The sequence below is a fragment of the Macaca mulatta genome, chromosome 13 (genome assembly GCF_049350105.2).
Source record: "Macaca mulatta isolate MMU2019108-1 chromosome 13, T2T-MMU8v2.0, whole genome shotgun sequence".
In the NCBI taxonomy this organism is placed as follows: Eukaryota; Metazoa; Chordata; class Mammalia; order Primates; family Cercopithecidae; genus Macaca; species Macaca mulatta.
Window position 1 is genome coordinate 29,418,789 of NC_133418.1, and position 72,089 is coordinate 29,490,877.

Here is a 72,089-nt window from a genome sequence, read left to right on the forward strand (position 1 = left end):
AAAGAAGCTTTCTGAGAAACTTCTTTGTGTTCTGTGAAATCATCTCACAGAGTTACAGCTTTCCCCTCAAGAAGCCTTTCGCTAAGACAGTTCTTGTGGAATTGGCAAAGTGATATTTGGAAGCCCATAGAGGGCTATGGTGACAAAGGAAATATCCTCAGATGAAATCTGGAAAGAAGCTTTCTGACAAACAGCTTAGTGTTCTGTTAATTCATCTCACAGAGTTACATCTGTATTTCGTGGATCTCTTTGCTAGCCTTATTTCTGTGGAATCTGAGAACAGATATTTCGGATCCCTTTGAAGACTCTAGGGCCAAAGGAAATATCCTCCGATAACAAAGAGAAAGAAGCTTTCTGAGAAACTTCTTTGTGTTCTGTGAAATCATCTCACAGAGTTACAGCTTTCCCCTCTAGAAGCCTTTCGCTAAGACAGTTTTTGTGGAATTGGCAGTGATATTTGGAAGGTCATAGAGGGCTATGGTGAAAAAGGAAATATCCTCAGATGAAATCTGGAAAGAAGCTTTCTGAGAAACTGCTCTGTGATATGTGACTTCCACTCCCAGAGTTACATCTGTATTTCGTGGATCTCTTTGCTAGCCTTATTTCTGTGGAATCTGAGAACAGATATTTCGGATCCCTTTGAAGACTAAGGACCAAAGGAAATATCCTCCAATAACAAAGAGAAAGAAGCTTTCTGAGAAACTTCTTTGTGTTCTGTGAAATCATCTAACAGAGTTACAGCTTTCCCCACAAGAAGCCTTTCGCTAAGATAGTTCTTGTGGAATTGGCAAAGTGATATTTGGAAGCCCATGGAGGGCTATGGTGACAAAGGAAATATCCTTAGATGAAATCTGGAAAGTAGCTTTCTGAGAAACTCCTTAGTGTTCTGTTAATTCATCTCACAGAGTTACATCTGTATTTCGTGGATCTCTTTGCTAGCCTTATTTCTGTGGAATCTGAGAACAGATATTTCGGATCCCTTTGAAGACTATAGGGCCAAAGGAAATATACTCCGATAACAAAGAGAAAGAAGCTTTCTGAGAAACTTCTTTGTGTTCTGTGAAATCATCTCACAGAGTTGCTGCTTTCCCCTCAAGAAGCCTTTCACTAAGTCAGTTCTTGTGGAATTGGCAAAGTGATATTTGGAAGGCCATAGAGGGCTATGGGGAAAAAGGAAATATCCTCAGATGAAGTCTGGAAAAAAGCTTTCTGAGGAACTGCTCTGTGATATGTGACTTCCACTCACAGAGTTACATCTGTATTTCGTGGATCTCTTTGCTAGCCTTATTTCTGAGGAATCTGAGAACAGATATTTCGGATCCCTTTGAAGACTATAGGGCCAAAGGAAATATCCTCCGATAACAAAGAGAAAGAAGCTTTCTGAGAAACTTCTTTGTGTTCTGTGAAATCATCTCACAGGGTTACAGCTTTCCCCGTAAAGAGCCTTTCGCTAAGACAGTTCTTGTGGAATTGGCAAAGTGATATTTGGAAGCCCATAGAGGGCTATGGTGAAAAAGGAAATATCCTCAGATGAAATCTGGAAAGAAGCTTTCTGAGAAACTGCTTAGTGTTCTGTTAAATCATCTCACAGAGTTACATCTGTATTTCGTGGATCTCTTTGCTAGCCTTATTTCTGTGGAATCTGAAAACAGATATTTCGGATCTCTTTGAAGACTATAGGGCCAAAGGAAATATATTCCGATAACAAAGAGAAAGAAGCTTTCTGAGAAACTTCTTTGTGTTCTGTGAAATCATCTCACAGAGTTACAGCTTTCCCCTCAAGAAGCCTTTCGCTAAGACAGTTCTTGTGGAATTGGCAAAGTGATATTTGGAATACCATAGAGGGCTATGGTGAAAAAGGAAATATCCTCAGATGAAATCTGGAAAGAAGATTTCTGAGAAACTGCTTAGTGTTCAGTTAATTCATCTCACAGAGATACATCTGTATTTCGTGGATCTCTTTGCGAGCCTTATTTCTGTGGAATCTGAGAACAGATATTTCCGATCCCTTTGACGACTATAGGGCCAAAGGAAATATCCTCCGATAACAAAGAGAAAGAAGCTTTCTGAGAAACTTCTTTGTGTTCTGTGAAATCATCTCACAGAGTTACAGCTTTCCCTTCAAGAAGCCTTTCGCTAAGACAGTTCTTGTGGAATTGGCAAAGTGATATTTGGAAGCCCATAGAGGGCTACGGTGAAAAAGGAAATATCCTCAGATGAAATCTCGAAAGAAGCTTTCTGAGAAACTGCTTAGTGTTCTGTTAATTCATCTCACAGAGTTACATCTGTATTTCGTGGATCTCTTTGCTAGCCTTATTTCTGTGGAAACTGAGAACAGATATTTCGGATCCCTTGAAGAATATAGGGCCAAAGGAAATATCCTCCGATAACAAAGAGAAAGAAGCTTTCTGAGTAACTTCTTTGCGTTCTGTGAAATCATCTCACAGAGTTACAGCTTTCCCCTCAAGAAGCCTTTCGCTAAGACAGTTCTTGTGGAATTGGCAAAGTGATATTTGGAAGGCCATAGAGGGCTATGGTGACAAAGAAAATATCCTCAGATGAAATCTGGAAAGAAGCTTTCTGAGAAACTGCTTAGTGTTCTGTTAATTCATCTCACAGAGTTACATCTGTATTTCGTGGATCTCTTTGCTAGCCTTATTTCTGTGGAATCTGAGAACAGATATTTCGGATCCCTTTGAAGACCATATGGCCAAAGGAAATATCCTCCGATAACAAAGAGAAAGAAGCTTTCCGAGAAACTTCTTTGTGTTCTGTGAAATCATCTCACAGAGTTACAGCTTTCCCCGCAAGAAGCCTTTCGCTAAGACAGTTGTTGTGGAATTGGCAAAGTGATATTTGGAATACCATAGAGGGCTATGGTGAAAAAGGAAATATCCACAGATGAAATCTGGAAAGAAGCTTTCTGAGAAACTGCTCTGTTATATGTCACTTCCACTCACAGAGTTACATCTGTATTTCGTGTATCTCCTTGCTAGCTTTATTTCTGTGGAATCTGAGTACAGATATTTCGGATCCCTTTGAAGACTATAGGGCCAAAGGAAATATCCTCCGATAACAAAGAGAAAGAAGCTTTCTGAGAAACTTCTTTGTGTTCTGTGAAATCATCTCACAGAGTTACAGCTTTCCCCTCAAGAAGCCTTTCGCTAAGACAGTTCTTGTGGAATTGGCAAAGTGATATTTGGAACGCCGTAGAGGGCTATGGTGAAAAAGGAAATATCCTCAGATGAAATCTGGACAGAAGCTTTCTGAGAAACTGCTCTGTTATATGTGACTTCCACTCACAGAATTACATCTGTATTTCGTGGATCTCCTAGCTAGCCTTATTTCTGTGGAATCTGAGAACAGATATTTCGGATCCCTTTGAAGACTATTGGGCCAAAGGAAATATCCTCCGATAACAAAGAGAAAGAAGCTTTCTGAGAAACTTCTTTGTGTTCTGTGAAATCATCTCACAGAGTTACAGCTTTCCCCTCAAGAAGCCTTTCGCTAAGACAGTTCTTGTGGAATTGGCAAAGTGATATTTGGAAGGCGATGGAGGGCTATGGTAAAAAAGGAAATATCCTCAGATGAAATCTGGAAAGAAGCTTGCTGAGAAACTGCTTAGTGTTCTGTTAATTCATCTCACCGAGTTACATCTGTATTTCGTGGATCTCTTTGCTACCCTTATTTCTGTGGAATCTGAGAACAGATATTTTGGATCCCTTTGAAGACTATAGGGCCAAAGGAAATATCCTCCGATAACAAAGAGAAAGAAGCTTTCTGAGATACTTCTTTGTGTTCTGTGAAATCATCTCACAGAGTTACAGCTTTCGCCTCAAGAAGCCTTTCGCTAAGACAGTTCTTGTGGAATTGGCAAAGTGATATTTGGAAGGCCATAGAGGACTGTGGTGAAAAGTAAATATCCTCAGATGAAATCTGGAAAGAAGCTTTCTGAGAAACTGCTTAGTGTTCTGTTAATTTATCTCACAGAATTACATCTGTATTTCGTGGATCTCTTTGCTAGCCTTTTTTCTGTGGAATCTGAGAACAGATATTTCGGATCCCTTTGAAGACTATAGGGCCAAAGGTAATATCCTCCGATAACAAAGAGAAAGAAGCTTTCTGAGAAACTTCTTTGTGTTCTGTGAAATCATCTCACAGAGTTACAGCTTTCCCCTCAAGAAGCCTTTCGCTAAGACAGTTCTTGTGGAATTGGCAAAGTGATATTTGGAAGCCCATAGACGGCTATGGTGAAAACGGAAATATTCTCAGATGAAATCTGGAAAGAAGCTTTCTGAGAAACTGCTTAGTGTTCTGTTAATTCATCTCCCAGAGTTACATCTGTATTTCGTGGATCTCTTTGCTAGCCTTATTTCTGTGGAATCTGAGAACAGATATTTCGGATCCCTTTGAAGACCATAGTGCCAAAGGAAATATCCTCCAATAACAAAGAGAAAGAAGCTTTCTGAGAAACTTCTTTGTGTTCTGTGAAATCATCTCACAGAGTTACAGGTTTCCCCTCAAGAAGCCTTTCGCTAAGACAGTTCTTGTGGAATTGGCAAAGTGATATTTGGAAGGCCATAGAGGGCTATGGTGAAAAAGGAAATATCCTCAGATGAAATCTGGAAAGAAGCTTTCTGAGAAACTGCTTAGTGTTCTGTTAATTCATCTCACAGAGTTACATCTGTATTTCGTGGATCTCTTTGCCAGCCTTATTTCTGTGGAATCTGAGAACAGATATTTCGGATCCCTATGAAGACTATAGGGCCAAAGGAAATATCCTCCGATAACACAGAGAAAGAAGCTTTCTGAGAAACTTCTTTGTGTTCTGTGAAATCATCTCACAGAGTTACAGCTCTCCCCTCAAGAAGCCTTTCACTAAGACAGTTCTTGTGGAATTGGCAAAGTGATATTTGGAAGCCCATAGAGGGCTATGGTGACAAAGGAAATATCCTCAGATGAAATCTGGAAAGAAGCTTTCTGAGAAACTGCTTAGTGTTCTGTTAATTCATCTCACAGAGTTACATCTGTATTTCGTGGATCTCTTTGCTAGCCTTATTTCTGTGGAATCTGAGAACAGATATTTCGGATCCCTATGAAGACTGTAGGGCCAAAGGAAATATCCTCCGATAACAAAGAGAAAGAAGCTTTCTGAGAAACTTCTTTGTGTTCTGTGAAATCATCTCACAGAGTTACAGCTTTCCCCGCAAGAAGCCTTTCGCTAAGACAGTTCTTGTGGAATTGGCAAAGTGATATTTGGAAGCCCATAGAGGGCTATGGTGAAAAAGGAACTATCCTCAGATGAAATCTGGAAAGAAGCTTTCTGAGAAACTGCTTAGTGTTCTGTTACTTCATCTCACAGAGATACATCTGTATTTCGTAGATCTCTTTGCTAGCCTAATTTCTGTAGAATCTGAGAACAGATATTTCCCATCCCTTTGAAGATTATATGGCCAAAGGAAATATCCTCCGATAACAAAGAGAAAGAAGCTTTCTGAGAAACTTCTTTGTGTTCTGTGAAATCATCTCACAGAGGTACAGCTTTCCCCTCAAGAAGCCTTTCGCTAAGACAGTTCTTGTGGAATTGGCAAAGTGATAATTGGAAGGCCATAGAGGGCTATGGTGAAAAAGGAAATATCCTCAGATGAAACCTGGAAAGAAGCTTTCTGAGAAACTGCCCTGTGATATGTGACTTCCACTCCCAGAGTTACATCTGTATTTCGTGGATCTCTTTGCTAGCATTATTTCTGTGGAATCTGAGAACAGATATTTCCCATCCCTTTGAAGACTAAGGGCCAAAGGAAATATCCTCCAATAACAAAGAGAAAGAAGCTTTCTGAGAAACTTCTTTGTGTTCTGTGAAATCATCTAACAGAGTTACAGCTTTCCCCTCAAGAAGCCTTTCGATAAGACAGTTCTTGTGCAATTGGCAAAGTGATATTTGGAATACCATAGAGGGCTATGGTGACAAAGGAAATATCCTCAGATGAAATCTGGAAAGAAGCTTTCTGAGAAACTGCTTAGTGTTCTGTTAATTCATCTCACAGAGTTACATCTGTATTTCGTGGATCTCTTTGCTAGCCTAATTTCTGTGGAATCTGAGAACAGATATTTCCCATCCCTTTGAAGACTATAGGGCCAAAGGAAATATCCTCCGATAACAAAGAGAAAGAAGCTTTCTGAGAAACTTCTTTGTGTTCTGTGAAATCATCTCACGGAGTTACAGCTTTCCCCTCAAGAAGCCTTTCGCTAAGACAGTTCTTGTGGAATTGGCAAAGTGATATTTGGAAGCCCATAGAGGGCTATGGTGAAAAAGGAAATATCCTCAGATGAAATCTGGAAAGTAGCTTTCTGAGAAACTGCTTAGTGTTCTGTTAATTCATCTCACAGAGTTACATCAGTATTTCGTGGATCTCTTTGCCAGCCTTATTTCTGTGGAATCGGAGAACAGATATTTCGGATCGCTTTGAAGACTATAGGGCCAAAGGAAATATCCTCCGATAAAAAAGAGAAAGAAGCTTTCTGAGAAACTTCTTTGTGTTCTGTGAAATCATCTCACAGAGTTACAGCTTTCCCCTCAAGAAGCCTTTCGCTAAGACAGTTCTTGTGGAATTTGGAAAAGTGATATTTGGAAGGCCATAGAGGGCTATGGTGAAAAAGGAAATATCCTCAGATGAAATCTGGAAAGAATCTTTCTGAGAAACTGCTGTGTTATATGTGACTTCCACTCACAGAGTTACATCTGTATTTCGTGGATCTCTTTGCTAGCCTTATTTCTGTGGAATCTGAGAACAGATATTTCGGATCCCTTTGAAGACTAAGGGCCAAAGGAAATATCCTCCAATAACAAAGAGAAAGAAGCTTTCTGAGAAACTTCTTTGTGTTCTGTTAAATCATCTCACAGAGTTACAGCTTTCCCCTCAAGAAGCCTTTCGCTAAGACAGTTCTTGTGGAATTGGCAAAGTGATATTTGGAATACAATAGAGGGCTACGGTGAAAAAGGAAATATCCTCAGATGAAATCTGGAAAGAAGCTTTCTGAGAAACTGCTTAGTGTTCTGTTAATTCATCTCACATAGTTACATCTGTATTTCGTCGATCTCTTTGCTAGCCTAATTTCTGTGGAATCTGAGAACAGATATTTCCCATCCCTTTGAAGACTATAGGGCCAAAGGAAATATCCTCCGATAGCAAAGAGAAAGAAGCTTTCTGAGAAACTTCTTTGTGTTCTGTGAAATCATCTCACAGAGTTACAGCTTTCCCCTCAAGAAGCCTTTTGCTAAGACAGTTCTTGTGGAATTGGCAAAGTGATATTTGGAACGCCATTGAGGGCTATGGTGAAATAGTAAATATCCTCAGATAAAATCTGGAAAGAAGCTTTCTGAGAAACTGCTCTGTTATATGTGACTTCCACTCACAGAATTACATCTGTATTTCGTGGATCTCCTAGCTAGCCTTATTTCTGTGGAATCTGAGAACAGATATTTCGGATCCCTTTGAAGACTATTGGGCCAAAGGAAATATCCTCCGATAACAAAGAGAAAGAAGCTTTCTGAGAAACTTCTTTGTGTTCTGTGAAATCATCTCACAGAGTTACAGCTTTCCCCTCAAGAAGCCTTTCGCTAAGACAGTTCTTGTGGAATTGGCAAAGTGATATTTGGAAGGCGATGGAGGGCTATGGTAAAAAAGGAAATATCCTCAGATGAAATCTGGAAAGAAGCTTGCTGAGAAACTGCTTAGTGTTCTGTTAATTCATCTCACCGAGTTACATCTGTATTTCGTGGATCTCTTTGCTACCCTTATTTCTGTGGAATCTGAGAACAGATATTTTGGATCCCTTTGAAGACTATAGGGCCAAAGGAAATATCCTCCGATAACAAAGAGAAAGAAGCTTTCTGAGATACTTCTTTGTGTTCTGTGAAATCATCTCACAGAGTTACAGCTTTCACCTCAAGAAGCCTTTCGCTAAGACAGTTCTTGTGGAATTGGCAAAGTGATATTTGGAAGGCCATAGAGGACTGTGGTGAAAAAGTAAATATCCTCAGATGAAATCTGGAAAGAAGCTTTCTGAGAAACTGCTTAGTGTTCTGTTAATTCATCTCACAGAATTACATCTGTATTTCGTGGATCTCTTTGCTAGCCTTATTTCTGTGGAATCTGAGAACAGATATTTCGGATCCCTTTGAAGACTATAGGGCCAAAGGTAATATCCTCCGATAACAAAGAGAAAGAAGCTTTCTGAGAAACTTCTTTGTGTTCTGTGAAATCATCTCACAGAGTTACAGCTTTCCCCTCAAGAAGCCTTTCGCTAAGACAGTTCTTGTGGAATTGGCAAAGTGATATTTGGAAGCCCATAGACGGCTATGGTGAAAACGGAAATATTCTCAGATGAAATCTGGAAAGAAGCTTTCTGACAAACTGCTTAGTGTTCTGTTAATTCATCTCACAGAGTTACATCTGTATTTCGTGGATCTCTTTGCTAGCCTTATTTCTGTGGAATCTGAGAACAGATATTTCGGATCCCTTTGAAGACCATAGTGCCAAAGGAAATATCCTCCAATAACAAAGAGAAAGAAGCTTTCTGAGAAACTTCTTTGTGTTCTGTGAAATCATCTCACAGAGTTACAGGTTTCCCCTCAAGAAGCCTTTCGCTAAGACAGTTCTTGTGGAATTGGCAAAGTGATATTTGGAAGGCCATAGAGGGCTATGGTGAAAAAGGAAATATACTCCGATGAAATCTGGAAAGAAGCTTTCTGAGAAACTGCTTATTGTTCTGTTAATTCATCTCACAGAGTTACATCTGTATTTCGTCGATCTCTTTGCTAGCCTTATTTCTGTGGAATTTGAGAACAGATATTTCGGATCCCTTTGAAGACCATAGTGCCAAAGGAAATATCCTCCGATAACAAAGAGAAAGAAGCTTTCTGAGAAACTTCTTTGTGTTCTGTGAAATCATCTCACAGAGTTACAGCTTTCCCCTCAAGAAGCCTTTCGCTAAGACAGTTCTTGTGGAATTGGCAAAGTGATATTTGGAAGGCCATAGAGGGCTATGGTGAAAAAGGAAATATCCTCAGATGAAATCTGGAAAGAAGCTTTCTGAGAAACTGCTTAGTGTTCTGGTAATTCATCTCACAGAGTTACATCTGTATTTCGTGGATCTCTTTGCCAGCCTTATTTCTGTGGAATCTGAGAACAGATATTTCGGATCCCTATGAAGACTATAGGGCCAAAGGAAATATCCTCCGATAACAATGAGAAAGAAGCTTTCTGAGAAACTTCTTTGTGTTCTGTGAAATCATCTCACAGAGTTACAGCTCTCCCCTCAAGAAGCCTTTCACTAAGACAGTTCTTGTGGAATTGGCAAAGTGATATTTGGAAGCCCATAGAGGGCTATGGTGACAAAGGAAATATCCTCAGATGAAATCTGGAAAGAAGCTTTCTGAGAAACTGCTTAGTGTTCTGTTAATTCATCTCACAGAGTTACATCTGTATTTCGTGGATCTCTTTGCTAGCCTTATTTCTGTGGAATCTGAGAACAGATATTTCGGATCCCTTTGAAGACTGTAGGGCCAAAGGAAATATCCTCCGATAACAAAGAGAAAGAAGCTTTCTGAGAAACTTCTTTGTGTTCTGTGAAATCATCTCACAGAGTTACAGCTTTCCCCGCAAGAAGCCTTTCGCTAAGACAGTTCTTGTGGAATTGGCAAAGTGATATTTGGAAGCCCATAGAGGGCTATGGTGAAAAAGGAACAATCCTCAGATGAAATCTGGAAAGAAGCTTTCTGAGAAACTGCTTAGTGTTCTGTTACTTCATCTCACAGAGATACATCTGTATTTCGTAGATCTCTTTGCTAGCCTAATTTCTGTAGAATCTGAGAACAGATATTTCCCATCCCTTTGAAGACTATAGGGCCAAAGGAAATATCCTCCGATAACAAAGAGAAAGAAGCTTTCTGAGAAACTTCTTTGTGTTCTGTGAAATCATCTCACAGAGTTACAGCTTTCCCCTCAAGAAGCCTTTCGCTAAGACAGTTCTTGTGGAATTGGCAAAGTGATAATTGGAAGGCCATAGAGGGCTATGGTGAAAAAGGAAATATCCTCAGATGAAACCTGGAAAGAAGCTTTCTGAGAAACTGCCCTGTGATATGTGACTTCCACTCCCAGAGTTACATCTGTATTTCGTGGATCTCTTTGCTAGCATTATTTCTGTGGAATCTGAGAACAGATATTTCCCATCCCTTTGAAGACTAAGGGCCAAAGGAAATATCCTCCAATAACAAAGAGAAAGAAGCTTTCTGAGAAACTTCTTTGTGTTCTGTGAAATCATCTAACAGAGTTACAGCTTTCCCCTCAAGAAGCCTTTCGATAAGACAGTTCTTGTGCAATTGGCAAAGTGATATTTGGAATACCATAGAGGGCTATGGTGACAAAGGAAATATCCTCAGATGAAATCTGGAAAGAAGCTTTCTGAGAAACTGCTTAGTGTTCTGTTAATTCATCTCACAGAGTTACATCTGTATTTCGTGGATCTCTTTGCTAGCCTAATTTCTGTGGAATCTGAGAACAGATATTTCGGATCCCTTTGAAGACTATAGGGCCAAAGGAAATATCCTCCGATAACAAAGAGAAAGAAGCTTTCTGAGAAACTTCTTTGTGTTCTGTGAAATCATCTCACGGAGTTACAGCTTTCCCCTCAAGAAGCCTTTCGATAAGACAGTTCTTGTGGAATTGGCAAAGTGATATTTGGAAGCCCATAGAGGGCTATGGTGAAAAAGGAAATATCCTCAGATGAAATCTGGAAAGTAGCTTTCTGAGAAAATGCTTAGTGTTCTGTTAATTCATCTCACAGAGTTACATCAGTATTTCGTGGATCTCTTTGCCAGCCTTATTTCTGTGGAATCTGAGAACAGATATTTCGGATCGCTTTGAAGACTATAGGGCCAAAGGAAATATCCTCCGATAAAAAAGAGAAAGAAGCTTTCTGAGAAACTTCTTTGTGTTCTGTGAAATCATCTTACAGAGTTACAGCTTTCCCCTCAAGAAGCCTTTCGCTAAGACAGTTCTTGTGGAATTTGGAAAAGTGATATTTGGAAGGCCATAGAGGGCTATGGTGAAAAAGGAAATATCCTCAGATGAAATCTGGAAAGAATCTTTCTGAGAAACTGCTGTGTTATATGTGACTTCCACTCACAGAGTTACATCTGTATTTCGTGGATCTCTTTGCTAGCCTTATTTCTGTGGAATCTGAGAACAGATATTTCGGATCCCTTTGAAGACCATAGTGCCAAAGGAAATATCCTCCAATAACAAAGAGAAAGAAGCTTTCTGAGAAACTTCTTTGTGTTCTGTGAAATCATCTCACAGAGTTACAGGTTTCCCCTCAAGAAGCCTTTCGCTAAGACAGTTCTTGTGGAATTGGCAAAGTGATATTTGGAAGGCCATAGAGGGCTATGGTGAAAAAGGAAATATACTCAGATGAAATCTGGAAAGAAGCTTTCTGAGAAACTGCTTAGTGTTCTGTTAATTCATCTCACAGAGTTACATCTGTATTTCGTGGATCTCTTTGCCAGCCTTATTTCTGTGGAATCTGAGAACAGATATTTCGGATCACTATGAAGACTATAGGGCCAAAGGAAATATCCTCCGATAACAATGAGAAAGAAGCTTTCTGAGAAACTTCTTTGTGTTCTGTGAAATCATCTCACAGAGTTACAGCTCTCCCCTCAAGAAGCCTTTCACTAAGACAGTTCTTGTGGAATTGGCAAAGTGATATTTGGAAGCCCATAGAGGGCTATGGTGACAAAGGAAATATCCTCAGATGAAATCTGGAAAGAAGCTTTCTGAGAAACTGCTTAGTGTTCTGTTAATTCATCTCACAGAGTTACATCTGTATTTCGTGGATCTCTTTGCTAGCCTTATTTCTGTGGAATCTGAGAACAGATATTTCGGATCCCTTTGAAGACTGTAGGGCCAAAGCAAATATCCTCCGATAACAAAGAGAAAGAAGCTTTCTGAGAAACTTCTTTGTGTTCTGTGAAATCATCTCACAGAGTTACAGCTTTCCCCGCAAGAAGCCTTTCGCTAAGACAGTTCTTGTGGAATTGTCAAAGTGATATTTGGAAGCCCATAGAGGACTATGGTGAAAAAGGAACAATCCTCAGATGAAATCTGGAAAGAAGCTTTCTGAGAAACTGCTTAGTGTTCTGTTAATTCATCTCACATAGATACATCTGTATTTCGTAGCTCTCTTTGCTAGCCTAATTTCTGTAGAATCTGAGAACAGATATTTCCCATCCCTTTGAAGATTATATGGCCGAAGGAAATATCCTCCGATAACAAAGAGAAAGAAGCTTTCTGAGAAACTTCTTTGTGTTCTGTGAAATCATCTCACAGAGTTACAGCTTTCCCCTCAAGAAGCCTTTCGCTAAGACAGTTCTTGTGGAATTGGCAAAGTGATAATTGGAAGGCCATAGAGGGCTACGGTGAAAAAGGAAATATCCTCAGATGAAACCTGGAAAGAAGCTTTCTGAGAAACTGCCCTGTGATATGTGACTTCCACTCCCAGAGTTACATCTGTATTTCGTGGATCTCTTTGCTAGCATTATTTCTGTGGAATCTGAGAACAGATATTTCCGATCCCTTTGAAGACTAAGGGCCAAAGGAAATATCCTCCAATAACAAAGAGAAAGAAGCTTTCTGAGAAACTTCTTTGTGTTCTTTGAAATCATCTAACAGAGTTACAGCTTTCCCCTCAAGAAGCCTTTCGCTAAGACAGTTCTTGTGGAATTGGCAAAGTGATATTTGGAAGGCCATAGAGGGCTATGGTGAAAAAGGAAATATCCTCAGATGAAATCTGGAAAGAAGCTTTCTGAGAAACTGCTTAGTGTTCTGGTAATTCATCTCACAGAGTTACATCTGTATTTCGTGGATCTCTTTGCCAGCCTTATTTCTGTGGAATCTGAGAACAGATATTTCGGATCCCTATGAAGACTATAGGGCCAAAGGAAATATCCTCCGATAACAATGAGAAAGAAGCTTTCTGAGAAACTTCTTTGTGTTCTGTGAAATCATCTCACAGAGTTACAGCTCTCCCCTCAAGAAGCCTTTCACTAAGACAGTTCTTGTGGAATTGGCAAAGTGATATTTGGAAGCCCATAGAGGGCTATGGTGACAAAGGAAATATCCTCAGATGAAATCTGGAAAGAAGCTTTCTGAGAAACTGCTTAGTGTTCTGTTAATTCATCTCACAGAGTTACATCTGTATTTCGTGGATCTCTTTGCTAGCCTTATTTCTGTGGAATCTGAGAACAGATATTTCGGATCCCTTTGAAGACTGTAGGGCCAAAGGAAATATCCTCCGATAACAAAGAGAAAGAAGCTTTCTGAGAAACTTCTTTGTGTTCTGTGAAATCATCTCACAGAGTTACAGCTTTCCCCGCAAGAAGCCTTTCGCTAAGACAGTTCTTGTGGAATTGGCAAAGTGATATTTGGAAGCCCATAGAGGGCTATGGTGAAAAAGGAACAATCCTCAGATGAAATCTGGAAAGAAGCTTTCTGAGAAACTGCTTAGTGTTCTGTTACTTCATCTCACAGAGATACATCTGTATTTCGTAGATCTCTTTGCTAGCCTAATTTCTGTAGAATCTGAGAACAGATATTTCCCATCCCTTTGAAGACTATAGGGCCAAAGGAAATATCCTCCGATAACAAAGAGAAAGAAGCTTTCTGAGAAACTTCTTTGTGTTCTGTGAAATCATCTCACAGAGTTACAGCTTTCCCCTCAAGAAGCCTTTCGCTAAGACAGTTCTTGTGGAATTGGCAAAGTGATAATTGGAAGGCCATAGAGGGCTATGGTGAAAAAGGAAATATCCTCAGATGAAACCTGGAAAGAAGCTTTCTGAGAAACTGCCCTGTGATATGTGACTTCCACTCCCAGAGTTACATCTGTATTTCGTGGATCTCTTTGCTAGCATTATTTCTGTGGAATCTGAGAACAGATATTTCCCATCCCTTTGAAGACTAAGGGCCAAAGGAAATATCCTCCAATAACAAAGAGAAAGAAGCTTTCTGAGAAACTTCTTTGTGTTCTGTGAAATCATCTAACAGAGTTACAGCTTTCCCCTCAAGAAGCCTTTCGATAAGACAGTTCTTGTGCAATTGGCAAAGTGATATTTGGAATACCATAGAGGGCTATGGTGACAAAGGAAATATCCTCAGATGAAATCTGGAAAGAAGCTTTCTGAGAAACTGCTTAGTGTTCTGTTAATTCATCTCACAGAGTTACATCTGTATTTCGTGGATCTCTTTGCTAGCCTAATTTCTGTGGAATCTGAGAACAGATATTTCCCATCCCTTTGAAGACTATAGGGCCAAAGGAAATATCCTCCGATAACAAAGAGAAAGAAGCTTTCTGAGAAACTTCTTTGTGTTCTGTGAAATCATCTCACGGAGTTACAGCTTTCCCCTCAAGAAGCCTTTCGATAAGACAGTTCTTGTGGAATTGGCAAAGTGATATTTGGAAGCCCATAGAGGGCTATGGTGAAAAAGGAAATATCCTCAGATGAAATCTGGAAAGTAGCTTTCTGAGAAAATGCTTAGTGTTCTGTTAATTCATCTCACAGAGTTACATCAGTATTTCGTGGATCTCTTTGCCAGCCTTATTTCTGTGGAATCTGAGAACAGATATTTCGGATCGCTTTGAAGACTATAGGGCCAAAGGAAATATCCTCCGATAAAAAAGAGAAAGAAGCTTTCTGAGAAACTTCTTTGTGTTCTGTGAAATCATCTTACAGAGTTACAGCTTTCCCCTCAAGAAGCCTTTCGCTAAGACAGTTCTTGTGGAATTTGGAAAAGTGATATTTGGAAGGCCATAGAGGGCTATGGTGAAAAAGGAAATATCCTCAGATGAAATCTGGAAAGAATCTTTCTGAGAAACTGCTGTGTTATATGTGACTTCCACTCACAGAGTTACATCTGTATTTCGTGGATCTCTTTGCTAGCCTTATTTCTGTGGAATCTGAGAACAGATATTTCGGATCCCTTTGAAGACCATAGTGCCAAAGGAAATATCCTCCAATAACAAAGAGAAAGAAGCTTTCTGAGAAACTTCTTTGTGTTCTGTGAAATCATCTCACAGAGTTACAGGTTTCCCCTCAAGAAGCCTTTCGCTAAGACAGTTCTTGTGGAATTGGCAAAGTGATATTTGGAAGGCCATAGAGGGCTATGGTGAAAAAGGAAATATACTCAGATGAAATCTGGAAAGAAGCTTTCTGAGAAACTGCTTAGTGTTCTGTTAATTCATCTCACAGAGTTACATCTGTATTTCGTGGATCTCTTTGCCAGCCTTATTTCTGTGGAATCTGAGAACAGATATTTCGGATCACTATGAAGACTATAGGGCCAAAGGAAATATCCTCCGATAACAATGAGAAAGAAGCTTTCTGAGAAACTTCTTTGTGTTCTGTGAAATCATCTCACAGAGTTACAGCTCTCCCCTCAAGAAGCCTTTCACTAAGACAGTTCTTGTGGAATTGGCAAAGTGATATTTGGAAGCCCATAGAGGGCTATGGTGACAAAGGAAATATCCTCAGATGAAATCTGGAAAGAAGCTTTCTGAGAAACTGCTTAGTGTTCTGTTAATTCATCTCACAGAGTTACATCTGTATTTCGTGGATCTCTTTGCTAGCCTTATTTCTGTGGAATCTGAGAACAGATATTTCGGATCCCTTTGAAGACTGTAGGGCCAAAGGAAATATCCTCCGATAACAAAGAGAAAGAAGCTTTCTGAGAAACTTCTTTGTGTTCTGTGAAATCATCTCACAGAGTTACAGCTTTCCCCGCAAGAAGCCTTTCGCTAAGACAGTTCTTGTGGAATTGTCAAAGTGATATTTGGAAGCCCATAGAGGACTATGGTGAAAAAGGAACAATCCTCAGATGAAATCTGGAAAGAAGCTTTCTGAGAAACTGCTTAGTGTTCTGTTAATTCATCTCACATAGATACATCTGTATTTCGTAGCTCTCTTTGCTAGCCTAATTTCTGTAGAATCTGAGAACAGATATTTCCCATCCCTTTGAAGATTATATGGCCGAAGGAAATATCCTCCGATAACAAAGAGAAAGAAGCTTTCTGAGAAACTTCTTTGTGTTCTGTGAAATCATCTCACAGAGTTACAGCTTTCCCCTCAAGAAGCCTTTCGCTAAGACAGTTCTTGTGGAATTGGCAAAGTGATAATTGGAAGGCCATAGAGGGCTACGGTGAAAAAGGAAATATCCTCAGATGAAACCTGGAAAGAAGCTTTCTGAGAAACTGCCCTGTGATATGTGACTTCCACTCCCAGAGTTACATCTGTATTTCGTGGATCTCTTTGCTAGCATTATTTCTGTGGAATCTGAGAACAGATATTTCCGATCCCTTTGAAGACTAAGGGCCAAAGGAAATATCCTCCAATAACAAAGAGAAAGAAGCTTTCTGAGAAACTTCTTTGTGTTCTTTGAAATCATCTAACAGAGTTACAGCTTTCCCCTCAAGAAGCCTTTCGATAAGACAGTTCTTGTGGAATTGGCAAAGTGATATTTGGAAGGCCGTAGAGGGCTATGGTGAAAAAGGAAATATCCTCAGATGAAATCTGGAAAGAAGCTTTCTGAGAAACTGCTTAGTGTTCTGTTAATTCATCTCACAGAGTTACATCTGTATTTCGTGGATCTCTTTGCTTGCCTTATTTCTGTGGAATCTGAGAACAGATATTTCTCATCCCTTTGAAGACTATAGGGCCAAAGGAAATATCCTCCGATAACAAAGAGAAAGAAGCTTTCTGAGAAACTTCTTTGTGTTCTGTGAAATCATCTCACAGAGTTACAGCTTTCCCCTCAAGAAGCCTTTCGCTAAGACAGTTCTTGTGGAATTGGCAAAGTGATATTTGGAAGGCGATAGAGGGCTATGGTGAAAAAGGAAATATCCTCAGATGAAATCTGGAAAGAAGCTTTCTGAGAAACTGCTTAGTGTTCTGTTAATTCATCTCACAGAGTTACATCTGTATTTCGTGGATCTCTTTGGTAGCCTTATTTCTGTTGAATCTGAGAACAGATATTTCGGATCCCTTTGAAGACTATAGGGCCAAAGGAAATATCCTCCGATAACAAAGAGAAAGAAGCTTTCTGAGAAACTTCTTTGTGTTCTGTGAAATCATGTCACAGAGTTACATCTGTATTTCGTGGATCTCTTTGCTAGCCTTATTTCTGTGGAAACTGAGAACAGATATTTGGATCCCTTTGAAGACTATAGGGCCAAAGGAAATATCCTCCGATAACAAAGAGAAAGAAGCTTTCTGAGAAACTTCTTTGTGTTCTGTGAAATCATCTCACAGAGTTACAGCTTTCCCCTCAAGAAGCCTTTCGCTAAGACAGTTCTTGTGGAATTGGCAAAGTGATATTTAGAAGCACATAGAGGGCTATGGTGACAAAGGAAATATCCTCAGATGAAATCTGGAAAGAAGCTTTCTGAGAAACTGCTCTGTGATATATGACTTCAACTCACAGAGTTACATCTCTATTTCGTGGATCTCTTTGCTAGCCTTATTTCTGTGGAATCTGAGAACAGATATTTCGGATCCCTTTGAAGACTATAGGGCCAAAGGAAATATCCTCCGATAACAAAGAGAAAGAAGCTTTCTGAGAAACTTCTTTGTGTTCTGTGAAATCATCTCACAGAGTTACAGCTTTCCCCTCAAGAAGCCTTTCGCTAAGACAGTTCTTGTGAAATTGTCAAAGTGATATGTGGAAGCCATAGAGGGATATGGTGAAAAAGGAAATATCCTCAGATGAAATTTGGAAAGAAGCTTTCTGAGAAACTGCTTAGTGTTCTGTTAATTCATCTCACAGTGTTACATCTGTATTTCGTGGATCTCTTTGCTAGCCTAATTTCTGTGGAATCTGAGAACAGATATTTCCCATCCCTTTGAAGACTATAGGGCCAAAGGAAATATCCTCCGATAACAAAGAGAAAGAAGCTTTCTGAGAAACTTCTTTCTGTTCTGTGAAATCATCTCACAGAGTTACAGCTTGCCCCTCAAGAAGCCTTTCGCGAAGACAGTTCTTGTGGAATTTGTAAAGTGATATTTTGAGGGCCATAGAGGTCTACGGTGAAAAAGTAAATATCCTCAGATGAAATCTGGAAAGAAGCTTTCTGAGAAACTGCTTAGTGTTCTGTTAATTCATCTCACAGAGTTTCATCTGTATTTCGTGGATCTCTTTGCTAGTCTTATTTCTGTGGAATCTGAGAACAGATATTTCGGATCCCTTTGAAGACTATAGGGCCAAAGGAAATATCCTCCGATAACAAAGAGAAAGAAGCTTTCTGAGAAACTTCTTTGTGTTCAGTGAAATCATCTCACAGAGTTACAGCTTTCCCCTGAAGAAGCCTTTCGCTAAGACAGTTCTTGTGGAATTGGCAAAGTGATATTTGGAAGGCCATAGAGGGTTATGGTGAAAAAGGAAATATCCTCAGATGAAATCTGGAAAGAAGCTTTCTGAGAAACTGCTCTGAGATATGTGCCTTCCACTCACAGAGTTACATCTGTATTTCGTGGATCTCTTTGCCAGCCTTATTTCTGAGGAATCTGAGAACAGATATTTCGGATCCATTTGATGACTATAGGGCCAAAGGAAATATCCTCCGATAACAAAGAGAAAGAAGTTTTCTGAGAAACTTCTTTGTGTTCTGTGAAATCATCTCACAGAGTTACAGCTTTCCCCGAGAAGCCTTTCGCTAAGACAGTTCTTGTGGAATTGGCAAAGTGATATTTGGAAGCCCATAGAGGGCTATGGTGAAAAAGGAAATATCCTCAGGTGAAATCTGGAAAGAAGCTTTCTGAGAAACTGCTCTGTTATATGTGACTTCCACTCACAGAGTTACATATGTATTTCGTGGATCTCTTTGCTAGCCTTATTTCTGTGGAATCTGAGAACAGATATTTCGGATCCCTTTGAAGACCATAGTGCCAAAGGAAATATCCTCCGATAACAAAGAGAAAGAAGCTTTCTGAGAAACTTCTTTGTGTTCTGTGAAATCATCTCACAGAGTTACAGCTTTTCCCTCAAGAAGCCTTTCGCTAAGACAGTTCTTGTGGAATTGGCAAAGTGATATTTGGAAGTCCCTAGAGGGCTATGGTGACAAAGGAAATTTCCTCAGATGAAATCTGGAAAGAAGCTTTCTGAGAAACTGCTTAGTGTTCTGTTAATTCATCTCACAGAGTTACATCTGTATTTCGTGGATCTCTTTGCTAGCCTTATTTCTGTGGAATCTCAGAACAGATATTTCGGATCCGTTTGAAGACCATAGTGCCAAAGAAAATATCCTCCGATAACAAAGAGAAAGAAGCTTTCTGAGAAACTTCTTTGTGTTCTGAAATCATCTCACAGAGTTACAGATTTCCCCTCAAGAAGCCTTTCGCTAAGACAGTTCTTGTGGAATTGACAAAGTGATATTTGGAAGCCCCTAGAGGGCTATGGTGAAAAAGGAAATATCCTCAGATGAAATCTGGAAAGAAGCTCTCTGAGAAACTGCTTAGTGTTCTGTTAATTCATCTCACAGAGTTACATCTGTATTTCGTGGATCTATTTGCTAGCCTTATTTCTGTGGAAACTAAGAACAGATATTTCGGATCCCTTTGAAGACTATAGGGCCAAAAGAAATATCCTCTGATAACCAAGAGAAAGAAGCTTTCTGAGAAACTTCTTCGTGTTCTGTGAAATCATCTCACAGAGTTACAGCTTTCCCCTCAAGAAGCCTTTCGCTAAGACAGTTCTTGTGGAATTGGCAAAGTGATATTTGGAACGCCATAGAGAGCTATGTTGAAAAAGGAAATATCCTCAGATGAAATCTGGAAAGAAGCTCTCTGAGAAACTGCTTAGTGTTCTATTAATTCATCTCACAGAGTTACATCTGTATTTCGTGGATATCTTTGCTAGCCTTATTTCTGTGGAAACTGAGAAGAGATATTTCTGATCCCTTTGAAGACTATAGGGCCAAAGGAAATATCCTCCGATAACAAAGAGAAAAAAGCTTTCTGAGAAACTTCTTTGTGTTCTTTGAAATCATCTCACAGAGTTACAGCTTTCCCCTGAAGAAGCCTTTCGCTGAGACAGTTCTTGTGGAATTGGCAAAGTGATATTTGGAAGGCCTTAGAGGGCTATGATGACAAAGGAAATATCCTCAGATGAAATCTGGAAAGAAGCTTTCTGAGAAACTGCTTAGTGTTCTGTTAATTCATCTCACAGAGTTACATCTGTATTTCGTGGATCTCTTTGCTAGCCTAATTTCTGTGGAATCTGAGAACAGATATTTCCCATCCCTTTGAAGACTATATGGCCAAAGGAAATATCCTCCGATAACAAAGAGAAAGAAGCTTTCTGAGAAACTTCTTTGTGTTCTGTGAAATCATCTCACAGAGTTACAGCTTTCCACTCAAGAAGCGTTTTGCTAAGACAGTTCTTGTGGAATTGGTAAAGTGATATTTGGAACGCCATTGAGGGCTATGGTGAAAAAGGAAATATCCTCAGATAAAATCTGGAAAGAAGCTTTCTGAGAAACTGCTCTGTTATATGTGACTTCCACTCACAGAGTTACATCTGTATTTTGTGGATCTCTTTGCTAGCCTTATTTCTGTGGAATCTGAGAACAGATATTTCGGATCCCTTTGAAGACTATAGGGCCAAAGGAAATATCCTCCGATTACAAAGAGAAAGATGCTTTCTGAGAAACTTCTTTGTGTTCTGTGAAATCATCTCACGGAGTTACAGCTTTCCCCTCAAGAAGCCTTTCGCTAAGACAGTTCTTGTGGAATTGGCAAAGTGATATTTGGAAGGCGATAGAGGGCTATGGTGAAAAAGGAAATATCCTCAGATGAAATCTGGAAAGAAGCTTTCTGAGAAACTGCTTAGTGTTCTGTTAATTCATCTCACAGAGTTACATCTGTATTTCGTGGATCTATTTGCTAGCCTAATTTCTGTGGAATCTGAGAACAGATATTTCCCATCTTTTGAAGACTATAGGGTCAAAGGAAATATCCTCCGATAACAAAGAGAAAGAAGCTTTCTGAGAAACTTCTTTGTGTTCTGTGAAATCATCTCACAGAGTTACAGCTTTCCCCTCAAGAAGCCTTTCGCTAAGACAGTTCTTGTGGAATTGGCAAAGTGATATTTGGAATACCTTAGAGGGCTATGGTGACAAAGGAAATATCCCCAGATGAAATCTGGAAAGAAGCTTTCTGAGAAACTGCTTAGTGTTCTGTTAATTCATCTCACAGAGTTACATCTGTATTTCGTGGATCTCTTTGCTAGCCTAATTTCTGTGGAATCTGAGAGCAGATATTTCGGATCCCTTTGAAGACTATAGGGCCAAAGGAAATATCCTCCGATAACAAAGAGAAAGAAGCTTTCTGAGATACTTCTTTGTGTTCTGTGAAATCATCTCACAGAGTTACAGCTTTCCCCTCAAGAAGCCTTTCGCTAAGACAGTTCTTGTGGAATTGGCAAAGTGATATTTTGAATATCATAGAGGGCTATGGTGAAAAAGGAAATATCCTCAGATGAAATCTGGAAAGAAGCTTTCTGAGAAACTGCTTAGTGTTCTGTTAATTCATCTCACAGAGTTACATCTGTATTTCGTGGATCTCTTTGCTAGCCTAATTTCTGTGGAATCTGAGAACAGATATTTCGGATCCCTTTGAAGACTATAGGGCCAAAGGAAATATCCTCCGATAACAAAGAGAAAGAAGCTTTCTGAGAAACTTCTTTGTGTTCTGTGAAATCATCTCACAGAGTTACAGCTTTCCCCTCAAGAAGCCTTTCGCTAAGACAGTTCTTGTGGAATTGGCAAAGTGATATTTGGAAGGCGATAGAGGGCTATGGTGAAAAAGGAAATATCCTCAGATGAAATCTGGAAAGAAGCTTTCTGAGAAACTGCTTAGTGTTCTGTAAATTCATCTCACAGAGTTACATCTGTATTTCGTGGATCTCTTTGCTAGCCTAATTTCTGTGGAATCTGAGAACAGATATTTCCGATCCCTTTGAAGACTATAGGGTCAAAGGAAATATCCTCTGATAACAAAGAGAAAGAAGCTTTCTGAGAAACTTCTTTGTGTTCTGTGAAATCATCTCACAGAGTTACAGCTTTCCCCTCAAGAAGCCTTTCGCTAAGACGGTTCTTGTGGAATTGGCAAAGTGATATTTGGAATACCATAGAGGGCTATGGTGAAAAAGGAAATATCCTCAGATGAAATCTGGAAAGAAGCTTTCTGAGAAACTGCTTAGTGTTCTGTTAATTCATCTCACAGAGTTACATCTGTATTTCGTGGATCTCTTTGCTAGCCTAATTTCTGTGGAATCTGAGAACAGATATTTCCCATCCCTTTGAAGACTATAGGGCCAAAGGAAATATCCTCCGATAACAAAGAGAAAGAAGCTTTCTGAGATACTTCTTTGTGTTCCGTGAAGTCATCTCTCAGAGGTACAGCTTTCCCCTCAAGAAGCCTTTAGCTAAGACAGTTCTTGTGGAATTGGCAAAGTGATATTTGGAATATCATAGAGGGCTATGGTGAAAAAGGAAATATCCTCAGATGAAACCTGGAAAGAAGCTTTCTGAGAAACTGCTTAGTGTTCTGTTAATTCATCTCACAGAGTTACGTCTGTATTTCGTGCATCTCTTTGCTAGCCTAATTTCTGTGGAATCTGAGAAGAGATATTTCGGATCCCTTTGAAGACTATAGGGCCAAAGGAAATATCCTCCGATAACAAAGAGAAAGAAGCTTTCTGAGAAACTTCTTTGTGTTCTGTGAAATCATCTCACAGAGTTACAGCTTTCCCCTCAAGAAGCCTTTCGCTAAGACAGTTCTTGTGGAATTGGCAAAGTGATATTTTGAACGCCATGGAGGGCTATGGTGAAAAAGAAAATATCCTCAGGTGAAATCTGGAAAGAAGCTTTCTGAGAAACTGCTCTGTTATATGTGATTTCCACTCACAGAGATACATCTGTATTTCGTGGATCTCTTTGCTAGCCTTATTTCTGTGGAATCTGAGAACAGATATTTCGGATCCCTTTGAAGACTCTAGGGCCAAAGGAAATATCCTCCGATAACAAAGAGAAAGAAGCTTTCTGAGAAACTTCTTTGTGTTCTGTGAAATCATCTCACAGAGTTACAGCTTTCCCCTCAAGATGCCTTTCGCTAAGACAGTTCTTGTGGAATTGGCAAAGTGATATTTGGAAGCCCATAGAGGGCTATGGTGAAAAAGGAAATATCCTCAGATGAAATCTGGAAAGAAGCTTTCTGAGAAACTGCTTAGTGTTCTGTTAATTCATCTCACGGAATTACATCTGTATTTCGTGGATCTCTTTCCTAGCCTTATTTCTGTGAAATCTGAGAACAGATATTTCCCATGCCTTTGAAGACTATAGGGCCAAAGGAAATATCCTCCGATAACAAAGAGAGAGAAGCTTTCTGAGAAACTTCTTTGTGTTCTGTGAAATCATCTCACAGAGTTACAGCTTTCCCCTCAAGAAGCCTTTTGCTAAGACAGTTCTTGTGGAATTGGCAAAGTGATATTTGGAAGCCCATAGAGGGCTATGGTGAGAAAGGAAATATGCTCTGATGAAATCTGGAAAGAAGCTTTCTGAGAAACTGCTTAGTGTTCTGTTAATTCATCTCACAGAGTTATATCTGTATTTCGTGGATCTCTTTGCTAGCCTAATTTCTGTGGAATCTGAGAACAGATATTTCCGATCCCTTTGAAGACTATAGGGCCAAAGGAAATATCCTCCGATAACAAAGAGAAAGAAGCTTTCTGAGAAACTTCTTTGTGTTCTGTGAAATCATCTCACAGAGTTACAGCTTTCCCCTCAAGAAGCCTTTCGCTAAGACAGTTCTTGTGGAATTGGCAAAGTGATATTTGGAAGCCCATAGAGGGCTATGGTGACAAAGGAAATATCCTCAGATGAAATCTGGAAAGAAGCTTTCTGAGAAACTGCTTAGTGTTCTGTTAATTCATCTCACAGAGTTACATCTGTATTTCGTGGATCTCTTTGCTAGCCTTATTTCTGTGGAATCTGAGAACAGATATTTCGGATCCCTTTGAAGACTGTAGGGCCAAAGGAAATATCCTCCGATAACAAAGAGAAAGAAGCTTTCTGAGAAACTTCTTTGTGTTCTGTGAAATCATCTCACAGAGTTACAGCTTTCCCCGCAAGAAGCCTTTCGCTAAGACAGTTCTTGTGGAATTGGCAAAGTGATATTTGGAAGCCCATAGAGGGCTATGATGAAAAACGAACTATCCTCAGATGAAATCTGGAAAGAAGCTTTCTGAGAAACTGCTTAGTGTTCTTTTAATTCATCTCACAGAGATACATCTGTATTTCGTAGATCTCTTTGCTAGCCTAATTTCTGTAGAATCTGAGAACAGATATTTCCCATCCCTTTGAAGATTATATGGCCAAAGGAAATATCCTCCGATAACAAAGAGAAAGAAGCTTTCTGAGAAACTTCTTTGTGTTCTGTGAAATCATCTCACAGAGTTACAGCTTTCCCCTCAAGAAGCCTTTCGCTAAGACAGTTCTTGTGGAATTGGCAAAGTGATAATTGGAAGGCCATAGAGGGCTATGGTGAAAAAGGAAATATCCTCAGATGAAACCTGGAAAGAAGCTTTCTGAGAAACTGCCCTGTGATATGTGACTTCCACTCCCAGAGTTACATCTGTATTTCGTGGATCTCTTTGCTAGCATTATTTCTGTGGAATCTGAGAACAGATATTTCCCATCCCTTTGAAGACTAAGGGCCAAAGGAAATATCCTCCAATAACAAAGAGAAAGAAGCTTTCTGAGAAACTTCTTTGTGTTCTGTGAAATCATCTCACAGAGTTACAGCTTTCCCCGCAAGAAGCCTTTCGCTAAGACAGTTCTTGTGGAATTGGCAAAGTGATATTTGGAAGCCCATAGAGGGCTATGGTGAAAAAGGAACTATCCTCAGATGAAATCTGGAAAGAAGCTTTCTGAGAAACTGCTTAGTGTTCTGTTAATTCATCTCACAGAGATACATCTGTATTTCGTAGATCTCTTTGCTAGCCTAATTTCTGTAGAATCTGAGAACAGATATTTCCCATCCCTTTGAAGATTATATGGCCAAAGGAAATATCCTCCGATAACAAAGAGAAAGAAGCTTTCTGAGAAACTTCTTTGTGTTCTGTGAAATCATCTCACAGAGTTACAGCTTTCCCCTCAAGAAGCCTTTCGCTAAGACAGTTCTTGTGGAATTGGCAAAGTGATAATTGGAAGGCCATAGAGGGCTATGGTGAAAAAGGAAATATCCTCAGATGAAACCTGGAAAGAAGCTTTCTGAGAAACTGCCCTGTGATATGTGACTTCCACTCCCAGAGTTACATCTGTATTTCGTGGATCTCTTTGCTAGCATTATTTCTGTGGAATCTGAGAACAGATATTTCCCATCCCTTTGAAGACTAAGGGCCAAAGGAAATATCCTCCAATAACAAAGAGAAAGAAGCTTTCTGAGAAACTTCTTTGTGTTCTGTGAAATCATCTAACAGAGTTACAGCTTTCCCCTCAAGAAGCCTTTCGATAAGACAGTTCTTGTGGAATTGGCAAAGTGATATTTGGAAGGCCATAGAGGGCTATGGTGAAAAAGGAAATATCCTCAGATGAAATCTGGAAAGAAGCTTTCTGAGAAACTGCTTAGTGTTCTGTTAATTCATCTCACAGAGTTACATCTGTATTTCGTGGATCTCTTTGCTAGCCTTATTTCTGTGGAATCTGAGAACAGATATTTCGGATCCCTTTGAAGACTATAGGGCCAAAGGAAATATCCTCCGATAACAAAGAGAAAGAAGCTTTCTGAGAAACTTCTTTGTGTTCTGTGAAATCATCTCACAGAGTTACAGCTTTCCCCTCAAGAAGCCTTTCGCTAAGACAGTTCTTGTGGAATTGGCAAAGTGATATTTGGAAGGCGATAGAGGGCTATGGTGAAAAAGGAAGTATCCTCAGATGAAATCTGGAAAGAAGCTTTCTGAGAAACTGCTTAGTGTTCTGTTAATTCATCTCACAGAGTTACATCTGTATTTCGTGGATCTCTTTGCTAGCCTTATTTCTGTTGAATCTGAGAACAGATATTTCGGATCCCTTTGAAGACTATAGGGCCAAAGGAAATATCCTCCGATAACAAAGAGAAAGAAGCTTTCTGAGAAACTTCTTTGTGTTCTGTGAAATCATCTCACAGAGTTACAGCTTTCCCCTCAAGAAGCCTTTCGCTAAGACAGTTCTTGTGGAATTGGCAAAGTGATATTTGGAAGGCCATAGAGGGCTATGGTGAAAAACAAATATCCTCAGATGAAATCTGGAAAGAAGCTTTCTGAGGAACTGCTCTGTGATATGTGACTTCCACTCACCGAGTTACATCTGTATTTCGTGGATCTCTTTGCTAGCCTTATTTCTGAGGAATCTGAGAACAGATATTTCGGATCCCTTTGAAGACTATAGGGCCAAAGGAAATATCCTCCGATAACAAAGAGAAAGAAGCTTTCTGAGTAACTTCTTTGTGCTCTGTGAAATCATCTCGCAGAGTTACAGCGTTCCAATCAAGAAGCCTTTCGCTAAGACAGTTCTTGTGGAATTGGCAAAGTGATATTTGGAATACCATAGAGGGCTATGGTGAAAAAGGAAATATACTCAGATGAAATCTGGAAAGAAGCTTTCTGAGAAACTGCTTAGTGTTCTGTTAATTCATCTCACAGAGATACATCTGTATTTCGTAGATCTCTTTGCTAGCTTAATTTCTGTGGAATCTGAGAACAGATATGTCCCATCCCTTTGAAGATTATATGGCCAAAGGAAATATCCTCCGATAACAAAGAGAAAGAAGCTTTCTGAGAAACTTCTTTGTGTTCTGTGAAATCATCTCACAGAGTTACAGCTTTCCACTCAAGAAGTCTTTTGCTAAGACAGTTCTTGTGGAATTGGCAAAGTGATATTTGGAACGCCATTGAGGGCTATGGTGAAAAAGGAAATATCCTCAGATAAAATCTGGAAAGAAGCTTTCTGAGAAACTGCTCTGTTATATGTGACTTCCACTCACAGAATTACATCTGTATATCGTGGATCTCCTTGCTAGCCTTATTTCTGTGGAATCTGAGAAGAGATATTTCGGATCCCTTTGAAGACTATAGGGCCAAAGGAAATATCCTCCGATAACAAAGAGAAAGAAGCTTTCTGAGAAACTTCTTTGTGTTCTGTGAAATCATCTCACGGAGTTACAGCTTTCCCCGCAAGAAGCCTTTCGCTAAGACAGTTCTTGTGGAATTGGCAAAGTGATATTTGGAAGCCCATAGAGGGCTATGGTGAAAAAGGAAATATCCTCAGATGAAATCTGGAAAGAAGCTTTCTGACAAACAGCTTGGTGTTCTCTTAATTCATCTCACAGAGTTACATCTGTATTTCGTGGATCTCTTTGCTAGCCTTATTTCTGTGGAATCTGAGAACAGATATTTCGGATCCCTTTGAAGACTATAGGGCGAAAGGAATTATCCTCCGATAACAAAGAGAAAGAAGCTTTCTGAGAAACTTCTTTGTGTTCTGTGAAATCATCTCACAGAGTTACAGCTTTCTCCTCAAGTAGACTTTCGCTAAGACAGTTCTTGTGGAATTGGCAAAGTGATAATTGGAAGGCCATAGAGGGCTATGGTGAAAAAGGAAATATCCTCAGATGAAATCTGGAAAGAAGCTTTCTGAGAAACTGCCCTGTGATATGTGACTTCCACTCCCAGAGTTACATCTGTATTTCGTGGATCTCTTTGCTAGCATTATTTCTGTGGAATCTGAGAACAGATATTTCCCATCCCTTTGAAGACTAAGGGCCAAAGGAAATATCCTCCAATAACAAAGAGAAAGAAGCTTTCTGAGAAACTTCTTTGTGTTCTGTGAAATCATCTAACAGAGTTACAGCTATCCCTCAAGAAGCCTTTCGATAAGACAGTTCTTGTGGAATTGGCAAAGTGATATTTGGATGGCGATAGAGGGCTATGGTGAAAAAGGAAATATCCTCAGATGAAATCTGGAAAGAAGCTTTCTGAGAAACTGCTTAGTGTTCTGTTAATTCATCTCACAGAGTTACATCTGTATTTCGTGGATCTCTTTGCTAGCCTTATTTCTGTGGAATCTGAGAACAGATATTTCGGATCCCTTGGAAGACTATAGGGCCAAAGGAAATATCCTCCGATAACAAAGAGAAAGAAGCTTTCTGAGAAACTTCTTTGTGTTCTGTGAAATCATCTCACAGAGTTACAGCTTACCCCTCAAGAAGCCTTTCGCTAAGACAGTTCTTGTGGAATTGGCAAAGTGATATTTGGAAGGCCATAGAGGGCTACGGTGACAAAGGAAATATCCTCAGATGAAATCTGGAAAGAAGCTTTCTGAGAAACTGCTTAGTGTTCTGTTAATTCATCTCACAGAGTTACATCTGTATTTCGTGGATCTCTTTGCTAGCCTTATTTCTGTGGAATCTGAGAACAGATATTTCGGATCCCTTTGAAGACTATAGGGCCAAAGGAAATATCCTCCGATAACAAAGAGAAAGAAGCTTTCTGAGAAACTTCTTTGTGTTCTGTGAAATCATGTCACAGAGTTACATCTGTATTTCGTGGATCTCTTTGCTAGCCTTATTTCTGTGGAAACTGAGAACAGATATTTGGATCCCTTTGAAGACTATAGGGCCAAAGGAAATATCCTCCGATAACAAAGAGAAAGAAGCTTTCTGAGAAACTTCTTTGTGTTCTGGGAAATCATCTCACAGAGTTACAGCTTACCCCTCAAGAAGCCTTTCGCTAAGACAGTTCTTGTGGAATTGGCAAAGTGATATTTGGAAGCACATAGAGGGCTATGGTGACAAAGGAAATATCCTCAGATGAAATCTGGAAAGAAGCTTTCTGAGAAACTGCTCTGTGATATATGACTTCCACTCACAGAGTTACATCTCTATTTCGTGGATCTCTTTGCTAGCCTTATTTCTGTGGTATCTGAGAACAGATATTTCGGATCCCTTTGAAGACTATAGGGCCAAAGGAAATATCCTCCGATAACAAAGAGAAAGAAGCTTTCTGAGAAACTTCTTTGTGTTCTGTGAAATCATCTCACAGAGTTACAGCGTTCCCCTCAAGAAGCCTTTCGCTAAGACAATACTTGTGAAATTGTCAAAGTGATATGTGGAAGCCATAGAGGGATATGGTGAAAAAGGAAATATCCTCAGATGAAATTTGGAAAGAAGCTTTCTGAGAAACTGCTTAGTGTTCTGTTAATTCATCTCACAGTGTTACATCTGTATTTCGTGGATCTCTTTGCTAGCCTAATTTCTGTGGAATCTGAGAACAGATATTTCCCATCCCTTTGAAGACTATAGGGCCAAAGGAAATATCCTCCGATAACAAAGAGAAAGAAGCTTTCTGAGAAACTTCTTTCTGTTCTGTGAAATCATCTCACAGAGTTACAGCTTGCCCTTCAAGAAGCCTTTCGCTAAGACAGTTCTTGTGGAATTTGTAAAGTGATATTTTGAGGGCCATAGAGGTCTATGGTGAAAAAGTAAATATCCTCAGATGAAATCTGGAAAGAAGCTTTCTGAGAAACTGCTTAGTGTTCTGTTAATTCACCTCACAGAGTTTCATCTGTATTTCGTGGATCTCTTTGCTAGTCTTATTTCTGTGGAATCTGAGAACAGATATTTCGGATCCCTTTGAAGACTATAGGGCCAAAGGAAATATCCTCCGATAACAAAGAGAAAGAAGCTTTCTGAGAAACTTCTTTGTGTTCAGTGAAATCATCTCACAGAGTTACAGCTTTCCCCTCAAGAAGCCTTTCGCTAAGACAGTTCTTGTGGAATTGGCAAAGTGATATTTGGAAGGCCATAGAGGGCTATGGTGAAAAAGGAAATATCCTCAGATGAAATCTGGAAAGAAGCTTTCTGAGAAACTGCTCTGAGATATGTGCCTTCCACTCACAGAGTTACATCTGTATTTCGTGGATCTCTTTGCCAGCCTTATTTCTGAGGAATCTGAGAACAGATATTTCGGATCCCTTTGAAGACTATAGGGCCAAAGGAAATATCCTCCGATAACAAAGAGAAAGAAGCTTTCTGAGTAACTTCTTTGTGTTCTGTGAAATCATCTCACAGAGTTACAGCTTTCCCCGAGAAGCCTTTCGCTAAGACAGTTGTTGTGGAATTGGCAAAGTGATATTTGGAAGCCCATAGAGGTCTATGGTGAAAAAGGAAATATCCTCAGATGAAATCTGGAAAGAAGCTTTCTGAGAAACTGCTCTGTTATATGTGACTTCCACTCACAGAGTTACATATGTATTTCGTGGATCTCTTCGCTAGCCTTATTTCTGTGGAATCTGAGAACAGATATTTCGGATCCCTTTGAAGACTATAGGGCCAAAGGAAATATCCTCCGATAACAAAGAGAAAGAAGCTTTCTGAGAAACTTCTTTGTGTTCTGTGAAATCATCTCACAGAGTTCCAGCCTTCCCCTCAAGAAGCCTTTCGCTAAGACAGTTCTTGTGGAATTGGCAAAGTGATATTTGGAAGGCCATAGAGGGCTATGGTGAAAAAGGAAATATCCTCAGATGAAATCTGGAAAGAAGCTTTCTGAGAAACTGCTTAGTGTTCTGTTAATTCATCTCACAGAGTTACATCTGTATTTCGTGTATCTCTTTGCTAGCCTTATTCCTGTGGAATCTGAGAACAGATATTTCGGATCCCTTTGAAGACTATAGGGCCAAAGGAAATATCCTCCGATAACAAAGAGCAAGAAGCTTTTTGAGAAACTTCTTTGTGTTCTGTGAAATCATCTCACAGAGTTACAGCTTTCCCCTCAAGAAGCCTTTCGCTAAGACAGTTCTTGTGGAATTGGCAAAGTGATATTTGGAAGGCCATAGAGGGCTACGGTGAAAAAGGAAATATCCTCAGATGAAATCTGGAAAGAAGCTTTCTGAGAAACTGCTCTGTTATATGTGACTTCCACTCACAGAGTTACATCTGTATTTCGTGGATCTCTTTGCTAGCCTAATTTCTGTGGAATCTGAGAACAGATATTTCCCATCTTTTGAAGACTATAGGGTCAAAGGAAATATCCTCCGATAACAAAGAGAAAGAAGCTTTCTGAGAAACTTCTTTGTGTTCTGTGAAATCATCTCACAGAGTTACAGCTTTCCCCTCAAGAAGCCTTTCGCTAAGACAGTTCTTGTGGAATTGGCAAAGTGATATTTGGAATACCTTAGAGGGCTATGGTGACAAAGGAAATATCCCCAGATGAAATCTGGAAAGAAGCTTTCTGAGAAACTGCTTAGTGTTCTGTTAATTCATCTCACAGAGTTACATCTGTATTTCGTGGATCTCTTTGCTAGCCTAATTTCTGTGGAATCTGAGAGCAGATATTTCGGATCCCTTTGAAGACTATAGGGCCAAAGGAAATATCCTCCGATAACAAAGAGAAAGAAGCTTTCTGAGATACTTCTTTGTGTTCTGTGAAATCATCTCACAGAGTTACAGCTTTCCCCTCAAGAAGCCTTTCGCTAAGACAGTTCTTGTGGAATTGGCAAAGTGATATTTTGAATATCATAGAGGGCTATGGTGAAAAAGGAAATATCCTCAGATGAAATCTGGAAAGAAGCTTTCTGAGAAACTGCTTAGTGTTCTGTTAATTCATCTCACAGAGTTACATCTGTATTTCGTGGATCTCTTTGCTAGCCTAATTTCTGTGGAATCTGAGAACAGATATTTCGGATCCCTTTGAAGACTATAGGGCCAAAGGAAATATCCTCCGATAACAAAGAGAAAGAAGCTTTCTGAGAAACTTCTTTGTGTTCTGTGAAATCATCTCACAGAGTTACAGCTTTCCCCTCAAGAAGCCTTTCGCTAAGACAGTTCTTGTGGAATTGGCAAAGTGATATTTGGAAGGCGATAGAGGGCTATGGTGAAAAAGGAAATATCCTCAGATGAAATCTGGAAAGAAGCTTTCTGAGAAACTGCTTAGTGTTCTGTAAATTCATCTCACAGAGTTACATCTGTATTTCGTGGATCTCTTTGCTAGCCTAATTTCTGTGGAATCTGAGAACAGATATTTCCGATCCCTTTGAAGACTATAGGGTCAAAGGAAATATCCTCCGATAACAAAGAGAAAGAAGCTTTCTGAGATACTTCTTTGTGTTCCGTGAAGTCATCTCTCAGAGGTACAGCTTTCCCCTCAAGAAGCCTTTAGCTAAGACAGTTCTTGTGGAATTGGCAAAGTGATATTTGGAATATCATAGAGGGCTATGGTGAAAAAGGAAATATCCTCAGATGAAACCTGGAAAGAAGCTTTCTGAGAAACTGCTTAGTGTTCTGTTAATTCATCTCACAGAGTTACGTCTGTATTTCGTGCATCTCTTTGCTAGCCTAATTTCTGTGGAATCTGAGAAGAGATATTTCGGATCCCTTTGAAGACTATAGGGCCAAAGAAATATCCTCCGATAACAAAGAGAAAGAAGCTTTCTGAGAAACTGCTCTGTTATATGTGATTTCCACTCACAGAGATACATCTGTATTTCGTGGATCTCTTTGCTAGCCTTATTTCTGTGGAATCTGAGAACAGATATTTCGGATCCCTTTGAAGACTCTAGGGCCAAAGAAATATCCTCCGATAACAAAGAGAAAGAAGCTTTCTGAGAAACTTCTTTGTGTTCTGTGAAATCATCTCACAGAGTTACAGCTTTCCCCTCAAGATGCCTTTCGCTAAGACAGTTCTTGTGGAATTGGCAAAGTGATATTTGGAAGCCCATAGAGGGCTATGGTGAAAAAGGAAATATCCTCAGATGAAATCTGGAAAGAAGCTTTCTGAGAAACTGCTTAGTGTTCTGTTAATTCATCTCACGGAATTACATCTGTATTTCGTGGATCTCTTTCCTAGCCTTATTTCTGTGGAATCTGAGAACAGATATTTCCCATCCCTTTGAAGACTATAGGGCCAAAGGAAATATCCTCCGATAACAAAGAGAGAGAAGCTTTCTGAGAAACTTCTTTGTGTTCTGTGAAATCATCTCACAGAGTTACAGCTTTCCCCTCAAGAAGCCTTTTGCTAAGACAGTTCTTGTGGAATTGGCAAAGTGATATTTGGAAGCCCATAGAGGGCTATGGTGAGAAAGGAAATATGCTCTGATGAAATCTGGAAAGAAGCTTTCTGAGAAACTGCTTAGTGTTCTGTTAATTCATCTCACAGAGTTATATCTGTATTTCGTGGATCTCTTTGCTAGCCTAATTTCTGTGGAATCTGAGAACAGATATTTCCGATCCCTTTGAAGACTATAGGGCCAAAGGAAATATCCTCCGATAACAAAGAGAAAGAAGCTTTCTGAGAAACTTCTTTGTGTTCTGTGAAATCATCTCACAGAGTTACAGCTTTCCCCTCAAGAAGCCTTTCGCTAAGACAGTTCTTGTGGAATTGGCAAAGTGATATTTGGAAGCCCATAGAGGGCTATGGTGACAAAGGAAATATCCTCAGATGAAATCTGGAAAGAAGCTTTCTGAGAAACTGCTTAGTGTTCTGTTAATTCATCTCACAGAGTTACATCTGTATTTCGTGGATCTCTTTGCTAGCCTTATTTCTGTGGAATCTGAGAACAGATATTTCGGATCCCTTTGAAGACTGTAGGGCCAAAGGAAATATCCTCCGATAACAAAGAGAAAGAAGCTTTCTGAGAAACTTCTTTGTGTTCTGTGAAATCATCTCACAGAGTTACAGCTTTCCCCGCAAGAAGCCTTTCGCTAAGACAGTTCTTGTGGAATTGGCAAAGTGATATTTGGAAGCCCATAGAGGGCTATGATGAAAAACGAACTATCCTCAGATGAAATCTGGAAAGAAGCTTTCTGAGAAACTGCTTAGTGTTCTTTTAATTCATCTCACAGAGATACATCTGTATTTCGTAGATCTCTTTGCTAGCCTAATTTCTGTAGAATCTGAGAACAGATATTTCCCATCCCTTTGAAGATTATATGGCCAAAGGAAATATCCTCCGATAACAAAGAGAAAGAAGCTTTCTGAGAAACTTCTTTGTGTTCTGTGAAATCATCTCACAGAGTTACAGCTTTCCCCTCAAGAAGCCTTTCGCTAAGACAGTTCTTGTGGAATTGGCAAAGTGATAATTGGAAGGCCATAGAGGGCTATGGTGAAAAAGGAAATATCCTCAGATGAAACCTGGAAAGAAGCTTTCTGAGAAACTGCCCTGTGATATGTGACTTCCACTCCCAGAGTTACATCTGTATTTCGTGGATCTCTTTGCTAGCATTATTTCTGTGGAATCTGAGAACAGATATTTCCCATCCCTTTGAAGACTAAGGGCCAAAGGAAATATCCTCCAATAACAAAGAGAAAGAAGCTTTCTGAGAAACTTCTTTGTGTTCTGTGAAATCATCTCTCAGAGTTACAGCTTTCCCCGCAAGAAGCCTTTCGCTAAGACAGTTCTTGTGGAATTGGCAAAGTGATATTTGGAAGCCCATAGAGGGCTATGGTGAAAAAGGAACTATCCTCAGATGAAATCTGGAAAGAAGCTTTCTGAGAAACTGCTTAGTGTTCTGTTAATTCATCTCACAGAGATACATCTGTATTTCGTAGATCTCTTTGCTAGCCTAATTTCTGTAGAATCTGAGAACAGATATTTCCCATCCCTTTGAAGATTATATGGCCAAAGGAAATATCCTCCGATAACAAAGAGAAAGAAGCTTTCTGAGAAACTTCTTTGTGTTCTGTGAAATCATCTCACAGAGTTACAGCTTTCCCCTCAAGAAGCCTTTCGCTAAGACAGTTCTTGTGGAATTGGCAAAGTGATAATTGGAAGGCCATAGAGGGCTATGGTGAAAAAGGAAATATCCTCAGATGAAACCTGGAAAGAAGCTTTCTGAGAAACTGCCCTGTGATATGTGACTTCCACTCCCAGAGTTACATCTGTATTTCGTGGATCTCTTTGCTAGCATTATTTCTGTGGAATCTGAGAACAGATATTTCCCATCCCTTTGAAGACTAAGGGCCAAAGGAAATATCCTCCAATAACAAAGAGAAAGAAGCTTTCTGAGAAACTTCTTTGTGTTCTGTGAAATCATCTAACAGAGTTACAGCTTTCCCCTCAAGAAGCCTTTCGATAAGACAGTTCTTGTGGAATTGGCAAAGTGATATTTGGAAGGCCATAGAGGGCTATGGTGAAAAAGGAAATATCCTCAGATGAAATCTGGAAAGAAGCTTTCTGAGAAACTGCTTAGTGTTCTGTTAATTCATCTCACAGAGTTACATCTGTATTTCGTGGATCTCTTTGCTTGCCTTATTTCTGTGGAATCTGAGAACAGATATTTCTCATCCCTTTGAAGACTATAGGGCCAAAGGAAATATCCTCCGATAACAAAGAGAAAGAAGCTTTCTGAGAAACTTCTTTGTGTTCTGTGAAATCATCTCACAGAGTTACAGCTTTCCCCTCAAGAAGCCTTTCGCTAAGACAGTTCTTGTGGAATTGGCAAAGTGATATTTGGAAGGCGATAGAGGGCTATGGTGAAAAAGGAAGTATCCTCAGATGAAATCTGGAAAGAAGCTTTCGGAGAAACTGCTTAGTGTTCTGTTAATTCATCTCACAGAGTTACATCTGTATTTCGTGGATCTCTTTGCTAGCCTTATTTCTGTTGAATCTGAGAACAGATATTTCGGATCCCTTTGAAGACTATAGGGCCAAAGGAAATATCCTCCGATAACAAAGAGAAAGAAGCTTTCTGAGAAACTTCTTTGTGTTCTGTGAAATCATCTCACAGAGTTACAGCTTTCCCCTCAAGAAGCCTTTCGCTAAGACAGTTCTTGTGGAATTGGCAAAGTGATATTTGGAAGGCCATAGAGGGCTATGGTGAAAAACAAATATCCTCAGATGAAATCTGGAAAGAAGCTTTCTGAGGAACTGCTCTGTGATATGTGACTTCCACTCACCGAGTTACATCTGTATTTCGTGGATCTCTTTGCTAGCCTTATTTCTGAGGAATCTGAGAACAGATATTTCGGATCCCTTTGAAGACTATAGGGCCAAAGGAAATATCCTCCGATAACAAAGAGAAAGAAGCTTTCTGAGTAACTTCTTTGTGCTCTGTGAAATCATCTCGCAGAGTTACAGCGTTCCAATCAAGAAGCCTTTCGCTAAGACAGTTCTTGTGGAATTGGCAAAGTGATATTTGGAATACCATAGAGGGCTATGGTGAAAAAGGAAATATACTCAGATGAAATCTGGAAAGAAGCTTTCTGAGAAACTGCTTAGTGTTCTGTTAATTCATCTCACAGAGATACATCTGTATTTCGTAGATCTCTTTGCTAGCTTAATTTCTGTGGAATCTGAGAACAGATATGTCCCATCCCTTTGAAGATTATATGGCCAAAGGAAATATCCTCCGATAACAAAGAGAAAGAAGCTTTCTGAGAAACTTCTTTGTGTTCTGTGAAATCATCTCACAGAGTTACAGCTTTCCACTCAAGAAGTCTTTTGCTAAGACAGTTCTTGTGGAATTGGCAAAGTGATATTTGGAACGCCATTGAGGGCTATGGTGAAAAAGGAAATATCCTCAGATAAAATCTGGAAAGAAGCTTTCTGAGAAACTGCTCTGTTATATGTGACTTCCACTTACAGAGTTACATCTGTATATCGTGGATCTCCTTGCTAGCCTTATTTCTGTGGAATCTGAGAAGAGATATTTCGGATCCCTTTGAAGACTATAGGGCCAAAGGAAATATCCTCCGATAACAAAGAGAAAGAAGCTTTCTGAGAAACTTCTTTGTGTTCTGTGAAATCATCTCACGGAGTTACAGCTTTCCCCGCAAGAAGCCTTTCGCTAAGACAGTTCTTGTGGAATTGGCAAAGTGATATTTGGAAGCCCATAGAGGGCTATGGTGAAAAAGGAAATATCCTCAGATGAAATCTGGAAAGAAGCTTTCTGACAAACAGCTTGGTGTTCTCTTAATTCATCTCACAGAGTTACATCTGTATTTCGTGGATCTCTTTGCTAGCCTTATTTCTGTGGAATCTGAGAACAGATATTTCGGATCCCTTTGAAGACTATAGGGCGAAAGGAATTATCCTCCGATAACAAAGAGAAAGAAGCTTTCTGAGAAACTTCTTTGTGTTCTGTGAAATCATCTCACAGAGTTACAGCTTTCTCCTCAAGTAGACTTTCGCTAAGACAGTTCTTGTGGAATTGGCAAAGTGATAATTGGAAGGCCATAGAGGGCTATGGTGAAAAAGGAAATATCCTCAGATGAAATCTGGAAAGAAGCTTTCTGAGAAACTGCCCTGTGATATGTGACTTCCACTCCCAGAGTTACATCTGTATTTCGTGGATCTCTTTGCTAGCATTATTTCTGTGGAATCTGAGAACAGATATTTCCCATCCCTTTGAAGACTAAGGGCCAAAGGAAATATCCTCCAATAACAAAGAGAAAGAAGCTTTCTGAGAAACTTCTTTGTGTTCTGTGAAATCATCTAACAGAGTTACAGCTATCCCTCAAGAAGCCTTTCGATAAGACAGTTCTTGTGGAATTGGCAAAGTGATATTTGGATGGCGATAGAGGGCTATGGTGAAAAAGGAAATATCCTCAGATGAAATCTGGAAAGAAGCTTTCTGAGAAACTGCTTAGTGTTCTGTTAATTCATCTCACAGAGTTACATCTGTATTTCGTGGATCTCTTTGCTAGCCTTATTTCTGTGGAATCTGAGAACAGATATTTCGGATCCCTTGGAAGACTATAGGGCCAAAGGAAATATCCTCCGATAACAAAGAGAAAGAAGCTTTCTGAGAAACTTCTTTGTGTTCTGTGAAATCATCTCACAGAGTTACAGCTTACCCCTCAAGAAGCCTTTCGCTAAGACAGTTCTTGTGGAATTGGCAAAGTGATATTTGGAAGGCCATAGAGGGCTACGGTGACAAAGGAAATATCCTCAGATGAAATCTGGAAAGAAGCTTTCTGAGAAACTGCTTAGTGTTCTGTTAATTCATCTCACAGAGTTACATCTGTATTTCGTGGATCTCTTTGCTAGCCTTATTTCTGTGGAATCTGAGAACAGATATTTCGGATCCCTTTGAAGACTATAGGGCCAAAGGAAATATCCTCCGATAACAAAGAGAAAGAAGCTTTCTGAGAAACTTCTTTGTGTTCTGTGAAATCATGTCACAGAGTTACATCTGTATTTCGTGGATCTCTTTGCTAGCCTTATTTCTGTGGAAACTGAGAACAGATATTTGGATCCCTTTGAAGACTATAGGGCCAAAGGAAATATCCTCCGATAACAAAGAGAAAGAAGCTTTCTGAGAAACTTCTTTGTGTTCTGGGAAATCATCTCACAGAGTTACAGCTTACCCCTCAAGAAGCCTTTCGCTAAGACAGTTCTTGTGGAATTGGCAAAGTGATATTTGGAAGCACATAGAGGGCTATGGTGACAAAGGAAATATCCTCAGATGAAATCTGGAAAGAAGCTTTCTGAGAAACTGCTCTGTGATATATGACTTCCACTCACAGAGTTACATCTCTATTTCGTGGATCTCTTTGCTAGCCTTATTTCTGTGGTATCTGAGAACAGATATTTCGGATCCCTTTGAAGACTATAGGGCCAAAGGAAATATCCTCCGATAACAAAGAGAAAGAAGCTTTCTGAGAAACTTCTTTGTGTTCTGTGAAATCATCTCACAGAGTTACAGCGTTCCCCTCAAGAAGCCTTTCGCTAAGACAATACTTGTGAAATTGTCAAAGTGATATGTGGAAGCCATAGAGGGATATGGTGAAAAAGGAAATATCCTCAGATGAAATTTGGAAAGAAGCTTTCTGAGAAACTGCTTAGTGTTCTGTTAATTCATCTCACAGTGTTACATCTGTATTTCGTGGATCTCTTTGCTAGCCTAATTTCTGTGGAATCTGAGAACAGATATTTCCCATCCCTTTGAAGACTATAGGGCCAAAGGAAATATCCTCCGATAACAAAGAGAAAGAAGCTTTCTGAGAAACTTCTTTCTGTTCTGTGAAATCATCTCACAGAGTTACAGCTTGCCCTTCAAGAAGCCTTTCGCTAAGACAGTTCTTGTGGAATTTGTAAAGTGATATTTTGAGGGCCATAGAGGTCTATGGTGAAAAAGTAAATATCCTCAGATGAAATCTGGAAAGAAGCTTTCTGAGAAACTGCTTAGTGTTCTGTTAATTCACCTCACAGAGTTTCATCTGTATTTCGTGGATCTCTTTGCTAGTCTTATTTCTGTGGAATCTGAGAACAGATATTTCGGATCCCTTTGAAGACTATAGGGCCAAAGGAAATATCCTCCGATAACAAAGAGAAAGAAGCTTTCTGAGAAACTTCTTTGTGTTCAGTGAAATCATCTCACAGAGTTACAGCTTTCCCCTCAAGAAGCCTTTCGCTAAGACAGTTCTTGTGGAATTGGCAAAGTGATATTTGGAAGGCCATAGAGGGCTATGGTGAAAAAGGAAATATCCTCAGATGAAATCTGGAAAGAAGCTTTCTGAGAAACTGCTCTGAGATATGTGCCTTCCACTCACAGAGTTACATCTGTATTTCGTGGATCTCTTTGCCAGCCTTATTTCTGAGGAATCTGAGAACAGATATTTCGGATCCCTTTGAAGACTATAGGGCCAAAGGAAATATCCTCCGATAACAAAGAGAAAGAAGCTTTCTGAGTAACTTCTTTGTGTTCTGTGAAATCATCTCACAGAGTTACAGCTTTCCCCGAGAAGCCTTTCGCTAAGACAGTTGTTGTGGAATTGGCAAAGTGATATTTGGAAGCCCATAGAGGTCTATGGTGAAAAAGGAAATATCCTCAGATGAAATCTGGAAAGAAGCTTTCTGAGAAACTGCTCTGTTATATGTGACTTCCACTCACAGAGTTACATCTGTATTTCGTGGATCTCTTTGCTAGCCTTATTTCTGTGGAATCTGAGAACAGATATTTCGGATCCCTTTGAAGACTATAGGGCCAAAGGAAATATCCTCCGATAACAAAGAGAAAGAAGCTTTCTGAGAAACTTCTTTGTGTTCTGTGAAATCATCTCACAGAGTTCCAGCCTTCCCCTCAAGAAGCCTTTCGCTAAGACAGTTCTTGTGGAATTGGCAAAGTGATATTTGGAAGGCCATAGAGGGCTATGGTGAAAAAGGAAATATCCTCAGATGAAATCTGGAAAGAAGCTTTCTGAGAAACTGCTTAGTGTTCTGTTAATTCATCTCACAGAGTTACATCTGTATTTCGTGTATCTCTTTGCTAGCCTTATTCCTGTGGAATCTGAGAACAGATATTTCGGATCCCTTTGAAGACTATAGGGCCAAAGGAAATATCCTCCGATAACAAAGAGCAAGAAGCTTTTTGAGAAACTTCTTTGTGTTCTGTGAAATCATCTCACAGAGTTACAGCTTTCCCCTCAAGAAGCCTTTCGCTAAGACAGTTCTTGTGGAATTGGCAAAGTGATATTTGGAAGGCCATAGAGGGCTACGGTGAAAAAGGAAATATCCTCAGATGAAATCTGGAAAGAAGCTTTCTGAGAAACTGCTCTGTTATATGTGACTTCCACTCACAGAGTTACATCTGTATTTCGTGGATCTCTTTGCTAGCCTAATTTCTGTGGAATATGAGAACAGATATTTCGGATCCCTTTGAAGACTATAGGGCCAAAGGAAATATCCTCCGATAACAAAGAGAAAGAAGCTTTCTGAGATACTTCTTTGTGTTCTGTGAAATCATCTCACAGAGTTACAGCTTTCCCCTCAAGAAGCCTTTCGCTAAGACAGTTCTTGTGGAATTGGCAAAGTGATATTTGGAATATCATAGAGGGCTATGGTGAAAAAGGAAATATCCTCAGATGAAATCTGTAAAGAAGCTTTCTGAGAAACTGCTTAGTGTTCTGTTAATTCATCTCACAGAGTTACATCTGTATTTCGTGGATCTCTTTGCTACCCTAATTTCTGTGGAATCTGAGAACAGACATTTCGGATCCCTTTGACGACTATAGGGCCAAAGGAAATATCCTCCGATAACAAAGAGAAAGAAGCTTTCTGAGAAACTTCTTTGTGTTCTGTGAAATCATCTCACAGAGTTACAGCTTTCCCCTCAAGAAGCCTTTCGCTAAGACAGTTCTTGTGGAATTGGCAAAGTGATATTTGGAAGCCCATAGAGGGCTATGGTGAAAAAGGAAATATCCTCAGAAGAAATCTGGAAAGAAGCTTTCTGGGAAACTGCTTAGTGTTCTGTTAATTCATCTCACAGAGTTACATCTGTACTTCGTGGATCTCTTTGCTAGCCTTATTTCTGTGGAATCTGAGAACAGATATTTCGGATCCCTTTGAAGACTATAGGGCCAAAGGAAATATCCTCCGATAACAAAGAGAAGGAAGCTTTCTGAGAAACTTCTTTGTGTTCTGTGAAATCATCTCACAGAGTTACAGCTTTCCCCTCAAGAAGCCTTTCGCTAAGACAGTTCTTGTGGAATTGGCAATGTGATATTTGGAACACCATGGAGGGCTATGGTGAAAAAGGAAATATCCTCAGGTGAAATCTGGAAAGAAGCTTTCTGAGAAACTGCTCTGTTATATGTGATTTCCACTCACAGAGTTACATCTGTATTTCGTGGAACTCTTTGCTAGCCTTATTTCTGTGGAATCTGAGAACAGATATTTCGGATCCCTTTGAAGACTATTGGGCCAAAGGAAATATCCTCCGATAACAAAGAGGAAGAAGCTTTCTGAGAAACTTCTTTGTGTTCTGTGAAATCATCTCACAGAGTTACAGCTTTCCCCTCAAGAAGCCTTTCGCTAAGACAGTCTTGTGGAATTGGCAAAGTGATATTTGGAAGGCCATAGAGGGCTATGGTGAAAAAGGAAATAGCCTCAGATGAAATCTGGAAAGAAGCTTTCTGAGAAACTGCTTAGTGTTCTGTTAATTCATCTCACAGAGTTACATCAGTATTTCGTGGATCTCTTTGCAAGCCTTATTTCTGTGGAATCTGAGAACAGATATTTCGGATCCCTTTGAAGACCATAGTGCCAAAGGAAATATCCTCCGATAACAAAGAGAAAGAAGCTTTCTGAGAAACTTCTTTGTGTTCTGTGAAATCATCTCACAGAGTTACAGCTTTTCCCTCAAGAAGCCTTTCGCTAAGACAGTTCTTGTGGAATTGGCAAAGTGATATTTGGAAGGCGATAGAGGGCTATGGTGAAAAAGGAAATATCCTCAGATGAAATCTGGAAAGAAGCTTTCTGAGAAACTGCTTAGTGTTCTGTTAATTCATCTCACAGAGTTACATCTGTATTTCGTGGATCTCTTTGCTAGCCTAATTTCTGTGGAATCTGAGAGCAGATATTTCGGATCCCTTTGAAGACTATAGGGCCAAAGGAAATATCCTCCGATAACAAAGAGAAAGAAGCTTTCTGAGATACTTCTTTGTGTTCTGTGAAATCATCTCACAGAGTTACAGCTTTCCCCTCAAGAAGCCTTTCGCTAAGACAGTTCTTGTGGAATTGGCAAAGTGATATTTTGAATATCATAGAGGGCTATGGTGAAAAAGGAAATATCCTCAGATGAAATCTGGAAAGAAGCTTTCTGAGAAACTGCTTAGTGTTCTGTTAATTCATCTCACAGAGTTACATCTGTATTTCGTGGATCTCTTTGCTAGCCTAATTTCTGTGGAATCTGAGAACAGATATTTCGGATCCCTTTGAAGACTATAGGGCCAAAGGAAATATCCTCCGATAACAAAGAGAAAGAAGCTTTCTGAGAAACTTCTTTGTGTTCTGTGAAATCATCTCACAGAGTTACAGCTTTCCCCTCAAGAAGCCTTTCGCTAAGACAGTTCTTGTGGAATTGGCAAAGTGATATTTGGAAGGCGATAGAGGGCTATGGTGAAAAAGGAAATATCCTCAGATGAAATCTGGAAAGAAGCTTTCTGAGAAACTGCTTAGTGTTCTGTAAATTCATCTCACAGAGTTACATCTGTATTTCGTGGATCTCTTTGCTAGCCTAATTTCTGTGGAATCTGAGAACAGATATTTCCGATCCCTTTGAAGACTATAGGGTCAAAGGAAATATCCTCTGATAACAAAGAGAAAGAAGCTTTCTGAGAAACTTCTTTGTGTTCTGTGAAATCATCTCACAGAGTTACAGCTTTCCCCTCAAGAAGCCTTTCGCTAAGACGGTTCTTGTGGAATTGGCAAAGTGATATTTGGAATACCATAGAGGGCTATGGTGAAAAAGGAAATATCCTCAGATGAAATCTGGAAAGAAGCTTTCTGAGAAACTGCTTAGTGTTCTGTTAATTCATCTCACAGAGTTACATCTGTATTTCGTGGATCTCTTTGCTAGACTAATTTCTGTGGAATCTGAGAACAGATATTTCCCATCCCTTTGAAGACTATAGGGCCAAAGGAAATATCCTCCGATAACAAAGAGAAAGAAGCTTTCTGAGATACTTCTTTGTGTTCCGTGAAATCATCTCTCAGAGGTACAGCTTTCCCCTCAAGAAGCCTTTAGCTAAGACAGTTCTTGTGGAATTGGCAAAGTGATATTTGGAATATCATAGAGGGCTATGGTGAAAAAGGAAATATCCTCAGATGAAACCTGGAAAGAAGCTTTCTGAGAAACTGCTTAGTGTTCTGTTAATTCATCTCACAGAGTTACGTCTGTATTTCGTGCATCTCTTTGCTAGCCTAATTTCTGTGGAATCTGAGAAGAGATATTTCGGATCCCTTTGAAGACTATAGGGCCAAAGGAAATATCCTCCGATAACAAAGAGAAAGAAGCTTTCTGAGAAACTTCTTTGTGTTCTGTGAAATCATCTCACAGAGTTACAGCTTTCCCCTCAAGAAGCCTTTCGCTAACACAGTTCTTGTGGAATTGGCAAAGTGATATTTTGAACGCCATGGAGGGCTATGGTGAAAAAGGAAATATCCTCAGGTGAAATCTGGAAAGAAGCTTTCTGAGAAACTGCTCTGTTATATGTGATTTCCACTCAAAGAGATACATCTGTATTTCGTGGATCTCTTTGCTAGCCTTATTTCTGTGGAATCTGAGAACAGATATTTCGGATCCCTTTGAAGACTCTAGGGCCAAAGGAAATATCCTCCGATAACAAAGAGAAAGAAGCTTTCTGAGAAACTTCTTTGTGTTCTGTGAATCATCTCACAGAGTTACAGCTTTCCCCTCAAGATGCCTTTCGCTAAGACAGTTCTTGTGGAATTGGCAAAGTGATATTTGGAAGCCCATAGAGGGCTATGGTGAAAAAGGAAATATCCTCAGATGAAATCTGGAAAGAAGCTTTCTGAGAAACTGCTTAGTGTTCTGTTAATTCATCTCACGGAATTACATCTGTATTTCGTGGATCTCTTTCCTAGCCTTATTTCTGTGGAATCTGAGAACAGATATTTCCCATCCCTTTGAAGACTATAGGGCCAAAGGAAATATCCTCCGATAACAAAGAGAGAGAAGCTTTCTGAGAAACTTCTTTGTGTTCTGTGAAATCATCTCACAGAGTTACAGCTTTCCCCTCAAGAAGCCTTTTGCTAAGACAGTTCTTGTGGAATTGGCAAAGTGATATTTGGAAGCCCATAGAGGGCTATGGTGACAAAGGAAATATGCTCTGATGAAATCTGGAAAGAAGCTTTCTGAGAAACTGCTTAGTGTTCTGTTAATTCATCTCACAGAGTTATATCTGTATTTCGTGGATCTCTTTGCTAGCCTAATTTCTGTGGAATCTGAGAACAGATATTTCCGATCCCTTTGAAGACTATAGGGCCAAAGGAAATATCCTCCGATAACAAAGAGAAAGAAGCTTTCTGAGAAACTTCTTTGTGTTCTGTGAAATCATCTCACAGAGTTACAGCTTTCCCCTCAAGAAGCCTTTCGCTAAGACAGTTCTTGTGGAATTGGCAAAGTGATATTTGGAAGCCCATAGAGGGCTATGGTGACAAAGGAAATATCCTCAGATGAAATCTGGAAAGAAGCTTTCTGAGAAGCTGCTTAGTGTTCTGTTAATTCATCTCACAGAGTTACATCTGTATTTCGTGGATCTCTTTGCTAGCCTTATTTCTGTGGAATCTGAGAACAGATATTTCGGATCCCTTTGAAGACTGTAGGGCCAAAGGAAATATCCTCCGATAACAAAGAGAAAGAAGCTTTCTGAGAAACTTCTTTGTGTTCTGTGAAATCATCTCACAGAGTTACAGCTTTCCCCGCAAGAAGCCTTTCACTAAGACAGTTCTTGTGGAATTGGCAAAGTGATATTTGGAAGCCCATAGAGGGCTATGATGAAAAACGAACTATCCTCAGATGAAATCTGGAAAGAAGCTTTCTGAGAAACTGCTTAGTGTTCTGTTAATTCATCTCACAGAGATACATCTGTATTTCGTAGATCTCTTTGCTAGCCTAATTTCTGTAGAATCTGAGAACAGATATTTCCCATCCCTTTGAAGATTATATGGCCAAAGGAAATATCCTCCGATAACAAAGAGAAAGAAGCTTTCTGAGAAACTTCTTTGTGTTCTGTGAAATCATCTCACAGAGTTACAGCTTTCCCCTCAAGAAGCCTTTCGCTAAGACAGTTCTTGTGGAATTGGCAATGTGATATTTGGAACACCATGGAGGGCTATGGTGAAAAAGGAAATATCCTCAGGTGAAATCTGGAAAGAAGCTTTCTGAGAAACTGCTCTGTTATATGTGATTTCCACTCACAGAGTTACATCTGTATTTCGTGGAACTCTTTGCTAGCCTTATTTCTGTGGAATCTGAGAACAGATATTTCGGATCCCTTTGAAGACTATTGGGCCAAAGGAAATATCCTCCGATAACAAAGAGGAAGAAGCTTTCTGAGAAACTTCTTTGTGTTCTGTGAAATCATCTCACAGAGTTACAGCTTTCCCCTCAAGAAGCCTTTCGCTAAGACAGTCTTGTGGAATTGGCAAAGTGATATTTGGAAGGCCATAGAGGGCTATGGTGAAAAAGGAAATAGCCTCAGATGAAATCTGGAAAGAAGCTTTCTGAGAAACTGCTTAGTGTTCTGTTAATTCATCTCACAGAGTTACATCAGTATTTCGTGGATCTCTTTGCTAGCCTTATTTCTGTGGAATCTGAGAACAGATATTTCGGATCCCTTTGAAGACCATAGTGCCAAAGGAAATATCCTCCGATAACAAAGAGAAAGAAGCTTTCTGAGAAACTTCTTTGTGTTCTGTGAAATCATCTCACAGAGTTACAGCTTTTCCCTCAAGAAGCCTTTCGCTAAGACAGTTCTTGTGGAATTGGCAAAGTGATATTTGGAAGGCGATAGAGGGCTATGGTGAAAAAGGAAATATCCTCAGATGAAATCTGGAAAGAAGCTTTCTGAGAAACTGCTTAGTGTTCTGTTAATTCATCTCACAGAGTTACATCTGTATTTCGTGGATCTCTTTGCTAGCCTAATTTCTGTGGAATCTGAGAGCAGATATTTCGGATCCCTTTGAAGACTATAGGGCCAAAGGAAATATCCTCCGATAACAAAGAGAAAGAAGCTTTCTGAGATACTTCTTTGTGTTCTGTGAAATCATCTCACAGAGTTACAGCTTTCCCCTCAAGAAGCCTTTCGCTAAGACAGTTCTTGTGGAATTGGCAAAGTGATATTTTGAATATCATAGAGGGCTATGGTGAAAAAGGAAATATCCTCAGATGAAATCTGGAAAGAAGCTTTCTGAGAAACTGCTTAGTGTTCTGTTAATTCATCTCACAGAGTTACATCTGTATTTCGTGGATCTCTTTGCTAGCCTAATTTCTGTGGAATCTGAGAACAGATATTTCGGATCCCTTTGAAGACTATAGGGCCAAAGGAAATATCCTCCGATAACAAAGAGAAAGAAGCTTTCTGAGAAACTTCTTTGTGTTCTGTGAAATCATCTCACAGAGTTACAGCTTTCCCCTCAAGAAGCCTTTCGCTAAGACAGTTCTTGTGGAATTGGCAAAGTGATATTTGGAAGGCGATAGAGGGCTATGGTGAAAAAGGAAATATCCTCAGATGAAATCTGGAAAGAAGCTTTCTGAGAAACTGCTTAGTGTTCTGTAAATTCATCTCACAGAGTTACATCTGTATTTCGTGGATCTCTTTGCTAGCCTAATTTCTGTGGAATCTGAGAACAGATATTTCCGATCCCTTTGAAGACTATAGGGTCAAAGGAAATATCCTCTGATAACAAAGAGAAAGAAGCTTTCTGAGAAACTTCTTTGTGTTCTGTGAAATCATCTCACAGAGTTACAGCTTTCCCCTCAAGAAGCCTTTCCCTAAGACGGTTCTTGTGGAATTGGCAAAGTGATATTTGGAATACCATAGAGGGCTATGGTGAAAAAGGAAATATCCTCAGATGAAATCTGGAAAGAAGCTTTCTGAGAAACTGCTTAGTGTTCTGTTAATTCATCTCACAGAGTTACATCTGTATTTCGTGGATCTCTTTGCTAGACTAATTTCTGTGGAATCTGAGAACAGATATTTCCCATCCCTTTGAAGACTATAGGGCCAAAGGAAATATCCTCCGATAACAAAGAGAAAGAAGCTTTCTGAGATACTTCTTTGTGTTCCGTGAAATCATCTCTCAGAGGTACAGCTTTCCCCTCAAGAAGCCTTTAGCTAAGACAGTTCTTGTGGAATTGGCAAAGTGATATTTGGAATATCATAGAGGGCTATGGTGAAAAAGGAAATATCCTCAGATGAAACCTGGAAAGAAGCTTTCTGAGAAACTGCTTAGTGTTCTGTTAATTCATCTCACAGAGTTACGTCTGTATTTCGTGCATCTCTTTGCTAGCCTAATTTCTGTGGAATCTGAGAAGAGATATTTCGGATCCCTTTGAAGACAATAGGGCCAAAGGAAATATCCTCCGATAACAAAGAGAAAGAAGCTTTCTGAGAAACTTCTTTGTGTTCTGTGAAATCATCTCACAGAGTTACAGCTTTCCCCTCAAGAAGCCTTTCGCTAAGACAGTTCTTGTGGAATTGGCAAAGTGATATTTTGAACGCCATGGAGGGCTATGGTGAAAAAGGAAATATCCTCAGGTGAAATCTGGAAAGAAGCTTTCTGAGAAACTGCTCTGTTATATGTGATTTCCACTCAAAGAGATACATCTGTATTTCGTGGATCTCTTTGCTAGCCTTATTTCTGTGGAATCTGAGAACAGATATTTCGGATCCCTTTGAAGACTCTAGGGCCAAAGGAAATATCCTCCGATAACAAAGAGAAAGAAGCTTTCTGAGAAACTTCTTTGTGTTCTGTGAATCATCTCACAGAGTTACAGCTTTCCCCTCAAGATGCCTTTCGCTAAGACAGTTCTTGTGGAATTGGCAAAGTGATATTTGGAAGCCCATAGAGGGCTATGGTGAAAAAGGAAATATCCTCAGATGAAATCTGGAAAGAAGCTTTCTGAGAAACTGCTTAGTGTTCTGTTAATTCATCTCACGGAATTACATCTGTATTTCGTGGATCTCTTTCCTAGCCTTATTTCTGTGGAATCTGAGAACAGATATTTCCCATCCCTTTGAAGACTATAGGGCCAAAGGAAATATCCTCCGATAACAAAGAGAGAGAAGCTTTCTGAGAAACTTCTTTGTGTTCTGTGAAATCATCTCACAGAGTTACAGCTTTCCCCTCAAGAAGCCTTTTGCTAAGACAGTTCTTGTGGAATTGGCAAAGTGATATTTGGAAGCCCATAGAGGGCTATGGTGACAAAGGAAATATGCTCTGATGAAATCTGGAAAGAAGCTTTCTGAGAAACTGCTTAGTGTTCTGTTAATTCATCTCACAGAGTTATATCTGTATTTCGTGGATCTCTTTGCTAGCCTAATTTCTGTGGAATCTGAGAACAGATATTTCCGATCCCTTTGAAGACTATAGGGCCAAAGGAAATATCCTCCGATAACAAAGAGAAAGAAGCTTTCTGAGAAACTTCTTTGTGTTCTGTGAAATCATCTCACAGAGTTACAGCTTTCCCCTCAAGAAGCCTTTCGCTAAGACAGTTCTTGTGGAATTGGCAAAGTGATATTTGGAAGCCCATAGAGGGCTATGGTGACAAAGGAAATATCCTCAGATGAAATCTGGAAAGAAGCTTTCTGAGAAGCTGCTTAGTGTTCTGTTAATTCATCTCACAGAGTTACATCTGTATTTCGTGGATCTCTTTGCTAGCCTTATTTCTGTGGAATCTGAGAACAGATATTTCGGATCCCTTTGAAGACTGTAGGGCCAAAGGAAATATCCTCCGATAACAAAGAGAAAGAAGCTTTCTGAGAAACTTCTTTGTGTTCTGTGAAATCATCTCACAGAGTTACAGCTTTCCCCGCAAGAAGCCTTTCACTAAGACAGTTCTTGTGGAATTGGCAAAGTGATATTTGGAAGCCCATAGAGGGCTATGATGAAAAACGAACTATCCTCAGATGAAATCTGGAAAGAAGCTTTCTGAGAAACTGCTTAGTGTTCTGTTAATTCATCTCACAGAGATACATCTGTATTTCGTAGATCTCTTTGCTAGCCTAATTTCTGTAGAATCTGAGAACAGATATTTCCCATCCCTTTGAAGATTATATGGCCAAAGGAAATATCCTCCGATAACAAAGAGAAAGAAGCTTTCTGAGAAACTTCTTTGTGTTCTGTGAAATCATCTCACAGAGTTACAGCTTTCCCCTCAAGAAGCCTTTCGCTAAGACAGTTCTTGTGGAATTGGCAAAGTGATAATTGGAAGGCCATAGAGGGCTATGGTGAAAAAGGAAATATCCTCAGATGAAACCTGGAAAGAAGCTTTCTGAGAAACTGCCCTGTGATATGTGACTTCCACTCCCAGAGTTACATCTGTATTTCGTGGATCTCTTTGCTAGCATTATTTCTGTGGAATCTGAGAACAGATATTTCCCATCCCTTTGAAGACTAAGGGCCAAAGGAAATATCCTCCAATAACAAAGAGAAAGAAGCTTTCTGAGAAACTTCTTTGTGTTCTGTGAAATCATCTCACAGAGTTACAGCTTTCCCCGCAAGAAGCCTTTCGCTAAGACAGTTCTTGTGGAATTGGCAAAGTGATATTTGGAAGCCCATAGAGGGCTATGGTGAAAAAGGAACTATCCTCAGATGAAATCTGGAAAGAAGCTTTCTGAGAAACTGCTTAGTGTTCTGTTAATTCATCTCACAGAGATACATCTGTATTTCGTAGATCTCTTTGCTAGCCTAATTTCTGTAGAATCTGAGAACAGATATTTCCCATCCCTTTGAAGATTATATGGCCAAAGGAAATATCCTCCCATAACAAAGAGAAAGAAGCTTTCTGAGAAACTTCTTTGTGTTCTGTGAAATCATCTCACAGAGTTACAGCTTTCCCCTCAAGAAGCCTTTCGCTAAGACAGTTCTTGTGGAATTGGCAAAGTGATAATTGGAAGGCCTTAGAGGGCTATGGTGAAAAAGGAAATATCCTCAGATGAAACCTGGAAAGAAGCTTTCTGAGAAACTGCCCTGTGATATGTGACTTCCACTCCCAGAGTTACATCTGTATTTCGTGGATCTCTTTGCTAGCATTATTTCTGTGGAATCTGAGAACAGATATTTCCCATCCCTTTGAAGACTAAGGGCCAAAGGAAATATCCTCCAATAACAAAGAGAAAGCAGCTTTCTGAGAAACTTCTTTGTGTTCTGTGAAATCATCTAACAGAGTTACAGCTTTCCCCTCAAGAAGCCTTTCGATAAGACAGTTCTTGTGGAATTGGCAAAGTGATATTTGGAAGCCCCTAGAGGGCTATGGTGAAAAAGGAAATATCCTCAGATGAAATCTGGAAAGAAGCTTTCTGAGAAACTGCTTAGTGTTCTGTTAATTCATCTCACAGAGTTACATCTGTATTTCGTGGATCTCTTTGCTTGCCTTATTTCTGTGGAATCTGAGAACAGATATTTCCCATCCCTTTGAAGACTATAGGGCCAAAGGAAATATCCTTCGATAACAAAGAGAAAGAAGCTTTCTGAGAAACTTCTTTGTGTTCTGTGAAATCATCTCACAGAGTTACAGCTTTCCCCTCAAGAAGCCTTTCGCTAAGACAGTTCTTGTGGAATTGGCAAAGTGATATTTGGAAGGCGATAGAGGGCTATGGTGAAAAAGGAAGTATCCTCAGATGAAATCTGGAAAGAAGCTTTCTGAGAAACTGCTTAGTGTTCTGTTAATTCATCTCACAGAGTTACATCTGTATTTCGTGGATCTCTTTGCTAGCCTTATTTCTGTTGAATCTGAGAACAGATATTTCGGATCCCTTTGAAGACTATAGGGCCAAAGGAAATATCCTCCGATAACAAAGAGAAAGAAGCTTTCTGAGAAACTTCTTTGTGTTCTGTGAAATCATCTCACAGAGTTACAGCTTTCCCCTCAAGAAGCCTTTCGCTAAGACAGTTCTTGTGGAATTGGCAAAGTGATATTTGGAAGGCCATAGAGGGCTATGGTGAAAAACAAATATCCTCAGATGAAATCTGGAAAGAAGCTTTCTGAGGAACTGCTCTGTGATATGTGACTTCCACTCACCGAGTTACATCTGTATTTCGTGGATCTCTTTGCTAGCCTTATTTCTGAGGAATCTGAGAACAGATATTTCGGATCCCTTTGAAGACTATAGGGCCAAAGGAAATATCCTCCGATAACAAAGAGAAAGAAGCTTTCTGAGTAACTTCTTTGTGCTCTGTGAAATCATCTCGCAGAGTTACAGCGTTCCAATCAAGAAGCCTTTCGCTAAGACAGTTCTTGTGGAATTGGCAAAGTGATATTTGGAATACCATAGAGGGCTATGGTGAAAAAGGAAATATACTCAGATGAAATCTGGAAAGAAGCTTTCTGAGAAACTGCTTAGTGTTCTGTTAATTCATCTCACAGAGATACATCTGTATTTCGTAGATCTCTTTGCTAGCTTAATTTCTGTGGAATCTGAGAACAGATATGTCCCATCCCTTTGAAGATTATATGGCCAAAGGAAATATCCTCCGATAACAAAGAGAAAGAAGCTTTCTGAGAAACTTCTTTGTGTTCTGTGAAATCATCTCACAGAGTTACAGCTTTCCACTCAAGAAGTCTTTTGCTAAGACAGTTCTTGTGGAATTGGCAAAGTGATATTTGGAACGCCATTGAGGGCTATGGTGAAAAAGGAAATATCCTCAGATAAAATCTGGAAAGAAGCTTTCTGAGAAACTGCTCTGTTATATGTGACTTCCACTCACAGAGTTACATCTGTATATCGTGGATCTCCTTGCTAGCCTTATTTCTGTGGAATCTGAGAAGAGATATTTCGGATCCCTTTGAAGACTATAGGGCCAAAGGAAATATCCTCCGATAACAAAGAGAAAGAAGCTTTCTGAGAAACTTCTTTGTGTTCTGTGAAATCATCTCACGGAGTTACAGCTTTCCCCGCAAGAAGCCTTTCGCTAAGACAGTTCTTGTGGAATTGGCAAAGTGATATTTGGAAGCCCATAGAGGGCTATGGTGAAAAAGGAAATATCCTCAGATGAAATCTGGAAAGAAGCTTTCTGACAAACAGCTTGGTGTTCTCTTAATTCATCTCACAGAGTTACATCTGTATTTCGTGGATCTCTTTGCTAGCCTTATTTCTGTGGAATCTGAGAACAGATATTTCGGATCCCTTTGAAGACTATAGGGCGAAAGGAATTATCCTCCGATAACAAAGAGAAAGAAGCTTTCTGAGAAACTTCTTTGTGTTCTGTGAAATCATCTCACAGAGTTACAGCTTTCTCCTCAAGTAGACTTTCGCTAAGACAGTTCTTGTGGAATTGGCAAAGTGATAATTGGAAGGCCATAGAGGGCTATGGTGAAAAAGGAAATATCCTCAGATGAAATCTGGAAAGAAGCTTTCTGAGAAACTGCCCTGTGATATGTGACTTCCACTCCCAGAGTTACATCTGTATTTCGTGGATCTCTTTGCTAGCATTATTTCTGTGGAATCTGAGAACAGATATTTCCCATCCCTTTGAAGACTAAGGGCCAAAGGAAATATCCTCCAATAACAAAGAGAAAGAAGCTTTCTGAGAAACTTCTTTGTGTTCTGTGAAATCATCTAACAGAGTTACAGCTATCCCTCAAGAAGCCTTTCGATAAGACAGTTCTTGTGGAATTGGCAAAGTGATATTTGGATGGCGATAGAGGGCTATGGTGAAAAAGGAAATATCCTCAGATGAAATCTGGAAAGAAGCTTTCTGAGAAACTGCTTAGTGTTCTGTTAATTCATCTCACAGAGTTACATCTGTATTTCGTGGATCTCTTTGCTAGCCTTATTTCTGTGGAATCTGAGAACAGATATTTCGGATCCCTTGGAAGACTATAGGGCCAAAGGAAATATCCTCCGATAACAAAGAGAAAGAAGCTTTCTGAGAAACTTCTTTGTGTTCTGTGAAATCATCTCACAGAGTTACAGCTTACCCCTCAAGAAGCCTTTCGCTAAGACAGTTCTTGTGGAATTCGCAAAGTGATATTTGGAAGGCCATAGAGGGCTACGGTGACAAAGGAAATATCCTCAGATGAAATCTGGAAAGAAGCTTTCTGAGAAACTGCTTAGTGTTCTGTTAATTCATCTCACAGAGTTACATCTGTATTTCGTGGATCTCTTTGCTAGCCTTATTTCTGTGGAATCTGAGAACAGATATTTCGGATCCCTTTGAAGACTATAGGGCCAAAGGAAATATCCTCCGATAACAAAGAGAAAGAAGCTTTCTGAGAAACTTCTTTGTGTTCTGTGAAATCATGTCACAGAGTTACATCTGTATTTCGTGGATCTCTTTGCTAGCCTTATTTCTGTGGAAACTGAGAACAGATATTTGGATCCCTTTGAAGACTATAGGGCCAAAGGAAATATCCTCCGATAACAAAGAGAAAGAAGCTTTCTGAGAAACTTCTTTGTGTTCTGTGAAATCATCTCACAGAGTTACAGCTTACCCCTCAAGAAGCCTTTCGCTAAGACAGTTCTTGTGGAATTGGCAAAGTGATATTTGGAAGCACATAGAGGGCTATGGTGACAAAGGAAATATCCTCAGATGAAATCTGGAAAGAAGCTTTCTGAGAAACTGCTCTGTGATATATGACTTCCACTCACAGAGTTACATCTCTATTTCGTGGATCTCTTTGCTAGCCTTATTTCTGTGGTATCTGAGAACAGATATTTCGGATCCCTTTGAAGACTATAGGGCCAAAGGAAATATCCTCCGATAACAAAGAGAAAGAAGCTTTCTGAGAAACTTCTTTGTGTTCTGTGAAATCATCTCACAGAGTTACAGCTTTCCCCTCAAGAAGCCTTTCGCTAAGACAGTTCTTGTGAAATTGTCAAAGTGATATGTGGAAGCCATAGAGGGATATGGTGAAAAAGGAAATATCCTCAGATGAAATTTGGAAAGAAGCTTTCTGAGAAACTGCTTAGTGTTCTGTTAATTCATCTCACAGTGTTACATCTGTATTTCGTGGATCTCTTTGCTAGCCTAATTTCTGTGGAATCTGAGAACAGATATTTCCCATCCCTTTGAAGACTATAGGGCCAAAGGAAATATCCTCCGATAACAAAGAGAAAGAAGCTTTCTGAGAAACTTCTTTCTGTTCTGTGAAATCATCTCACAGAGTTACAGCTTGCCCCTCAAGAAGCCTTTCGCTAAGACAGTTCTTGTGGAATTTGTAAAGTGATATTTTGAGGGCCATAGAGGTCTATGGTGAAAAAGTAAATATCCTCAGATGAAATCTGGAAAGAAGCTTTCTGAGAAACTGCTTAGTGTTCTGTTAATTCACCTCACAGAGTTTCATCTGTATTTCGTGGATCTCTTTGCTAGTCTTATTTCTGTGGAATCTGAGAACAGATATTTCGGATCCCTTTGAAGACTATAGGCCAAAGGAAATATCCTCCGATAACAAAGAGAAAGAAGCTTTCTGAGAAACTTCTTTGTGTTCAGTGAAATCATCTCACAGAGTTACAGCTTTCCCCTCAAGAAGCCTTTCGCTAAGACAGTTCTTGTGGAATTGGCAAAGTGATATTTGGAAGGCCATAGAGGGCTATGGTGAAAAAGGAAATATCCTCAGATGAAATCTGGAAAGAAGCTTTCTGAGAAACTGCTCTGAGATATGTGCCTTCCACTCACAGAGTTACATCTGTATTTCGTGGATCTCTTTGCCAGCCTTATTTCTGAGGGATCTGAGAACAGATATTTCGGATCCCTTTGAAGACTATAGGGCCAAAGGAAATATCCTCCGATAACAAAGAGAAAGAAGCTTTCTGAGTAACTTCTTTGTGTTCTGTGAAATCATCTCACAGAGTTACAGCTTTCCCCGAGAAGCCTTTCGCTAAGACAGTTGTTGTGGAATTGGCAAAGTGATATTTGGAAGCCCATAGAGGGCTATGGTGAAAAAGGAAATATCCTCAGATGAAATCTGGAAAGAAGCTTTCTGAGAAACTGCTCTGTTATATGTGACTTCCACTCACAGAGTTACATATGTATTTCGTGGATCTCTTCGCTAGCCTTATTTCTGTGGAATCTGAGAACAGATATTTCGGATCCCTTTGAAGACTATAGGGCCAAAGGAAATATCCTCCGATAACAAAGAGAAAGAAGCTTTCTGAGAAACTTCTTTGTGTTCTGTGAAATCATCTCACAGAGTTCCAGCCTTCCCCTCAAGAAGCCTTTCGCTAAGACAGTTCTTGTGGAATTGGCAAAGTGATATTTGGAAGGCCATAGAGGGCTATGGTGAAAAAGGAAATATCCTCAGATGAAATCTGGAAAGAAGCTTTCTGAGAAACTGCTTAGTGTTCTGTTAATTCATCTCACAGAGTTACATCTGTATTTCGTGTATCTCTTTGCTAGCCTTATTCCTGTGGAATCTGTGAACAGATATTTCGGATCCCTTTGAAGACTATAGGGCCAAAGGAAATATCCTCCGATAACAAAGAGCAAGAAGCTTTTTGAGAAACTTCTTTGTGTTCTGTGAAATCATCTCACAGAGTTACAGCTTTCCCCTCAAGAAGCCTTTCGCTAAGACAGTTCTTGTGGAATTGGCAAAGTGATATTTGGAAGGCCATAGAGGGCTACGGTGAAAAAGGAAATATCCTCAGATGAAATCTGGAAAGAAGCTTTCTGAGAAACTGCTCTGTTATATGTGACTTCCACTCACAGAGTTACATCTGTATTTCGTGGATCTCTTTGCTAGCCTAATTTCTGTGGAATATGAGAACAGATATTTCGGATCCCTTTGAAGACTATAGGGCCAAAGGAAATATCCTCCGATAACAAAGAGAAAGAAGCTTTCTGAGATACTTCTTTGTGTTCTGTGAAATCATCTCACAGAGTTACAGCTTTCCCCTCAAGAAGCCTTTCGCTAAGACAGTTCTTGTGGAATTGGCAAAGTGATATTTGGAATATCATAGAGGGCTATGGTGAAAAAGGAAATATCCTCAGATGAAATCTGGAAAGAAGCTTTCTGAGAAACTGCTTAGTGTTCTGTTAATTCATCTCACAGAGTTACATCTGTATTTCGTGGATCTCTTTGCTAGCCTAATTTCTGTGGAATCTGAGAGCAGATATTTCGGATCCCTTTGAAGACTATAGGGCCAAAGGAAATATCCTCCGATAACAAAGAGAAAGAAGCTTTCTGAGATACTTCTTTGTGTTCTGTGAAATCATCTCACAGAGTTACAGCTTTCCCCTCAAGAAGCCTTTCGCTAAGACAGTTCTTGTGGAATTGGCAAAGTGATATTTTGAATATCATAGAGGGCTATGGTGAAAAAGGAAATATCCTCAGATGAAATCTGGAAAGATGCTTTCTGAGAAACTGCTTAGTGTTCTGTTAATTCATCTCACAGAGTTACATCTGTATTTCGTGGATCTCTTTGCTAGCCTAATTTCTGTGGAATCTGAGAACAGATATTTCGGATCCCTTTGAAGACTATAGGGCCAAAGGAAATATCCTCCGATAACAAAGAGAAAGAAGCTTTCTGAGAAACTTCTTTGTGTTCTGTGAAATCATCTCACAGAATTACAGCTTTCCCCTCAAGAAGCCTTTCGCTAAGACAGTTCTTGTGGAATTGGCAAAGTGATATTTGGAAGGCGATAGAGGGCTATGGTGAAAAAGGAAATATCCTCAGATGAAATCTGGAAAGAAGCTTTCTGAGAAACTGCTTAGTGTTCTGTAAATTCATCTCACAGAGTTACATCTGTATTTCGTGGATCTCTTTGCTAGCCTAATTTCTGTGGAATCTGAGAACAGATATTTCCGATCCCTTTGAAGACTACAGGGTCAAAGGAAATATCCTCCGATAACAAAGAGAAAGAAGCTTTCTGAGAAACTTCTTTGTGTTCTGTGAAATCATCTCACAGAGTTACAGCTTTCCCCTCAAGAAGCCTTTCGCTAGACGGTTCTTGTGGAATTGGCAAAGTGATATTTTGAATATCATAGAGGGCTATGGTGAAAAAGGAAATATCCTCAGATGAAATCTGGAAAGAAGCTTTCTGAGAAACTGCTTAGTGTTCTGTTAATTCATCTCACAGAGTTACATCTGTATTTCGTGGATCTCTTTGCTAGCCTAATTTCTGTGGAATCTGAGAACAGATATTTCGGATCCCTTTGAAGACTATAGGGCCAAAGGAAATATCCTCCGATAACAAAGAGAAAGAAGCTTTCTGAGAAACTTCTTTGTGTTCTGTGAAATCATCTCACAGAATTACAGCTTTCCCCTCAAGAAGCCTTTCGCTAAGACAGTTCTTGTGGAATTGGCAAAGTGATATTTGGAAGGCGATAGAGGGCTATGGTGAAAAAGGAAATATCCTCAGATGAAATATGGAAAGAAGCTTTCTGAGAAACTGCTTAGTGTTCTGTAAATTCATCTCACAGAGTTACATCTGTATTTCGTGGATCTCTTTGCTAGCCTAATTTCTGTGGAATCTGAGAACAGATATTTCCGATCCCTTTGAAGACTACAGGGTCAAAGGAAATATCCTCCGATAACAAAGAGAAAGAAGCTTTCTGAGAAACTTCTTTGTGTTCTGTGAAATCATCTCACAGAGTTACAGCTTTCCCCTCAAGAAGCCTTTCGCTCGACGGTTCTTGTGGAATTGGCAAAGTGATATTTTGAATATCATAGAGGGCTATGGTGAAAAAGGAAATATCCTCAGATGAAATCTGGAAAGAAGCTTTCTGAGAAACTGCTTAGTGTTCTGTTAATTCATCTCACAGAGTTACATCTGTATTTCGTGGATCTCTTTGCTAGCCTAATTTCTGTGGAATCTGAGAACAGATATTTCGGATCCCTTTGAAGACTATAGGGCCAAAGGAAATATCCTCCGATAACAAAGAGAAAGAAGATTTCTGAGAAACTTCTTTGTGTTCTGTGAAATCATCTCACAGAGTTACAGCTTTCCCCTCAAGAAGCCTTTCGCTAAGACAGTTCTTGTGGAATTGGCAAAGTGATATTTGGAAGGCGATAGAGGGCTATGGTGAAAAAGGAAATATCCTCAGATGAAATCTGGAAAGAAGCTTTCTGAGAAACTGCTTAGTGTTCTGTAAATTCATCTCACAGAGTTACATCTGTATTTCGTGGATCTCTTTGCTAGCCTAATTTCTGTGGAATCTGAGAACAGATATTTCGGATCCCTTTGAAGACTATAGGGCCAAAGGAAATATCCTCCGATAACAAAGAGAAAGAAGCTTTCTGAGAAACTTCTTTGTGTTCTGTGAAATCATCTCACAGAGTTACAGCTTTCCCCTCAAGAAGCCTTTCGCTAAGACAGTTCTTGTGGAATTGGCAAAGTGATATTTGGAAGGCGATAGAGGGCTATGGTGAAAAAGGAAATATCCTCAGATGAAATCTGGAAAGAAGCTTTCTGAGAAACTGCTTAGTGTTCTGTAAATTCATCTCACAGAGTTACATCTGTATTTCGTGGATCTCTTTGCTAGCCTAATTTCTGTGGAATCTGAGAACAGATATTTCCGATCCCTTTGAAGACTATAGGGTCAAAGGAAATATCCTCCGATAACAAAGAGAAAGAAGCTTTCTGAGAAACTTCTTTGTGTTCTGTGAAATCATCTCACAGAGTTACAGCTTTCCCCTCAAGAAGCCTTTCGCTAAGACGGTTCTTGTGGAATTGGCAAAGTGATATTTGGAATACCATAGAGGGCTATGGTGAAAAAGGAAGTATCCTCAGATGAAATCTGGAAAGAAGCTTTCTGAGAAACTGCTTAGTGTTCTGTTAATTCATCTCACAGAGTTACATCTGTATTTCGTGGATCTCTTTGCTAGCCTAATTTCTGTGGAATCTGAGAACAGATATTTCGGATCCCTTTGAAGACTATAGGGCCAAAGGAAATATCCTCCGATAACAAAGAGAAAGAAGCTTTCTGAGATACTTCTTTGTGTTCCGTGAAATCATCTCACAGAGGTACAGCTTTCCCCTCAAGAAGCCTTTCGCTAAGACTGTTCTTGTGGAATTGGCAAAGTGATATTTGGAATATCATAGAGGGTTATGGTGAAAAAGGAAATATCCTCAGATGAAATCTGGAAAGAAGCTTTCTGAGAAAGTGCTTAGTGTTCTGTTAATTCATCTCACAGAGTTACGTCTGTATTTCGTGGATCTCTTTGCTAGCCTAATTTCTGTGGAATCTGAGAAGAGATATTTCGGATCCCTTTGAAGAGTATAGGGCCAAAGGAAATATGCTCCGATAACAAAGAGAAAGAGCTTTCTGAGAAACTTCTTTGTGTTCTGTGAAATCATCTCACAGAGTTACAGCTTTCCCCTCAAGAAGCCTTTCGCTAAGACAGTTCTTGTGGAATTGGCAAAGTGATATTTGGAAGCCCATAGAGGGCTATGGTGAAAAAGGAAATATCCTCAGATGAAATCTGGAAAGAAGCTTTCTGAGAAACTGCTTAGTGTTCTGTTAATTCATCTCACAGAGTTACATCTGTATTTCGTGGATCTCTTTGCTAGCCTTATTTCTGTGGAATCTGAGAACAGATATTTCGGATCCCTTTGAAGACTATAGGGCCAAAGGAAATATCCTCCGCTAACAAAGGGAAAGAAGCTTTCTGAGAAACTTCTTTGTGTTCTGTGAAATCATCTCACAGAGTTACAGCTTTCCCCTCAAGAAGCCTTTCGCTAAGACAGTTCTTGTGGAATTGGCAAAGTGATATTTGGAACGCCATGGAGGGCTATGGTGAAAAAGGAAATATCCTCAGGTGAAATCTGGAAAGAAGCTTTCTGAGGAAGTGCTCTGTTATATGTGATTTTCACTCACAGAGTTACATCTGTATTTCGTGGATCTCTTTGCTAGCCTTATTTCTGTGGAATCTGAGAACAGATATTTCGGATCCCTTTGAAGACTATAGGGCCAAAGGAAATATCCTCCGATAACAAAGAGAAGGAAGCTTTCTGAGAAACTTCTTTGTGTTCTGTGAAATCATCTCACAGAGTTACAGCTTTCCCCTCAAGAAGCCTTTCGCTAAGACAGTTCTTGTGGAATTGGCAATGTGATATTTGGAACACCATGGAGGGCTATGGTGAAAAAGGAAATATCCTCAGGTGAAATCTGGAAAGAAGCTTTCTGAGAAACTGCTCTGTTATATGTGATTTCCACTCACAGAGTTACATCTGTATTTCGTGGAACTCTTTGCTAGCCTTATTTCTGTGGAATCTGAGAACAGATATTTCGGATCCCTTTGAAGACTATTGGGCCAAAGGAAATATCCTCCGATAACAAAGAGGAAGAAGCTTTCTGAGAAACTTCTTTGTGTTCTGTGAAATCATCTCACAGAGTTACAGCTTTCCCCTCAAGAAGCCTTTCGCTAAGACAGTCTTGTGGAATTGGCAAAGTGATATTTGGAAGGCCATAGAGGGCTATGGTGAAAAAGGAAATAGCCTCAGATGAAATCTGGAAAAAAGCTTTCTGAGAAACTGCTTAGTGTTCTGTTAATTCATCTCACAGAGTTACATCTGTATTTCGTGGATCTCTTTGCTAGCCTTATTTCTGTGGAATCTGAGAACAGATATTTCGGATCCCTTTGAAGACCATAGTTTCAAAGGAAATATCCTCCGATAACAAAGAGAAAGAAGCTTTCTGAGAAACTTCTTTGTGTTCTGTGAAATCATCTCACAGAGTTACAGCTTTTCCCTCAAGAAGCCTTTCGCTAAGACAGTTCTTGTGGAATTGGCAAAGTGATATTTTGAAGTCCCTAGAGGGCTATGGTGACAAAGGAAATTTCCTCAGATGAAATCTGGAAAGAAGCTTTCTGAGAAACTGCTTAGTGTTCTGTTAATTCATCTCACAGAGTTACATCTGTATTTCGTGGATCTCTTTGCTAGCCTTATTTCTGTGGAATCTCAGAACAGATATTTCGGATCCCTTTGAAGACCATAGTGCCAAAGAAAATATCCTCCGATAACAAAGAGAAAGAAGCTTTCTGAGAAACTTCTTTGTGTTCTGAAATCATCTCACAGAGTTACAGATTTCCCCTCAAGAAGCCTTTCGCTAAGACAGTTCTTGTGGAATTGACAAGGTGATATTTGGAAGCCCCTAGAGGGCTATGGTGAAAAAGGAAATATCCTCAGATGAAATCTGGAAAGAAGCTCTCTGAGAAACTGCTTAGTGTTCTGTTAATTCAACTCACAGAGTTACATCTGTATTTCGTGGATCTCTTTGCTAGCCTTATTTCTGTGGAAACTGAGAACAGATATTTCGGATCCCTTTGAAGACTATAGGGCCAAAAGAAATATCCTCTGATAACCAAGAGAAAGAAGCATTCTGAGAAACTTCTTCGTGTTCTGTGAAATCATCTCACAGAGTTACAGCTTTCCCCTCAAGAAGCCTTTCCCTAAGACAGTTCTTGTGGAATTGGCAAAGTGATATTTGGAACGCCATAGAGAGCTATGGTGAAAAAGGAAATATCCTCAGATGAAATCTGGAAAGAAGCTCTCTGAGAAACTGCTTAGTGTTCTATTAATTCATCTCACAGAGTTACATCTGTATTTCGTGGGTATCTTTGCTAGCCTTATTTCTGTGGAAACTGAGAACAGATATTTCTGATCCCTTTGAAGACTATAGGGCCAAAGGAAATATCCTCCGATAACAAAGAGAAAAAAGCTTTCTGAGAAACTTCTTTGTGTTCTGTGAAATCATCTCACAGAGTTACAGCTTTCCCCTGAAGAAGCCTTTCGCTGAGACAGTTCTTGTGGAATTGGCAAAGTGATATTTGGAAGGCCTTAGAGGGCTATGGAGACAAAGGAAATATCCTCAGATGAAATCTGGAAAGAAGCTTTCTGAGAAACTGCTTAGTGTTCTGTTAATTCATCTCACAGAGTTACATCTGTATTTCGTGGATCTCTTTGCTAGCCTAATTTCTGTGGAATCTGAGAACAGATATTTCCCATCCCTTTGAAGACTATATGGCCAAAGGAAATATCCTCCGATAACAAAGAGAAAGAAGCTTTCTGAGAAACTTCTTTGTGTTCTGTGAAATCATCTCACAGAGTTACAGCTTTCCACTCAAGAAGCCTTTTGCTAAGACAGTTCTTGTGGAATTGGCAAAGTGATATTTGGAACGCCATTGAGGGCTATGGTGAAAAAGGAAATATCCTCAGATAAAATCTGGAAAGAAGCTTTCTGAGAAACTGCTCTGTTATATGTGACTTCCACTCACAGAGTTACATCTGTATTTTGTGGATCTCTTTGCTAGCCTTATTTCTGTGGAATCTGAGAACAGATATTTCGGATCCCTTTGAAGACTATAGGGCCAAAGGAAATATCCTCCGATTACAAAGAGAAAGATGCTTTCTGAGAAACTTCTTTGTGTTCTGTGAAATCATCTCACAGAGTTACAGCTTTCCCCTCAAGAACCCTTTCGCTAAGACAGTTCTTGAGGAATTGGCAAAGTGATATTTGGAAGGCGATAGAGGGCTATGGTGAAAAAGGAAATATCCTCAGATGAAATCTGGAAAGAAGCTTTCTGAGAAACTGCTTAGTGTTCTGTTAATTCATCTCACAGAGTTACATCTGTATTTCGTGGATCTCTTTGCTAGCCTTATTTCTGTGGAATCTGAGAACAGATATTTCCCATCCTTTGAAGACTATAGGGTCAAAGGAAATATCCTCCGATAACAAAGAGAAAGAAGCTTTCTGAGAAACTTCTTTGTGTTCTGTGAAATCATCTCACAGAGTTACAGCTTTCCCCTCAAGAAGCCTTTCGCTAAGACAGTTCTTGTGGAATTGGCAAAGTGATATTTGGAATACCATAGAGGGCTATGGTGACAAAGGAAATATCCTCAGATGAAATCTGGAAAGAAGCTTTCTGAGAAACTGCTTAGTGTTCTGTTAATTCATCTCACAGAGTTACATCTGTATTTCGTGGATCTCTTTGCTAGCCTAATTTCTGTGGAATCTGAGAACAGATATTTCCCATCCCTTTGAAGACTATATGGCCAAAGGAAATATCCTCCGATAACAAAGAGAAAGAAGCTTTCTGAGAAACTTCTTTGTGTTCTGTGAAATCATCTCACAGAGTTACAGCTTTCCACTCAAGAAGCCTTTTGCTAAGACAGTTCTTGTGGAATTGGCAAAGTGATATTTGGAACGCCATTGAGGGCTATGGTGAAAAAGGAAATATCCTCAGATAAAATCTGGAAAGAAGCTTTCTGAGAAACTGCTCTGTTATATGTGACTTCCACTCACAGAGTTACATCTGTATTTTGTGGATCTCTTTGCTAGCCTTATTTCTGTGGAATCTGAGAACAGATATTTCGGATCCCTTTGAAGACTATAGGGCCAAAGGAAATATCCTCCGATTACAAAGAGAAAGATGCTTTCTGAGAAACTTCTTTGTGTTCTGTGAAATCATCTCACAGAGTTACAGCTTTCCCCTCAAGAAGCCTTTCGCTAAGACAGTTCTTGTGGAATTGGCAAAGTGATATTTGGAAGGCGATAGAGGGCTATGGTGAAAAAGGAAATATCCTCAGATGAAATCTGGAAAGAAGCTTTCTGAGAAACTGCTTAGTGTTCTGTTAATTCATCTCACAGAGTTACATCTGTATTTCGTGGATCTCTTTGCAAGCCTAATTTCTGTGGAATCTGAGAACAGATATTTCTCATCCCTTTGAAGACTATAGGGCCAAAGGAATTATCCTCCGTTAACAAAGAGAAAGAAGCTTTCCGAGAAACTTCTTTGTGTTCTGTGAAATCATCTCACAGAGTTACAGCTTTCCCCTCAAGAAGCCTTTCGCTAAGACAGTTCTTGTGGAATTGGCAAAGTGATATTTGGAATACCATAGAGGGCTATGGTGAAAAAGGAAATATCCTCAGATGAAATCTGGAAAGAAGCTTTCTGAGAAACTGCTTAGTGTTCTGTTACTTCATCTCACATAGTTACATCTGTATTTCGTGGATCTCTTTGCTAGCCTAATTTCTGTTGAATCTGAGAACAGATATTCCGGATCCCTTTGAAGACTATAGGGCCAAAGGAAATATCCTCCGATAACAAAGAGAAAGAAGCTTTCTGAGAAACTTCTTTGTGTTCTGTGAAATCATCTCACAGAGTTACAGCTTTCCCCTCAAGAAGCCTTTCGCTAAGACAGTTCTTGTGGAATTGGCAAGGTGATATTTGGAACGCCAAAGAGGGCTATGGTGAAAAAGGAAATATCCTCAGGTGAAATCTGGAAAGAAGCTTTCTGAGAAACTGCTCTGTTATATGTCACTTCCACTCACAGAGTTACATCTGTATTTCGTGTATCCCCTTGCTAGCTTTATTTCTGTTTAATCTGAGAACAGATATTTAGGATCCGTTTGAAGACTATAGGGCCAAAGGAAATATCCTCCGAAAACAAAGAGAAAGAAGCTTTCTGAGAAACTTCTTTGTGTTCTGTGAAATCATCTCACAGAGTTACAGATTTCCCCTCAAGAAGCCTTTCGCTAAGACAGTTCTTGTGGAATTGGCAAAGTGATATTTGGAACGCCATAGAGGGCTATGGTGAAAAAGTAAATATCCTCAGATGAAATCTGGAAAGAAGCTTTCTGAGAAACTGCTTAGTGTTCTGTTAATTCATCTCACAGAGTTACATCTGTATTTCGTGGATCTCTTTGCTAGCCTTATTTCTGTGGAATCTGAGAACAGATATTTCGGATCCCTTTGAAGACTATAGGGCCAAAGGAAATATCCTCCGATAACAAAGAGAAGGAAGCTTTCTGAGAAACTTCTTTGTGTTCTGTGAAATCATCTCACAGAGTTACAGCTTTCCCCTCAAGAAGCCTTTCGCTAAGACACTTCTTGTGGAATTGGCAAAGTGATATTTGGAAGGCCATAGAGGGCTATGGTGAAAAAGGAAATATCCTCAGATGAAATCTGGAAAGAAGCTTTCTGAGAAACTGCTCTGTTATATGTGACTTCCACTCACAGAGTTACATCTGTTTTTCGTGGATCTCCTTGCTAGCCTTATTTCTGTGGAATCTGAGAACAGATATTTCGGATCCCTTTGAAGACTATAGGGCCAAAGGAAATATCCTCCGATAACAAAGAGAAAGAAGCTTTCTGAGAAACTTCTTTGTGTTCTGTGAAATCATCTCACAGAGTTACAGCTTTCCACTCAAGAAGACTTTTGCTAAGACAGTTCTTGTGGAATTGGCAAAGTGATATTTGGAACGCCATTGAGGGCTATGGTGAAAAAGGAAATATCCTCAGATAAAATCTGGAAAGAAGCTTTCTGAAAAACTGCTCTGTTATATGTGACTTCCACTCACAGAGTTACGTCTGTATTTCGTGGATCTCATTGCTAGCCTTATTTCTGTGGAATCTGAGAACAGATATTCCGGATCCCTTTGAAGACTATAGGGCCAAAGGAAATATCCTCCGATAACAAAGAGAAAGAAGCTTTCTGAGAAACTTCTTTGTGTTCTGTGAAATCATCTCACAGAGTTACAGCTTTCCCCTCAAGAAGCCTTTCGCTAAGACAGTTCTTGTGGAATTGGCAAGGTGGTATTTGGAACGCCAAAGAGGGCTATGGTGAAAAAGGAAATATCCTCAGGTGAAATCTGGAAAGAAGCTTTCTGAGAAACTGCTCTGTTACATGTCACTTCCACTCACAGAGTTACATCTGTATTTCGTGTATCCCCTTGCTAGCTTTATTTCTGTTTAATCTGAGAACAGATATTTAGGATCCCTTTGAAGACTATAGGGCCAAAGGAAATATCCTCCGATAACAAAGAGAAAGAAGCTTTCTGAGAAACTTCTTTATGTTCTGTGAAATCATCTCACAGAGTTACAGCTTTCCCCTCAAGAAGCCTTTCGCTAAGACAGTTCTTGTGGAATTGGCAAAGTGATATTTGGAAGCCCATAGAGGGCTATGGTGAAAAAGGAAATATCCTCAGATGAAATCTGGAAAGAAGCTCTCTGAGAAACTGCTTAGTGTTCTGTTAATTCATCTCACGGAATTACATCTGTATTTCGTGGATCTCTTTGCTAGCCTTATTTCTGTGGAATCTGAGAACAGATATTTCGGAACTCTTTGAAGACTATAGGGCCAAAGGAAATATCCTCCGAAAACAAAGAGAAAGAAGCTTTCTGAGAAACTTCTTTGTGTTCTGTGAAATCATCTCACAGAGTTACAGCTTTCCCCTTAAGAAGCCTTTCGCTAAGACAGTTCTTGTGGAATTGGCAAAGTGATATTTGGAAGGCCATAGAGGGCTATGTTGACAAAGGAAATATCCTCAGATGAAATCTGGAAAGAAGCTTTCTGAATAACTGCTCTGTTATATGTGACTTCCACTCACAGAGTTACATCTGTTTTTCGTGGATCTCCTTGCTAGCCTTATTTCTGTGGAATCTGAGAACAGATATTTCGGATCCCTTTGAAGACTATAGGGCCAAAGGAAATATCCTCCGATAACAAAGAGAAAGAAGCTTTCTGAGAAACTTCTTTGTGTTCTGAGAAATCGTCTCACAGAGTTACAGCTTTCCCCTCAAGAAGCCTTTCGCTAAGACAGTTCTTGTGGAATTGGCAAAGTGATATTTGGAAGGCGATGGAGGGCTATGGTGAAAAAGGAAATATCCTCAGATGAAATCTGGAAAGAAGCTTTCTGAGAAACTGCTTAGTGTTCTGTTAATTCACCTCACAGAGTTACATCTGTATTTCGTGGATCTCTTGGCTAGCCTTATTTCTGTGGAATCTGAGAACAGATATTTCGGATCCCTTTGAAGACTATAGGGCCAAAGGAAATATCCTCCGATAACAAAGAGAAAGAAGCTTTCTGAGAAACTTCTTTGTGTTCTGTGAAATCATCTCCCAGAGTTACAGCTTTCCCCTCAAGAAGCCTTTCGCTAAGGCAGTTCTTGGGGAATTGGCAAAGTGATATTTGGAATACCATAGAGGGCTATGGTGAAAAAGGAAATATCCTCAGATGAAATCTGGAAAGAAGCTTTCTGAGAAACTGCTTAGTGTTCTGTTAATTCATCTCACAGAGTTACATCTGTGTTTCGTGGATCTCTTTGCTAGCCTAATTTCTGTGGAATCTGAGAACAGATATTTCCCATCCCTTTTAAGACTATATGGCCAAAGGAAATATCCTCCGATAACAAAGACAAAGAAGCTTTCTGAGAAACTTCTTTGTGTTCTGTGAAATCATCTCACAGAGTTACAGCTTTCCCCTCAAGAAGCCTTTTGCTAAGACAGTTCTTGTGGAATTGGCAAAGTGATATTTGGAACGCCATTGAGGGCTATGGTGAAAAAGGAAATATCCTCAGATAAAATCTGGAAAGAAGCTTTCTGAAAAACTGCTCTGTTATATGTGACTTCCACTCACAGAGTTACGTCTGTATTTCGTGGATCTCATTGCTAGCCTTATTTCTGTGGAATCTGAGAACAGATATTTCGGATCCCTTTGAAGACTATAGGGCCAAAGGAAATATACTCCGATAACAAAGAGAAAGAAGCTTTCTGAGAAACTTCTTTGTGTTCTGTGAAATCACCTCACAGAGATACAGCTTTCCCCTCAAGAAGCCTTTCGCTAAGACAGTTCTTTTGGAATTGGCAAAGTGATATTTGGAAGGCGATAGAGGGCTATGGTGAAAAAGGAAATATCCTCAGATGAAATCTGGAAAGAAGCTTTCTGAGAAACTGCTTAGTGTTCTGTTAATTCATCTCACAGAGTTACATCTGTATTTCGTGGATCTCTTTGCGAGCCTAATTTCTGTGGAATCTGAGAACAGATATTTCGGATCCCTTTGAAGACTATAGGGCCAAAGGAATTATCCTCCGTTAACAAAGAGAAAGAAGCTTTCCGAGAAACTTCTTTGTGTTCTGTGAAATCATCTCACAGAGTTACAGCTTTCCCCTCAAGAAGCCTTTCGCTAAGACAGTTCTTGTGGAATTGGCAAAGTGATATTTGGAATACCATAGAGGGCTATGGTGAAAAAGGAAATATCCTCAGATGAAATCTGGAAAGAAGCTTTCTGAGAAACTGCTTAGTGTTCTGTTACTTCATCTCACATAGTTACATCTGTATTTCGTGGATCTCTTTGCTAGCCTAATTTCTGTTGAATCTGAGAACAGATATTCCGGATCCCTTTGAAGACTATAGGGCCAAAGGAAATATCCTCCGATAACAAAGAGAAAGAAGCTTTCTGAGAAACTTCTTTGTGTTCTGTGAAATCATCTCACAGAGTTACAGCTTTCCCCTCAAGAAGCCTTTCGCTAAGACAGTTCTTGTGGAATTGGCAAAGTGATATTTGGAACGCCAAAGAGGGCTATGGTGAAAAAGGAAATATCCTTAGGTGAAATCTGGAAAGAAGCTTTCTGAGAAACTGCTCTGTTATATGTCACTTCCACTCACAGAGTTACATCTGTATTTCGTGTATCCCCTTGCTAGCTTTATTTCTGTTTAATCTGAGAACAGATATTTCGGATCCGTTTGAAGACTATAGGGCCAAAGGAAATATCCTCCGAAAACAAAGAGAAAGAAGCTTTCTGAGAAACTTCTTTGTGTTCTGTGAAATCATCTCACAGAGTTACAGCTTTCCCCTCAAGAAGCCTTTCGCTAAGACAGTTCTTGTGGAATTGGCAAAGTGATATTTGGAACGCCATAGAGGGCTATGGTGAAAAAGTAAATATCCTCAGATGAAATCTGGAAAGAAGCTTTCTGAGAAACTGCTTAGTGTTCTGTTAATTCATCTCACAGAGTTACATCTGTATTTCGTGGATCTCTTTGCTAGCCTTATTTCTGTGGAATCTGAGAACAGATATTTCGGATCCCTTTGAAGACTATAGGGCCAAAGGAAATATCCTCCGATAACAAAGAGAAAGAAGCTTTCTGAGAAACTTCTTTGTGTTCTGTGAAATCATCTCACAGAGTTACAGCTTTCCCCTCAAGAAGCCTTTCGCTAAGACAGTTCTTGTGGAATTGGCAAAGTGATATTTGGAAGCCCATAGAGGGCTATGGTGAAAAAGGAAATATCCTCAGATGAAATCTGGAAAGAAGCTCTCTGAGAAACTGCTTAGTGTTCTGTTAATTCATCTCACGGAATTACGTCTGTATTTCGTGGATCTCATTGCTAGCCTTATTTCTGTGGAATCTGAGAACAGATATTTCGGAACTCTTTGAAGACTATAGGGCCAAAGGAAATATCCTCCGATAACAAAGAGAAAGAAGCTTTCTGAGAAACTTCTTTGTGTTCTGTGAAATCATCTCACAGAGTTACAGCTTTCCCGTCAAGAAGCCTTTCGCTAAGACAGTTCTTGTGGATTTGGCAAAGTGATATTTGGAAGGCGATAGAGGGCTATGGTGAAAAAGGAAATATCCTCAGATGAAATCTGGAAAGAAGCTTTCTGAGAAACTGCTTAGTGTTCTGTTAATTCATCTCACAGAGTTACATCTGTATTTCATGGATCTCTTTGCTTGCCTTATTTCTGTGGAATCTGAGAACAGATATTTCGGATCCCTTTGAAGACTATAGGGCCAAAGGAAATATCCTCCGATAACAAAGAGAAAGAAGCTTTCTGAGAAACTTCTTTGTGTTCTGTGAAATCATCTCACAGAGTTACAGCTTTCCCCTCAAAAAGCCTTTCGCTAAGATAGTTCTTGTGGAATTGGCAAAGTGATATTTGGAATACCATAGAGGGCTATGGTGAAAAAGGAAATATCCTCAGATGGAATCTGGAAAGAAGCTTTCTGAGGAACTGCTCTGTGATATGTGACTTCCACTCACAGAGTTACATCTGTATTTCGTGGATCTCTTTGCTAGCCTTATTTCTGATTAATCGGAGAACAGATATTTCGGATCCCTTTGAAGACCATAGTGCCAAAGGAAATATCCTCCGATAACAAAGAGAAAGAAGCTTTCTGAGAAACTTCTTTGTGTTCTGTGAAATCATCTCACAGAGTTACAGCTTTCCCCTCAAGAAGCCTTTCGCTAAGACACTTCTTGTGGAATTGGCAAAGTGATATTTGGAAGGCCATAGAGGGCTATGGTGAAAAAGGAAATATCCTCAGATGAAATCTGGAAAGAAGCTTTCTGAGAAACTGCTTAGTGTTCTGTTAATTCGTCTCACAGAGTTACATCTGTATTTCGTGGATCTCTTGGCTAGCCTTATTTCTGTGGAATCTGAGAACAGATATTTCGGATCCCTTTGAAGACTATAGGGCCAAAGGAAATATCCTCCGATAACAAAGAGAAAGAAGCTTTCTGAGAAACTTCTTTGTGTTCTGTGAAATCATCTCACAGAGTTACAGCTTTCACCTCAAGAAGCCTTTTGCTAAGACAGTTCTTGTGGAATTGGCAAAGTGATATTTGGAACGCCATTGAGGGCTATGGTGAAAAAGGAAATATCCTCAGATAAAATCTGGAAAGAAGCTTTCTGAAAAACTGCTCTGTTATATGTGACTTCCACTCACAGAGTTACGTCTGTATTTCGTGGATCGCATTGCTAGCCTTATTTCTGTGGAATCTGAGAACAGATATTTCGGATCCCTTTGAAGACTATAGGGCCAAAGGAAATATACTCCGATAACAAAGAGAAAGAAGCTTTCTGAGAAACTTCTTTGTGTTCTGTGAAATCACCTCACAGAGATACAGCTTTCCCCTCAAGAAGCCTTTCGCTAAGACAGTTCTTTTGGAATTGGCAAAGTGATATTTGGAAGGCGATAGAGGGCTATGGTGAAAAAGGAAATATCCTCAGATGAAATCTGGAAAGAAGCTTTCTGAGAAACTGCTTAGTGTTCTCTTAATTCATCTCACAGAGTTACATCTGTATTTCGTGGATCTCATTGCTAGCCTTATTTCTGTGGAATCTGGGAACAGATATTTCGGATCCCTTTGAAGACCATAGTGCCAAAGGAAATATCCTTCGATAACAAGGAGAAAGAGGGTTTCTGAGAAACTTCTTTGTGTTCTGTGAAATCATCTCACCGAGTTACAGCTTTCCCCTCAAGAAGCTTTTCGCTAAGACAGTTCTTGTGGAATTCGCAAAGTGATATTTGGAAGGCCATAGAGGGCTATGGTGAAAAAGGAAATATCCTCAGATGAAATCTGGAAAGAAGCTTTCTGAGAAACTGCTTAATGTTCTGTTAATTCATCTCACAGAGTTACATCTGTATTTCGTGGATCTCTTTGCTAGCCTTATTTCTGTGGAATCTGAGAACAGATATTTCGGATCCCTTTGAAGACTATAGGGCCAAAGGAAATATCCTCCGATAACAAAGAGAAAGAAGCTTTCTGAGAAACTTCTTTGTGTTCTGTGAAATCATCTCACAGAGTTACAGCTTTCCCCTCAAGAAGCCTTTCGCTAAGACAGTTCTTGTGGAATTGGCAAAGTGATATTTGGAATACCATAGAGGGCTATGGTGAAAAAGGAAATATCCTCAGATGGAATCTGGAAAGAAGCTTTCTGAGGAACTGCTCTGTGATATGTGACTTCCACTAACAGAGTTACATCTGTATTTCGTGGATCTCTTTGTTAGCCTTATTTCTGATTAATCGGAGAACAGATATTTC